The sequence below is a fragment of the Enhydra lutris genome, unplaced genomic scaffold, assembly GCF_002288905.1.
Source record: "Enhydra lutris kenyoni isolate GAN:26980312 unplaced genomic scaffold, ASM228890v2 scaffoldscaffold5, whole genome shotgun sequence".
In the NCBI taxonomy this organism is placed as follows: Eukaryota; Metazoa; Chordata; class Mammalia; order Carnivora; family Mustelidae; genus Enhydra; species Enhydra lutris.
In genome coordinates, this window is record NW_019154089.1 from 52,652,220 (window position 1) to 52,724,308 (window position 72,089).

Sequence of the window (72,089 nt, forward strand, 5' to 3'; positions counted from 1 at the left end):
GGTTTCTGAAAGGGATGAACCGAGAGAGCAGCCGACTTTAGAAACAGGAACAGGGCATACACCATCATGGCTAAAAGTGGTTGTCTGGGGTAGTGGGAATAGGTGAGGGTCAAAAGGTTAAGAGGCTGGTTTCTTCATAATAAGCCTTTTATGTCCCTTGCTGTAGTAAAGGTGAAGTGAGGCCAGGTGACTCATGGAGCAGCAGAGGGTTCATAAGAACTCAGCCCCTGCTCTAGGTCCTTTACCCTTTACCTTCCCAACCTGTCTCAGGACTCCTGACTTAATCTGTCTTCGCAGATTTTGGTTGGGGTGCACCCGTTTTACACATTTTGCAACGTATTTTGGTTTTGGAACCTATTTTACTTCACAAAATTGGGTTTTTACAGATTTAGTCGCATGCTGGTTGCAACTGTGCTGTCACTGCTCTAAAATTATTCCTGCATATTTGATTACCGAGATCATAGAACTCTAGACGAGATGTCTGATCAAAGTTCAGCAATTCAGCTCTTTCAATTCTTCAAGTCAAATACCAGAATAGAACAGGTGGATAAAACAGTGAATAAAACCGTCTCTGCACTCCAGAACAAAAACAAACCCCCCAAAACCCCAAACCAAAACACAATGGAAGAACTAGACTTAAGAGCTTTGATGGGATAAGCCCCCAGTTTCAAGAGCTCTTAGACGGTTGTGCCTTAATGTTTCCACTAGAACAGAGGACTGAAGACTAAGACTAAGGTGTCAGTTACAAAGAGGATTCTTTGATTCTCAGTCCTACTAACCTATGAGTTTATTTACTTTTATATCTTAAGTTCTGAGAGGTTTATAAAGCTTCTCTAAACATTTCAAGAAACCACTATATAACCCATCTGTTGCTTTGTGTAAAATAAGCACCGAAAGAAATCTAGTTAAACCCAAGTTGGTTTTGGACTATTATGGAAGCCATTTAAAATGATTCTATGATACGAATTTTTTCATACCGAAGAAAAATTCAAACTAAGATACTATGAACTATAAAGAAACAAAACTCAAATACATGATTTTCAAATGAATCAGAAATTTTGGTGTCATGACTTAGGAAAGCAAAGTTCTGTTTCAAATATATAATTAGTTTTTCTCAGGATACATAAAAAAGTTCATTACAAACCTGTCAAAAGCTAAGTCTTAAGACGTTTACTAGCAAGGCTTAATTATAAAGTTCTTTTAAAAATCCCTATGATTAGAGGTCTTATCTCCTTTAATAAGGTGAGGATTAATCTATGCAAAGTGACTTCATTTTGAAGTGACCCTACCAAACAAGCTATTGGGGTTATTAGAGAACTGACATGCTGTTGCCCTTTCCAGATGACAGTATTAAAGAGGAATTAATATATGTTCACACAAGGAACTCCTTATTTTGTGGCGCTCTCCCAATCATCACTGATAGAAAATTAAAAAATTATTCCTTATGAGAGGATAGGGAATTTGTACAACCAGGTGCTTCGGTGCAGAGCAGTCTCCCAGCCCCCTGTATTTCTTTGAAAACTCATCTTCATCTTAAAACCTTGTGCAAATCTACTTTATATTAGATCCATATTTGGTTTTAACTGTTGACATCTGAAAAGAAGTGACACTCCTAAAAGGTGCCTCCTAGGCCGGAGAAGCAGGCACCCAGCCCATCCCCCACTCTGAGAAGAGCAGTCCCACCCAACAGACATCATATTAGAAAACATTAAACATTGAATCACACAATTTGTTCCAGGCAGGTGCATATATATATATGCAAAGGACAGAGCATTGAAACTTACATGAATTCAAGTTTTTATTTTTACAACATAATCCAATTCTGGTCTTTTACTTTAATCAAATCTGAAAATTTTTGTTTTTCAACTTCATTAAATTTATAAAAAACATTGTCCCACATTACATTAAAGCATTCCTCATGTTTTATTTCCAGTGCTCCAGTGTTTATTTAACAAATAAAATCATTTAATGTCTTTTAATTATCTCCTTCAAATACACGTTATCTAAAACCTGTCTAGGTCACAAAATAGGTTGATCCTGCTGTCACCCATGCAGACTCCACTGAACTACTCCAAATCTGGTATAAATTGATGTTTTCTAGAGTATAAAATTAGTATTTCAGAAACACTGTTCATCCTTTCCCACTGAGCCAATCTGGGTCAAGTTCTTCATTAAAATTCTTCTTCTGCCTGTTTGCTGCGGGACCGCTTGAGCTGCTGTAGCCGCTCGATGGTCTCAGCAATCGTACGCTCTCCATGGACCTTATTATCTCTTGTACGGATATTAACGGTGCTGCTGGCTTTCTCTTTTTCCCCGATAACTAAAACAAAAGACATAAAGCTTTATTAGGTGGAAGGATTCTTCTCGAACATTTGAACAGAAATGATCCTAGGACCTAAAAGCCACCATGTAGCTTTTGATTTTTTAAAATGTTCAAATGAGCTATCAAGCCATGAAAAGACACGTAGGAATTTTACTTAAATGCCTATCACTCACTGAAAGAAGCCAGTCTAGAAAGGCTACATACTGTATGATTCCAACTATATGACATTCTGGAAAAGGCAAAACCACGGAATTAGTAAAACAAACAAACAAACAAAAAACAAAACAAAACAAAAAACCCTCAGGGGTCATCTGTGGTTAGGAAGAGAGTGTTTTGTATGTGGAGCACAGAGGACCTGGGGGGGACAGCGAAACCACACTGGTGGACACCTCATTATATATTTGGCCAAACCCACAGAATGGACAAAACTAACAGCGAGCACCTATGTGAACCGCGGACTTTGTACGAAGTATCCCAGTTTGGTGCAGGATGTTGGTAGTGAGGTGGCTGTGTCGGTTTTGGGCAAGAGGTACACAGGTAACTTTGTCCCTTCTACTCAATTTTGCTATGAACTTAAAGTGTTCTAAAAAATAAAATCTATTTAAGAAAAAAATAAAATAAAATGTTCAGGTGACCATGTATAGTTAGGTGACCAATTTAAGAATCTTTTCATTTAAAAAACAGATCACTTTACAACGTTTCAAACCACTATACTTACTGAGTAACTCAATCCAGCCAACTTAATAAAAACTTACCATATAAAGAAACAGGAGATAAAGGAAAGAAGATTTTTATAAAAACTTTTAAAGAGTATTTTTTTTTACACCAAAATTTCCCTTTGTTATAACAAATGAAAAAACTTCATAGTGTAAGAATCTGGATTAGAGGGAATTAAACTATCAACCACAATTCTCTTAAGTCTCAAGATTTCAGTGTCTTCCTAAGGTTTGGCAGGTTTTCTTTGGTAAGTTTCCTTTCTTACCTAGGATGAAGTTATATTGTGCTAACTGTGCGTTTCTGATCTTCTTATTTAACGTACAGCCTGGATCCAGATCAATGTCCACCATGAATTTAGCATCATGGAATTGTTGCCGTACCTATTTAAACAGATACAGAATTCTTCAGATTTAAAATAAGAATTATATTTTGATCTTGAATGATTTTATTTAATGTATGATTTGGACAGTCATGCAAATATTTAAAAAGGAGTGCTAGTAGATACATTGAAGCATATATTATTAATTTGTGACTTAGGACTACATTTTCAAAAAATAAAATGATATATTTTGCTCTTGAGAGGTAATTGTTTTAGAAAATCCATAAAAATCAGAACTCAGGCAATCAGCTAACTTTAATCAGCTCTCTTTACAAAAGAAAAAAAATCCCTTTGCAAACATAGATTCACTTAATGATTGCCAAGAAATAAATTGCTTATTAGTCTCTATATTAATACATAATGATGGATATCCAGTCTAACATAGAATGTAGTATCTCTAATCCCTCAAATAGGCAGCAAGGTGGGAAGAGGAATTCAGTCGTTGCTGTCATTTGTGTGTGCAACACTTTAAAAGAAATTGTTGATAGCACAAACAAGAGGCCCAAATCATCTTAATAGCTTCTTTTGTTTCTAGAAAGTGGAATACAAACCGCCATATAAATTGTCTTTTAACACTGTTTCTTTAATAATAACCTTGTATATATGACCTAAGCTAAAAAGAACTCTACAAGGAAAAAAAAAAAATAGAACTCTACAAGAATAATTTATGTAAAATAAAAGAGAACAAGTTTGAGAAATACTAAAAAGCAGTTTTTTTCTTTCTGAATGGTACTTTTTTTTTTTTTTTAAAGATTTTATTTATTTATTTGACAGAGAGAGAGAGAGATCACAAGTAGGCAGAGAGGCAGGTGGCAGGGTGGGGGCGGTGGTGAGCAGACTCCCTACTGAGCAGAAAGCCCGATGTGGGGCTCAATCCCAGGACCCTGAGACCATGACCTGAGCTGAAGGCAGAGGCTTAACCCACTGAGCCACCCAGGCGCCCCAGATACTTCCTTTTTGATTAAAACAAAGGTTTTTTTTTTTTTTTTTTTTTTTTCTTAAGAGAGTGTGCAAGTGGGGATGGGGGTTGGAGGGACAGAGGGAAAAGGAGAGACAGAATCTTAGACATGGGGCTCGATATGATGAACCAGAGATCATGACCTGAGCCAAAATCAAGAGTCAGATGTTTAACTGACTGAGCCACCCAGGCTCCCCAAAAAGAAAACTTCCTAAGGTTCCTTCTTAAGGAGCCACAGGAAAAGATCAAATTGGAATTTCCTGAAATAAGCTTCCAGGAATCTAAAGTTGGCTATTTACATTAGAGATTATTATTCCATGCCCTTTCTTTCTCCCCTAAAAAATACCAGTTCCGCTTAACCATCTTAAGTTTTTGTACATTAAATAGTAAACAATGTTTTCAGTATTTTTCCTTTCTACAAAAACTCAACACTATGTTAAATTTTACTATTTGTAAATTAAATTAAACTATATTAAAATTTCCATCTACCTGATAACCAATTACCACTAACAGGACACAAGATTTGAATAAACCAGTTTTACTTCATTACTAGGCTGTTATGTCTACATGATCATTAACCAATAGGGATTTTTGTTAAGTACACAAATTTCAGAAGGATCCTTACACAGTTTATGAAGAGTGCCAGGCCAGGACTATATTTTCAACTGTAAGCTATTTTAAAGAATAAAACACCAGTGTTTTAGTTTCTTAACCTGGGCCCTTACACGCACTTCCCCGAGCTGCACTACTCGGGGAAGTGGAATGATAATCACAGGCTGTTAGTATCTCTGGTTTCTAGTCATTAAGTAACAGCAGTAGTGCTCCCTCAACCCTGTCCACTCAACATAACCCAAAACCCCACGTTTGCATAATTCCAAATGCCACCCCCACCACCAATGGAATGGGAGAAGTCAGTATTGGCAACACTTGAGAAATGAGTTACTTAATTATAGACCTTTCTCCTATCACGTGAGCTTTCATAGTGCAAATAAGAGAAAGTATAATCAATTAACCATGGGCCATAACTGATTTTTATCATTTATAGCTAAAACTATTATTGGACATAACTGTTTTTATCGTTTACAACGAAAACTATTGTTGCAGTAACAGAAATATAGTATGTCTAAATGGTTTGCTTTTCAGGTAGTCTAATGCTCATAAATTTTTGGCAGGCAGAGAGAGAGAGAGGAGGAAGCAGGCTCCCTGCTGAGCAGAGAGCCAGATGTGGGGCTCGATCCCAGGACCCTGGGATCATGACCTGAGCTGAAGGCAGAGGCTTTAACCCACTGAGCCACCCAGGCGCCCCAATGAATTTTTTTTAAAGACAGTTAAGACCTGGGTGTAATTTTTTCTGATGACGCAGAAACATGATGGTTGTGAGGTTACGATATTGTTCTCTGATATTTAGATCTGTTTTAACCAGTCAATTTATTACCTTTAGCTTGCAATTATAAAACAATGCTTTTTTATAACACAACTTCTAATGATTTGAAATTCCTTGGTATGGAATTGTCCCTATAACAGAAAAGACTGTTCTAGTCTTTAAGATGTGAAGTATGAATGGATATTTACGAATCTATTAGTAAGATAGTTTTTTTTGGTGGGTAAGGCAAAACATGGGTCTGCCACACCATTAACCTAAAAAAAAATTACAAATAATTGAAGAAATATACATTATAAATATGAAGAAAAATTACTTTCTGAGTCAAAGAGCAACTTAAATTGCATTATGCATCTGAAATTACATATCATACTGCATATATGAAATATATAGCATTCACTATTTCCTCATACTAAACACTAAATATACAATAGTATATAAAACACTATCCAAGTTACGTCTTTTGATCATGAAACATGCAGGAAAAGTATAAAAGAGGTAATGTAATCTATTCAGAAACAGTAACATTTCTTTATACCACCAGTGGCTTGATGTACCAAGGATATGTATATTGTAATGAGATTTAAAAAGCCAAGTGACAGCAAATTGAAAGAAAAGCTGTATTTAAGGATTACCTTTTGGGCATATTCATCACATGTTGGTCCCACTGGAACTACCATTACCTGACGAGGAGACAGCCAGAAGGGCCTTCAGAAGAAATTAAAAATATTTAATGTGGATTGGAACCCTTTCCTAAAAAAGGACGGCACGTTTCTTAGTTTACTTTTCAGTATCTTTTCCTGAAATATGCAAGAGCCACATTCAAAACACTCCCCCCCTGCCCCTTATATCCAATAAAGACTAAAGGGAGATTGAGGAGCAGAGAGGGTACCTTAAAGCAAGAAAATCCATAACTAAGGTTTGATTTACTAGGCAGATGGCAAAGCACATCGAGGGCGGGGACTATGCCTCATATTTTGACCTGTTCTGTTTCTCAGGGAAACAGAACATCATGCACCAGGGGCCAGTGGGGCTAACAAAGAAGTTCATTTATTGAGTCACTGTTCAACATTCTCTTAGTAACTACTCTTCACGGGGCACTTGGACCAGACTGTGCCTTCAGTCATTCAAGATCCATGCCGCAGGATTCAGGAAATTGTAAATGATAATAACTGGTGATGGTATCTGATAAAAATGAGTGTTTTCACATTTTTTTTTTTTTTTTTTTTGAAAGGCAGACTGCCACCTGTAGCGCCCTGTCTATGTCCGGGAGTCTTGCAAGCCTGACAACTCTATGTTCTCCTATGTTTTCACTTCTTCTTAAAAAACTGAGCATTTGTAATTCTACCTGTGGAGTATTTCAGGTGTCAAATCCTCCCTGTGCTGCAGACATTAGGTCTAGTGTTTCTCTTCATCACTCCTCTAGTTTCAGTTGTTTTATTACAGCAGGGATAAGGCACTAAATTCTACCGGAACAGGCTGAAGCAACCAGCTGAGGATCGTCCTATTCTCTAGAAACCATGGAGAGAATGTTTTCTATATTCGATTTGGTTTTGTGAAACAGAACTAAAAAGAGATGATCCCATTTCACTGGCAAGTATGACAAACTCTCCTTAAAGACTGAACGAACCAAATCAGAAATAAAATTGAAATGACTACAACATGTAAGATAAAACAGATTTACATTTTACAAAAGTTTTGCATCAATACAATCAATACAGCAGACTCTACATAATGGGTAATTTATAACCTTGTGTGGCTTCCAACTGCCTTTACAAATTGTGGGCCCAGACAAAACTGCTTAAAAATAAAATGAAAGCCATGGGCTCATTTCCTGCCAGCAAAAGCATAATGTTGTAGAAACAAGACAAAAAGTGTTGATCAGTTTGGAGTCTGTACTTTCAATTAAAATAGTAATTGGCTTCTAAAGGATGTCAAAATAGTTGCTTATTATGATCAACAATACTCAAAGAGGTGAGCCCAAAGCCACTCTTGTTTACTCAGACAAAAACATCAAAACCATACTAATCCCAAAACAACAAATGTACTTCTTAGTGTATAGTAACTCCTAATTAGAAAGTATTATATAACATTCAAACAAATCAAGTTCTGAAATAAATAAAATCACTAATAATTATTCTTAAAGCAAAAATTATGGTTTAGATTATGATTCCTTAGTGAACACTTGTCATTAAATAGAAGGGACCAATCAGATCATTCTCCTTTTTTACTGCATAACTAAACTGTACAGCAGACTTTTCTTCTAGTCAATTTACATTGTCTGGACAAAAACAATGACAAAAATTACCATTTGCCGCCAAAGTTTTCAGTGAGGATTGCAATCATTCTTTCCACTGACCCCAAGATGGCTCTATGGACAATCACTGGCCTTTTCTTATCATCACCGTCATGGCTACATAGGAAAAAAAATTTGTTTTACTTTACATATCCCTTTATATTCCCCTAAAGATGAATACTCAGAGCGGACACCAGAAACTCACCTTACAAAAGTGAGATTAAATCTGATGGGCAACTGAAAATCCAACTGGATTGTTGCACACTGGTGGTACCGACCAATCGCATCTTTAATCTGTATATCAATCTAAACAGTAAAGATTGGGTTATTTTAAGTTGCTGTCTATATTAAAGCTGAATTCAGTAATTATAACAGGACTGGCCTGCTTTCTTTCTCGCTTTCTCTCTTTCTTTCTTTCTTTCTTAACTTAAAGTAGGTCTTCTTCACCGCAAAATAAAAATCACATTACTCAAATATACTTTCATACTGACCTTTGGACCATAAAAAGCTCCATCTCCAGGATTTAACTCCCACTTCTCACCAAATTCATTCAGACTGTTTTCAAGTTGCTAAGGATAAAGAAAAATGATTTTTATTTTGTTCATCTGCAACTTCTCTTCCTCCAGCCTGATCTAAGACTAAAACTACAGTAATTACTTTCATGAGTCCCTGTGCTCTGTGTTAGAATTTCGTCCACCGAACCACACTCACATACAAATCCCCTTTTCTGAGAAGTAACTGACACACATCACTGTATAGATTCAAGAAGTACACCACAATGGTTTGATTTACATATACTGTACAATGCTTACCATGTTAGATTCAGTAAACATCCATCTTCTCATACAGACACAATAAAAAGAAAAGAGAAGAAAAAAGAACACATCTCCCCATGACGAGAACTCCCAGGATTTACTCTCTGACCACCCTTCCTGTGTACCACACAGCAGTGTTCGCTACAGGCATCACGATGCGTATCATGTCCCTGGTACCTGCTGTTCTCATGACTGGAAGTTTTTATCTTTGGACCACCTTCCTCCAATTCCCTCCTTCTGTAAATTATAGCTTGTTGACTGAAAAAATATCAACTATTTATAATCTACAATCATACATTAAAAAACTAGCTTGCTCAAGCCTAGGAACCATTTCAACTTTCTCTTGCTTTTAGCCATTTAAAGAGGCTTGGGTTTCTTGGAACAAGTTCATTTCCGTCAAATAGTATTCAAGTATGCTGAAAAACAAAACTTACTTTCTCAGCTTGATTCCATACTTCAACATCTCCAAGGAATTTTTCTGGACGGGTAGACAGGTTCAGTTTAAAAGAAAATCCAAATACACTATATACCGTACGTAGAAAATCCAAACAACCCTTTATTTCATCCTCAATCTTTAAATTAAAAAAAAAAGACAAGTGGTAACTTTCCTTGACTTTGTTCACAATTCTTTCAATTATTTTATCCCACAGAATTTCACAATACCTGCTCCATGGCACAGAATATGTGAGCATCATCTTGCTGGAATCTTCGTACCCGTGTAAGTCCTGTAAGCGCTCCTGACAACTCATTTCTGTGAAGTACCCCAAAATCAGCTATCCGCAGGGGCAACTCCCGCCAGGATCTCGGCCGATGATCAAACATAAGGCTGAAGAAAAAAGAAAATTAAAGCCCACTGATATTTAATTTCACAAGCATAAAACATACAAGCAACGTTTCTCAAATTCTGGAGTTCATACCAGAATATAAGTACTTGCATGAGTAAAACAGCAAATACATTATAATACAACCATCCACAATTAACAGAAGATAAAAACCGATTCCCATGGGTCTGGAGTCAAATCCTTGTGCTCAATAGTTCCATTAATTTGAGGACTGCTTTTAATGCTCGTATTAAAAAAAAAACCTTGGCTCCCTACTAATCATTTAATAACTGGAAACTGAAGACTGCTTTCTTGTCACTCTCAAAACTGCTTCAGTTCTGTCTGTCTGAAGGTGTTTCAGCAACTTTAGAGAATCTGGGGAAACTAAGAACAAACCGAGTTGGCTCCCTGACTTACAACCCAGTTCCCTTATGCACAGTCCTCTCGGCCCTCAGCTCCCAGGCCTTCCTGCTGGGAGCTGCAGACACCGAGCGACCAGAGCCACAGCTCTCCCTAGTCTTCCCCTGAAGTCACTCTTCAGCTAACTTTCAAGGATAGAAAGTAAAATAACTGCAAAGCAAGGCAGATCTCCCAAGGAGGTCGATTCATTAGCAAGGTTTTAAAAGAACACGTTTAAGAAAAAGAAAACAATCAAACAACATCCAGAGAATTCGCTGCGCCCTCATTCAGTCTCCCTATTTTATCCACGGCCTGTTCGCTGCTATCACCCCACTGCCGTTCTTGAATATCTACATATCTGAGGATCTAACTGTGCATGAAAGATGTTATAATATCATAATAATGTTGCATTTAAATATTCTTCTGATTGCATAATTTGTTTTAAACAAAAATATTTTCAAAGGAAGGAGAGTAATCCAGGACCAACTGCAGTAAAGGAAAATCTTTGCTAGAAACTCAAAGCTGCGAAATACCAGTGTCCGGGACAGTTCATGGGTTTCAGGGCAAACAGCTCCTTCTCCACCTCAAAGGAGAACATGTTGTCACTGTAGTGCTGCCAGTGGCCCGACGTCATCCACAGTCGGCTGTTGTAGATGTTTGGGGTGACCACCTCCTGGAATCCTCGTTTCCTATATTCACTCTGTTAGAAAACACACGATACACATGCAGGGAACAGAGAACGTCATACTCCTGGTGGGAGTAAAATTTAAAAAGCAGTTTTATACTATCTAGGGAAATTCAAGAAGCACACACGTTACAATCCAGTAATTCCACTTGGAGGTATATACCAAAGAGGAAACCCCTCCACACATACATAAGGAGGCCTATCAAAACAATGCTACTACTGTATAATCAGTAATATGAGTGATCACATCAGTGTCCACCAATAAGGAATGGGCCTAGTGTGGGTAGTTAAAGAATAAAATAGCAAGTGAAAATAAGCAGGATTTTAAAAATACTATGATTTGGGACGCCTGGGTGGCTCAGTGGGTTAAGCCACTGCCTTCGGCTCAGGTCATGATCCTGGGGTCCTGGGATCGAGTCCCGCATCGGGCTCCTTGCTCGGCAGGGAGCCTGCTTCCTCCTCTCTCTCTGCCTGCCTCTCTGCCTGCTTGTGTGTACTCTCTCTCTCTGACAAATAAATAAAATCTTTAAAAAAAAAAAATTATGATTTTTTGCATTATGAAGACTGATACACGATGAGACTTCATGTATGTAAATCTGAACTTCACAAACACACAAATAATTTAGGGTACATACTTATGGGTAGATATAAAATAGCATGAATATATGCTAACTTTAAATAGTAGCTTCTTCTAGTAAAGGAGGGAAATGAATAAAAGGGGTCCTAAAAGGGAGTTTTTCCCTTACACTGTATGTATTATTTTACTTAAATAAAAAGTCTGAAGCAAGAATAGCCCACTGCCCATGTGTGGTAAATCAGGTGTTGAGTATGAAGATGGCAGTGGTATTATTCCCTACAAACCTGAATAAGCCTGAAAGACTTCGTATTTTGTAAAGAATAAAAAAGCAATGTAATGACTAACTTGTTTTTTTGAGGAAAATATAAATTGTCAAAGAGCACACAGAGTTCCCACTTAAAGTTCACCAGCTTCTCTGTTGAGTACATACACATGTATAAGGACAAAGTCATGTATTAGGAGGAAGGAATTTTGTGTTTTGTTTTGTTTTTTAAGTAGGCTCCCAATGTGGGGCTCGAATTCATGACCCTGAGGATTAAGACCTGAGCTGAGATCAAGAGTCCAGACGCTTAACGGATAGCCACCCAGGTGCCCCAGGAGGAAGGATTTTTAAAACATTTTATGGAAATTCACACTTGTATTTTTATTCTTTTAAATGTTTTTTCTCAAATAAAAGATTATCTTTTCCTTTCAGAAGACCTTATTTAATTCATCAACTTATATCCTAAATTTACAGAAGAAAATAATGAATATGGTTTACCCTGATGAATTCAATAAGTGTATTATAAATGTATGCTCCCTTTGGCAGAAAAAAGCAGCTTCCAGGGCTGAGTTCATGAAAGAAATATAGTTCTTGGTCCTGAGTAAAAGAAAAGCAAAAGAACGTTTCTATATGCACATAACATCAACATAAACTTCAGTGTTCCTGAGTTCAGAATATGACCATGATATCTCCAATTCTAATGTGTGCCGTTCCCGAATCAAAGAAAACATAACATTTCTGATGCAATTCAATAGCATAGAATCGCAGTTGATTTGCAACTTAGCATGAAGTACATTCTCTGCCTGTTACATTCCTGAATCCAGTCAAGTTTACCCAAGAATGACCTGGAGCAGGGGTCTTAGTTCTTTTCAATTATCCACAGTGGGAGGTCTCATAGTTTTAATTCCTCAAAGCTCTGGGATGTGAATATTGTTTCTTTTTTCAAAGTAAGAGCAGCAGGAAAGAGACCAGGAAAATGACAGCGATAATCAAAGAGAAGATGCTGATGAAGTTGCCTGACTTTTGGGTCTTGGTGAAAGCAGCATAACCTCCAACAAATACCCAGAATTCTCAGGGAGGGGCCCCACCAATTGTTGGTACTTCCTTACCACTGGAATTTATTTTAGGCCACCAAGAAAGCAGGGTAGGACATGGCACAGAGTGAATACAATTTTAGAAATGTCATGTTTTTATCAAACCTAACTTCTAGTTTAGAAAACTTTAAGGGGTAGAGGGATAAAGAAAATGACACCACAGTATCCCCTGGTGACTTGCTATGTCACCTTGGGCAACAAGTAGATTAATTTCAGGGGAATTCAGTTTCCATGTCTTTAAAATAAGTCAGTGAGACCAGGAATGTCCAAGGTTATCTCTCTCTCAGCTCTATGAAACACTGCTATGCTTCTTTTATTGTGAGCTAGGTCATCAGCATTTGTTCTCAATAAAAGTAGTAGTTAAAATGAGTCTTTGGGTGGTACTGAGTACATCATAGAAAGATAATGTGGACAGTAAACAGTAAGATAACAATAAGATAATCAGTAAGTAATCTATGGATTATACAGAGTACAGCAGAATAACTACTAGAAAGCCACAGCATCTTTTTAAGAGGAAATTCCTAGTACTTAATACAACTGAGTTACAGATAAAAATAAAGAAAATTCAGTCTAGAAACACGATTATTCTCTTTTAACATACCCTCCCAATTTTCCTATGATCTCGGTTTTTAGCTTCCTCTTGGAACTTCTCCCATTCTTTCAACATTTTAGGATCTGGGAATGAAATGCCATAAATTCTCTGGAGAGTCTCCATATCTGCTTTGCCTTCCCAATATGTGGAGGAATTCTGAAAACAAAGATTAACCATGAAACAATATTCAAATTTGTTAATATCTCACTTACTTTGAACTAGATGTTATTTCTTATACTGGTTTCTGAGTCAAATTCATAGCAGTCATCATGGTAAGAAAAAACCTCCCTCTCAACTACCCACTCAAAGCACAACCCCACGAACATTCAAGCAAAAATGTAAAGTAAACCAACAACAACAAAAAATCTTGAAATGACCCAGTTTAGTTTTATAATTCAAAGTGCAACTGAATAATCACTCAAAATATTTATGAACTGGCAAAAACAGGCAGGACAAGTTTGGTTAAAAAGCACAAGTAAGGGGCGCCTGGGTGGCTCAGTGGGTTAAGCCGCTGCCTTCGGCTCAGGTCATGATCTCAGAGTCCTGGGATCGAGCCCCGCATCGGGCTCTCTGCTCAGCAGGGAGCCTGCTTCCTCCTCTCTCTCTGCCTGCCTCTCTGCCTGCTTGTGATCTCTCTGTCAAATAAATAAATAAAATCTTAAAAAAAAAAAAAAAGCACAAGTAATTATTACTTCAGACAAAGGGCAAAAGCACATACTAATAGTGAGTTTCAAAGCTCTTAAAACCATGACCGTGTGAGTTTTGGGAATTCCCTAAAGTTCCATCCCCATGTGCTCCAGTGCTGAATGGTGAGTTAGTCACCATTTCAGACTTTCAGTTAAAAAAGACCAGTGACACTGAGCAATTAATAGGATGAGGAAAAAATCCATCCCTAAGTTTGCAACGGAAAAACAGGCAGAAAGAGAAACCAAGAGAAGTTGAAACGCATAACCTATACTAGATAAATACATTCATACAGTCTCTAAAGTTACATTGCTTACTTTGTGTATTTTCAAAGTCTTAATTTTGCCAGTATGTCTGACATGAGGACCCCGACAGAGGTCTATTAAAGGGCCACACCTAGAGATAAAAAGAAGGGAAATTTTAAAAAGAAAGACTTAAAAAGACATATATACCTTTTAGTTACATTTAATGACATTTGACATTCTCACCTATAGACTGTGGTAGTTGGAGTAGTCACTTTTTCATTCAGTATCCGGCACTTGAACTTATTGTACTAAAAATAGGAAAATTTTTTGTTTAAAAACCCTCCTTTAATTTTTATCTCTAAATACTATAGCTGAAATATAACTCAAAATACATCTTATCGAAGCACTGCAGGAAAACAAATATGTCAATACTTCATGTTTTAAAAACACTTAAGTTTTTCTAAAGAACATGCTTCAACTTAATACACTAAACCCAAGTGTGACAACTTCAAGTAACATTACAGAGGAATACAGAAGGGGAGGTCGTATGTTACAGCTCAACTTACCTTAAACATTTCCAGTAAAGTTTCTTTCTTTACTTCCAGTCTTTCAAAAGCTTGCTTTTCTTTAATGATTTTTTTACATAAAGCCTCCAAAGAAGAGAAATCATTGCTGGACACACCCCTGAAGGAAGAGGAAGTATAATTAATCTCTTTCCACTCTATTCTACTCACCTAGTAGCTTGGTGAAATATTTTTTTAAAAAAACGTGAAGAGTTTTAATATAAAAAAATAGACCCTTGCATCATATATTAGAATTTTAAACCAGGTATTATTATTATTTTTGTATTTTATATTTTCAGTGGCTTCTACCTTGGTCATCATGGAGACTGTTCTCACTAGTGAACCCTCCCTCCACCACCGCTATGATCGGCCTCATTTTATTTCCCAACATCCCTTAGGGCTCTACCTCCACTGATCTACAACAGAGCTCTTGTAAGTTACTAGTACTTCATAAGTTACTACAACACTTCAAGTTTTGGTAGTGGAAACACTTGGTGACTATTAAGCAGTAAGCTTATTATCATTCCTTCCTTATTGAGAGCTCTTTAAAAATAATGTATGGACTCTGAGTAATTCTGAACTTATTTTTTATTCAGTTACATAACTTACCCTTCTTCAAGGTACATGTCGTAATAGAATCCATTTTCTATTGGTGGGCCATAACATAAACATCCACCATAGACTCTTTCCATGGCTTCACCCATTATGTGAGCACTTGAATGCCAATATACCTGAAAACGCAAAGAAAAGTGGGATTGTCTAAGTTTGAGCATATAAGCTGTAAATTAATATGCCTGCCTTAAAAAAGAGATATATAAAATTTACTACAAATAAACCTAAGACATGAAAAAAATCTAAATTTATAAATGTATAAACTTTGGTGTGATTCTATGCAGAGCCAAATAATTTAAGAGAGTTTTAATTACTAAGTTGCATTTGTACCTTAGAGATTATCTGGTTTAGTTGTTTCCAAACTAATTAAATTAAATTCAAATTAGCATCATTAATTAAAAGGGATGGACTCTGGTCCCAGAAAACAATTGCCACTCACAAAGTGACTGTCTTATTGATGGTAATAACTCAGGGTCTTTTGAGACAATGAGCCTATATCCTACCTCCCACATGTTATGCTGTGGCTCTTACTGAGATGTGGGACATTTTAAGAATAACACTCTTTTTCCTTATTGGCTACAAACAACTAAGGTGCTGTAACTTGTCCCCACAACTCATTTATAAAACACACGGACAAACAATATGGATACTGAAATCTGACAGCAGCAATGCTGACCCTTGAACAATGTAGGGGTTAGGGATGCTGACCTTCCATGCAGTCAAAAACCTTAGTATAACTCATGACTCTCCAGAAACCTAACTACTAACAGCCTACTACTGACCCGAAGCCTTAGTGATAACATAGTCAATTGACACGTATTTTGCAGGGTATATACACGTTATATACCGCATTGTTACAATAAAGTAAGCTGGAGAAAAAAAGTTATTAAGCAAATCATATGGAAAATACATCTATTTTATCAAACAATACTTACATTTATTTATAGAAAAATAATCTGTGTATTAGTAAACCTGTAGATCAGTTCAAACTCATATTGTTTAGGGGTCATTTGTACTTGGTTTTTAAGGTGGTCAGATGAGTCAGAATATATCCAAAGCTATATTTTTAAGATTTGGAAGGTACTGAAATGATTTTTTAAATTTTCATAAAAAACTTAAGGAATGCAGAATACATCTGAAAACCACCACAACACATATTTAAGTAAACTGTCATAATAAAACAAAATATTTTATTTTCCTTTATAAGGTATACCATCACAGAGAAATAAGAAGAAAACCTTGCCATCAAGTGCAGGCTGATTTTTATAGTGCTTTCAAGCAGATTTGCATTTTAAGATGAGGAAAATATGGAAATTAATTATTCAATAGGGACAGTAGTTTAAAGATGTGTTTAATTTTATTTGTAAGATCTATACATACCGCTTAAGTGTTGACTGACAGGGTAAAGGAATTTTCATTTGCTTTGCCAATTTTTAATAAAAATTTAATAAAAATCCCAGAACATTTTTCTTACTGAAGTATCCAGTAATGAAAATAAATTTATTCAAGTTCACTTCTTAAATACACAAGGCATGCTCTTTCATGCTGCTTTCCTAAATGAAACATATAATGAAGATTTCAAATATGATAATAAGATACCAGTAAATTCTAAACCCACTGACAGTGGGAGCAGGAAGAGACTGGAAATGTGAACCTTTATCTTGCAATTCAGTGACTACTAAATAAAAACTTACTGCCTGAGCTTCCTCATCCTCAAATTTGAGAAGCTCCAAGGTACAATCTTCCTCGAGAGGACGGTCTAGGTCCCAGACAACTTGATTCACTTTAGCGATCACAGTGTTGTCAGCCAGGCCTTGACTTAAAAAATATACACACAAGCATATATATATATATATATATATATATATACACAAAAGAATGTAAGAAAGAATCTTCTGTAGTGAAACACTTAATGTGAGAATAAGAACAGGAAAATAAGCACTATATATATTCTATATTAACACTACATATATTACATATATGTATTATAGCTTTCTGAAATAAAATGGAAAAAAACAACAAACTCCCAAAATGTACCCAAGTATAACTAGAGGATCCCCAAAATCCAGAACACTATTACTTTACATTTAATGCCTCTTATTTAAGCAGACACAACTGTGATTAACAAACAATTTTCAGTGGTTTGATTAATCTTTTCATCTCTCCAAATAAAGTTTTCCACAAAACCAAGCTATTTAGATTCCAAAAAAGAAAAAGAGGGGCTATTGAGTAACTCTTCTCCTCTTCCTCCTGCTTGAAATCTGTAATAGCTCTTTTCTGTAAGGTAGAATAAATTCTGTAAATGCCTAAGAGGGTATGATTTCTAGCAAGCATATAGGTAAAATACAGGACTATTCAATAAAACTTGTTTATAATACGGATTTAAAAAGTCATCTACACACACATAGCACAGAGTACACATTATACACTATCACCAAACGATTAAGACCACACAATCAGACCACACCAAGTGTAAGAACCACAGGAATTCTGAGGACTGGAATGCAGCAGAAATCAGATTAGTGTGGACAAGCTTTGAGAATTAAGTAATAAGGGGCTGAAGGAGCGGGGCCTGCACAGGAAGAAAAGGAGAGGAGACAGCACTCTAGACGAGAAAGATGTGAGTTAAGAAAGGTTCAGGAAGGGGTGCCTGGGTGGCTCAGCGGTTAAAGCCTCTGCCTTCAACTCAGGTCATGATCCCGGGTTCTGGGATCGAGCCCCGCATCGGGCTCTCTGCTCGGTGGGGAGTCTGCTTCCTCCTCTCTCTGCCTGCCTCTCTGCCTACTTGTGATCTCTGTCAAATAAATAAATAAAATCTTTAAAAAAAAAAAAAAGGTTCAAGAAGCTGCGTGGCTAGAGAGTTGAGTAAGATTAATCAGATGATAGGTCTGAATGGGCAGCTAGAGAAGTGACAGTCTGTCATAGCCTAGACATAAGCAGACAACACTCCACACAGTGAAGGAGAAGTTTGCTGTCTTTGTATTGTTAGTCTTAAATAAACCTACCACCTGAAAGCTTCAGTTGACAAGCCTAGTAGAACTGGATGGTTCCCTCCTTACTCTGTATAAGTACAACTAAGCAAATCCAACCTCCCCCCTTGAGAAGGCAAACTATAAATTCCTACCCCATTTTCAAATTCACTGAATTTCCCACAGATTACGTCCAATGTTTTCTTTCTTTCTGAACTCATATAAAGCCAGTAAAATGAAAACCATATATACATTTCATAATACATACACAGATCTGGCAGAGAGAAATGTATCTTATCATATCCGTGTAAAAGTTTTCAGAAGATTAAAGAATTGACCAAAAGGTGACTAATAGTCTCTGTATTCTTTGGGAGAAAATGGCTTTTATCTCAGGGCCCAAAATGGTGCCTTGAGATGTTAACAGCAGTTACTTTGAAAATGTAGATATGCACAGAACATATTAGATCATCTTTTTCAATTTTCCAAAGAAAGAATAAAGTATTTAAACTTTCAGATTTAAAACAAACAAAACTTCAAAGAAAAACCTTTTGAAGCAAATGGAGCACGCCTTCTTTTTTCTTCCCTTTTGCATTCACAACTGATTACCCAAACCTTTCAACAGTCTGTTACTCATGCTACAATTCTGCACACAACAGCCAAGAATTTATTCTGGACTTTTGTAAAAATGTCATAACACACCCTCATTTGCAGATCAGTCTGCCTTATGTAAAATTTTGCAGCTCTCAAAAAAAATATTTTCTAATTGGTTACTTGATAAAATTACAATGTAATCTGGAGGACAACATTGCAGAATGTAGAGAAAAAGTTCCTGGACTAATAGGAGCCTGAATTACACCGCTACAATCTTCAACAAGGGAGGAAGAGCCGTGTAATTCAGGCTATTAGTTACCTCTAAAATGAAAGGCTGAACTTATATTTAGAGGTCTATCCAGTTATTTATGATCTCACATGGAAATCTACTTAATATTACAATTTTCTTCGTACTTTAGATAGAAGCAATGGTCAAATTAACAGAAACAGTCCATTTTCTTTGTAAAAAGTACTACTTAGTGTCCACGGCACAATAAAGATTCATGTCTCATAGTCTAACTGCTTCCACGCTTCTACGCTCACTTCTAAGCTGCATCATGATCATGGGCTTACCACTAATCGGCTAGGTTAGTTCCCAAACCTCTTTCTGTACTTGTTCTTTTAGGCCTTAGGTTCAACAGTACGAAACTGATGATAATAAACCATTTTTAACAATTACGTGGTGCTGGCAGGTGGTTGAAATCAACATATAATGAATTAGTAAAAACAGAAATAATTACATATATAGGGTGAAGGATATAGTGAATATATATTATATGTTTTAAATTTAGAATGTTCAAGAAAGAAGTTGGCAAACTTTTTCTGTAAAGAGCTAAATATTTCAGACTGAGCCACACATGGTGTCTCTCACATCTTAGTTTTCTTGTTTTTTTCAAACCATTTAAGAACCATGCCTGCTCCTGGGCTGTACAAAAGTAGGCTATGACCACAGTTTGCCCACATCTGGTATGAGATAGGTGCATCTAATTCACGCTTTCCCATCTGTATCATTTCCTATAAGCAATGATTCATCCCAATCATATCAGAGTTAGAAAGCTTGAACTGTACTATAAAATTTGCATCTAATTCTGTTATTTCTTCCCAACCCAATATAAGTTTTAAGATCAGACATGTTTCTTTGGATTTATAAAAATAGTACATTATTTTCATGTGTCATATATCAGCTTCTTAACTGCCCCATGTGAGATGTTCTACCTTCATTTTTAACTTCAAAACAGATATTTAAGTCAAAATAGGTGAAACACTGTCTACTTGGTTTTGTGATATTTATGAAGGAAAAGAATTAATAATATAAAATCCTTTGTTACATAAGAACCAAAGTGGACTCTCTCAAAAATTAACTTTGAATCTTTTTTTTTAAAGTAACTTTTTTAAAAAAAGATTGTATTTATTTATTTGGCAGAGAGAGAAAGACAGAGAGAGCGCACAGGTCCACACAAGCAGGGGGAGTGGTAGGCAGAGGGATAAGGACAAGCAGGCTCCCTGCCAAGCAGGAAGCCCCACGCAGGGCTCGATCCCAGGACCCTGTGATCATGACCTGAGCCGAAGGCAGATGCTTAACAGACTGAGCCACCCAGGCGCCCCTCAACTTTGAATCCTGAGTATAGAGCTCCACGCATTTTGATTTTTTAAAATCCCAAATAATATAAACATTAAAAACACAAACAGTAACATAAAAATATTATGAAGATAAAACGTAGCAAGATAATTAAAAAAAGAGTTTAGTTACAAACAACAGGTCAAGACAGGTGTAACTTTTACCTAATTCCACAAGCAATTTGATATGGTGTAGTTTTCCAGGATTCTGCATTGACCTGTTTACCATCAGGCAGAGTGACTGTAATCGGCTTGCTATCTTTTTCTGCCTTCTCAGCCAGAATGGAATCGTGTTCTGCTTTTAGTTTATTATACATCTCAAGACGTGTGTTAATATATTCAGGCCAAGGACTCAACTGCAAGACAAGAAATGAGGAAATAAATGATTAGTAAATACTTGCTTACCTCTTTAGAAAAAAGAAAGAATAAAAACAGACAATACAAAAATTATGATTACTAATGCAACATGGTAAATGGATTGCCCGAATCATGAAGCACAGCTAAATCTTATCCTAAAATTAAGGTAAGAAAAGGAATTAAAAGCTGTTTTCTTATAATTTTTACTATAAGAATTTTTTAAAAAACAAAAAATATAAATAACAATAGACACGGGGCTGTTAGTATCTTAAATGGACAATTATTACCCTTTGCTATTTGCGTAAGGTGATTTTTTTCCTTTTAAGATGTCCTCTGAAGGGTTTTTCTATCTAAATGACACATATAGTTATAAATAATACTAGAAATAAAATGGCTTTTCCATTTTGTTTCAATCTTGTTCAAGGAACGGTCTGTGTAGCTGGTCAGACTATAAGTTCACTTACAATTCTTAACTAACCAACTATAAATTTATTTGACTTAAGGGCTCCCATTCAAGGAAAATTCTCTCCGAATTCAAAGAGAAGAATAACACCTGCACCTTGCCCCTGGAAGGGAGGTAAGACGAGTACATAAATGATGGGCGCACAGAGGAGGAGGAGGAAAAGTCTTGAACCGCTCACTATGAACTTTTTTCCAGACAGATCATTTAAGACACATATGGCCACATTTTGTACTCAACATATTCTCTTCAGAAGGGTCCTTTAATTGCACCTTTTGTTTCCTCTTTGCAGGCTAATTCTCAAGCTGTGATGGAATTAACACATACCACTGTACTGAAAACATGAAAAACAGATGAGGAAACATATGTATTTTTCTATTTACTTGCAAATTTTAAAATTCACAACCAACAACTTCCCCCACAATTACAGCGGACTATAATGAACAAAACGTAAGAGAAATGGCTGGGTGGGGCTCCAAGCAACACTTAGTTCTTGATCACCTACCAACTGACCCTTCAGCTTGAGTGACGCGGCATTAGTAAGAGCAGCTCTGTAAAGCCGGTTTACTGTCCTACAGGACACTCCTAGAACGCCTGCTCCTTTGTGCTTCCACATCCTGGTGGTTTTCTAAGGAGTCTCTAATAAAATGCAATGACTAAAGCAAAAACTGAAACATGGTTCACAGCAGTTCAACTTCAAAAATAAAGTGGGAAGGCGAGCTTAACTGCCTCATAAGCAGAACACCCAGAAACCAGGTTGATTCTAGGCGGACTTTTGAAATGACACCTACACTCAGTGAGAGCTGGAGGAACTATAAGCATTTTCTTTACAGCGGCAAGGCCTCAAGGAGATCTATCTGGCTCAAAACCAAACCCTAGTGGCAAGTCCTTGTGGAAACAGTGTCAAGAAATTGGGTCCTCTTTGGTATCTGTTGCATTCAGTGTAAACTTAAACATCGAGTCTCTACCTCTCAGTATCTTATGAAATGAAATAATCAGACAGCTGGCATCCAAGCTGGCAACTGAGTAATTACCAATCCCCTTCTTTCCAGCTTTTTTTCTCTGATTTTTATATCTAATCCCCCAGATTATCTTTCAATCCTACTTCAATATTCTTTTCCTTTTTCAATAATAAATAGCTGCAAATCTTTTCCCTCGCTCAGACTTTCCTTTCCTAATTCTTTTCCCAGAGTTTTCCACCTACTGCCATGTAAACCATCTACAATCTTACACAGATTAAGTGTGAGACCTGTCACCTGTCAATCTTTGACAACAGGGCTCTGAAACACCCACCTCTGCTCGACCTCCGTCTCCAGATCCTTCTTTGTTCTTCTTCTTGCCTCCATCCTTTCGCTTCTCCTCCCCCGCACCTACCTGCATAAGCAAAGAGGAAATAAGATTTTATATCCTACTCTAATCTGACACCCCTTCATGCTGAACCCAGAAAAGTTCTGAGGATATTATTTGAGCATGTATTTTTTAAAAAGGCGGGGGGATGAGTAATGTGATTTCAAAAGATTAAAAAATTTCACCATTGACAAAGACAAATTGACAACTTACAATAAGCACGTCTTTAAAAAGTAGAAAGGAGTTACTTGATAATAGTCAAGTCCTCAAATTTTGTTTATTTTGCTTGTCCTGTGATTCTCACTTCAGGTTTGCCTGGACATATACTCAGTATATGGCCACAAAAAGGCATGCAATTTATTCAGTAATAGTATTTGCAGGAAAAACAAAATGGAATCTAATATATATCCAACCACTCTACAAGTACTACTAAGAGACTGTGCTCATAGGATTTTGTTAAACCCTAAGAAAGAAGCAAACATAAGACCCAATCCCTACAATGTGCAAACTTAATCTCTCCAGGGAAACTGAGGCACACACATGTGAGAAACTCCCAGAGGAGGAAAGAGCACAGCCGCAGCATTATGATTAGATGTTAAGGAAGTTAGGACATCTGAATTTAATGGATAAATATTTTAACAGGCTGGATTTTGAGAATGGAGGAAATAAATTGATGGAAATGTTGAGAGAGAGAGAATGAAAAAAAATGAGAGAAAGAGAGAGAGAGAATGACAAAACCAGGCTAACTAAAACAGACTGTTTTGGGAAATCATGTCAGTTAAGACAGACAAGGGCTTAGATAGAAGCAAACACTTGGGTTATGGGGTTATGGGGTTTCTGTAAGGAATAATTAGAAGTACGTGAAGTCATAGAAAGTTTTAAAGCAGTAAATCCTGTGTAAAAAGGCAACAGAGTGTAGAGTTGGTCTATACTGGTGGTTGTCAACCAGAAGCAATTTTGCCCCCTAGCGGATACCTGGCATTGTCAGTTGACACTAGTTGTCACAACTGGGGGGTGCAATTGTCATACAGTGGGTAGAGGACAAGGATGTTATTAAACATCCCACAATGTACAGGTCAGCCTCCCCAAACACAGAATTATCCAGTCCATAAGGTCAAGAAACCCTGACATGCATTATAGGATACTGTGAAAAGTATCTTCACAGAAATGAACACCTTACTTCAGTGCTCAGACAGAAACATCCTAAAGCAAATTGGACTACAAAGTTTTACAATGTACAAAGTTTCCCCACAAACAATCTGCATCTAGTACTCAGCAACCCTGTGAGATTGACATTACTATCGTTCCTATTTTACACATACAATTAAATCCGAAAAAGCTAGATGATTTTTCTAGATTCACACATTAGGTCACAGGAAAGATACGCATCCAGATGCTGACAGCGGTCCACTCTAAGGAGGAAAATGATCATCAGCAGCGAAGGAGTTTTGAGGGTAGAACTGGGAATAAGAAGGGGGGGGCTTTATTATAGTTTTCTGTATTTTTGTGGTCTTTGATTTTATTTCCTGACAGTTTTATTGAGATACTTTCCTACACCATACAATTCACCCATATAAAGTATACAATTCAATGGTTTTTAATGTATTCATTCAACTATCACCACGTTCGGTTTTAAAACATTTTCATCACCCCAAAAGGAAACACTGTCCCCATTAGCAGCCACTCCATTTTCTCTTCTCCCCAGCCCCTGGCAACCACTAATCCACTGTTTCTATATATTTGCCTATTCCCGGCACTTCATATAAATGGAACCATATAATATGTGGTCTTTTTGACTGATTTCTTTCACTCAGCATGATTTCAAGATCACTCATGTTACACACATCAGTACGTCACTCTTTTTTATTGCCAAAAAATATTCCACTGTTTATTTACCCATTTAACAGTTGGACATTTTGAAATGTATTAATTGCGTAATTTAAAAAATAAACTAAATTAAAAAATATGACTTCTAATTTCAAGCTGAGCTAAAACTTTTCCCGCTCTGGGATTCTGGATTTCACAAACTTTTCAGGTTCATTTATAGTCAGTAGATAAATAATGAATGTAATTTACACCTATTCTAATCAATAAGTACTAACCAATAAAGTTATAAGACTTTCTATATGCCTTTGCTCTATGATGCAACTAGTCAAGTATCTCTAGGAAGAGGGATGAAATTGAACCACAGGTGTGCAGGTTTAAAATGGAAAAATAATGAGATACTTCTACTTTTCTGATTGTATGTTTTTGGTTTTAGTCGTATGGATATTTGTCAAATGAACAGGAGTACTAGAAAAGGAAAAAATTAACAGAAAGGTTTTTTGTGGTCTAAATACCTCTTTTTTTACAAATGACAATACGGGCCCAAGGAGAATAAAGTATTTTGCTTATTTGTATACAGTTAGTAAGTAGTAGAGCCAGGACTTTAAAACAGGTTACTCTAGAGCCCTGAGCTCCAGTCCATCTTTACTACAACAATAAGGAAGATGTTGGGCAACTGTTCTCTATTTCCAACAAAAACAGAAAAAAAATATGAGTTTATGCATCATGCATTTATGTACAAGTAATCTAAAATTTCAATCCAAAAGTTGGAACTGTGAAGGGAAGCTACAGAATTACCTTCCTCAGGGATATTTAGGAGTTGAAGGAAAAGTACCTATACAGACTGTGGTGTAATTAAATCCAAACCCAGAGACTGGGACAGGTCTTCGGGTATGTCCTGAAGTCCAATAGTTTGATTCAGTATCTGTCCCTGACTCATTACTAGGCAGGGGACAGGAGGTAAGACAGCACCAGAGCTATAAGTATTGGTTACTGAATATTGGGTTTGAGCAAGGTACTTACTCGTTCTTTGCCTGTTTCCTCATCTGTATAATAAGGATAACAGAACCCAATTCATAGTTATTATAAGGATTGAAAACGCTGAGTTAATGCATGTAATCCATAATATAGTACCAGACCCCCAGTGAGCACTCAATACTAAGTATTGCAGAGAAATCATGTTATCTGTTAGCTCTACATCAACTCCAATTAAGAATGGCATAAAATAATATTTGTGGACATAGAAAGTTGTTGACTATAGACTATTAAGCAAAAAAAATAAACAAGTTACAAAACAATAAAGATACCATTTTTAAGTAAAAAATATAAATGGAGAAAACTCTATGGATAGGCACCATTTATCACCTTAAATTTCATTTATGCAGTTTAGAATATGCACATCTGCAATTTCCACATTCTATTCCTGAGTTAGAGGACATCTTTATTTTACTGATGAGAAGATTGTTGCTTCTATGCGATTTATCCTTTCAGAGTTAGGGCTGAGGCTGTTTTAGCTTGAGACATCACCACTTCTCACTTGGAACTACTGCAAGAGCCTCCTGCTTGTGGCCTCACCTCTTTCCAACACACCTTGCATCCCAATGCCTTAATGATCATTAATTAAAACTACAATCCACACTTATCATTTTCCTATTTAAAAACTTTCACCTGTAGAATACAATTTCAAGTGTCTATCTCCTGAAATCCTTCTAAGAGCTGTGGCTCCCTCTATAGGCTGATCCCTTGCAAGCAGCTTAAGGACACTTCCTGGGTGTCCGTTTTTACTGCCCTTGCTACCTTTACCTGGGAAGCGTTTCCATGCCTGGTTTACCTGGTGCACTTAAGACTCGTACTTCCTAAGTGAACTCAAACGAGCTGTGCCCAAGCAGAGTTAGGTGCTCTTTCTGTAATCCCACACGGCTGATCACACTGCACAATGATTTTTTTCCTGCCTCACACACCAGGCTGTGAAGTCTTTGCTATCAGGCACTAGGTCCTTTTCACCTGCTTACTTTCATCTTCCAGCAGTGCCTGGCAGAATGAATACCTGACATTTGCTGATCACTTAAAAAACAAAACAAAACAACTCATTCTAGTGGTGTGAAAGTGACCTGGGAGTTGTTCCTAAGAAGCAGATGAGACCAAAGTGAAAGTGCAAGGCTGAAATGATCAGCAGGTATGAATGTGGTAAGGCATGTCTACAGCAACACGCAGGGGAAGTGTGTAACCTCTCTAAGACACCCGGCCTCTACCACTTACTATAAACCACCCAAACTGGGTAAGCTGGGTCAGATCTCGGGGACTCAGTTTTCCCTTTCTTAAAGTGAAGGGAACCCCTACGAGGTTTTAGGATTAAACAAGGTTCTGCAGTGTTCTTCCCGCCTAAGGTGAGTAAAAAGCATTACTCTGGGAGTCCCGTGTCCTAGATTCTAATTCTGTCTCGGCTTCTAATTAGATGTCTGGCTCTAAGCTAGTCCCTCACTCAGGATCTCAGTTTCTTCATCTGCAAAAAGAGAATGGACCTAGAGATGACCTGCAAGGCCCCGCCCTACTTTATAAATGGACAATCTCTCCCCGAAAGAGGCTCTGACTCCTCCAGGAGCTCCACTGTCCCCCTCGGGTCCCTCCGACCCACTCGCCCCGGGCCGCTTCCTCCTTCCCGCCCGCTTGGGCGCGGTGGACACCAAGCAGAGCCCCAGCCTGCCTCGGGGTCCCCCTCAGTTCGCTCACCGGCTTCTCCTCGCCTCCCATCTTCCCTGAAGGGCTCCTGTCCTTCTCTTCCGACATCAACAAGCCACGAAGGGAGGACGGAACACAAAAGTAACGCTCTGGAAGAGAGGAGAGCTGAAGCCAGTCACAGGAGGGCTGGGGACCCGAGACCACTGCGCTTGCGCCACGTGGCGCGGAAAAGACCAGCTGATGCAATCGGAAAGCGTTCAAGCCCCGCCTCCCAATCCGTTGGGAGAACAGGCAGCCAATCGACAACGGGGGAAGGCGGGTCCTTCTGCCTCTAAACCAATGGAAAAGCTTATTGGGTGACAGCCCTGTAGGAAAACAGAGAGCGGAGGTCTGGGAAAGGGATCCGCGGGTGCAGGTTTTAACCCTTCCCTGAGCCTAGAAGTCCTCAATCAGCTTGCGCCTTCTTCCACGCGTACTCTGCCTATTAGTTAAGGACCTTTCCGGCCACCATAGCGAGTGGGAGGGGCTGGGTTCAAGCCTCAGTCCTTGTTGGCTTGGAAGAATCCCGGGACAGAGCCCAGAGTTTCCTACGGCTTCTGCCCTACCTGACCTGAAATGACTGCCGAGTTGTGGGGCCTTCGTAGCGACCTCTGTAGCGGCGAATGGAGCTCTCCTAATAGCAGTTCAGGTTTCCCGAGACCGAAGCTTTGATGATCCAGGGATGAGCGCCTTTCCTCCGATATTCCTTAATACGTGCTTCGGCTAATCTGTAACGCGTCAGAGAGCATTTCCAAAGGGCCATGAAAATACAATGAGAATTTGACTTAAGGAAATAAACACCCTGACCCCAGGGTTCTCACGCAGAAGTCTCAGTGTTTGGAATCGAATGGGCCTATTTTTTATTTTACTAGCCAATTCAAAAACAATTACTAACTTGAAATCGGAAGTGCAATGAACTCATTCACAGTTTATATACTTCATCGCTGAGTTGTATGGATTTTACTTTAAACATCAGCCCTCGACAACCCGCCATCTTCAGAGTCACCCCTCCACAAAGAACAACAGCTTTCTAACCTGGCATTCCGTTTTTCACACGGCACCAGGATAGTCTTTTCAAATACAAATCTGATCACGGCAGCATTCTGCTCAAAACTCTTAAGTGGCTTTCGTTTACTCTTAGAATAAATACAGTCACGGCTTTGAAGGCCCTGATTGCCCAGTTCTCTCGCCCCTTCACTGTACACTGAAATGGAACTATTTTCCTTATGTGTTTTCCCACAGTTTTGTTTTGTTTTTGTAGGTGCCTAGATTGTTCTCCCCATCATCTCATCTCTGTCTGCCCCCCCCACACTTTTTGCGTCTTGAGCCCCTACTTATCTGTCAGATCTCAAGAGTCATTTCGTTAGGGGAGCCATTTCTTGACCCCCCTTACTGGAGGGACCAAGTCTGTTAATCTGCAGAGAGCTTCATGTAGCTCTGAGTAGCACCATCGGATCAATTTCACAATTTAAAAAATTACTGTCTCCTACTTCGAAAACTTAAGGAAAGCGCAACGTGTGTATCTTTTGCCAACATCTAGCAGATGTAAACCTGTCACAAAGTTGTTCAATAAATGTTGAGGGTGTTAATAAGTTTTGAGATAAACCTTATTTGAAAAATTACTTCTTAATTTGTATTGTCAAAGAAAGAAGCCAAACTCCCTAAATTACTGTATCTCGAAGGCTTATAGTAAGAGTAGATTATTGGTACTACTTGGCGGGTGGTCACCTTAAGAAGTTCCAGGAGTTTTGTACAATTTTAATAGACTCAAGTAGACCAATCTGACTTATATTTGAATTACAATGAGAGTTAACAAGATCTAGTCTTACTTCCCAATGTAAAAAAATTTTTAATTATGCTCATAGTATATACGTACCTGAATAATATGCTACTTTTTAATAAGGATAACAAGGATCAGAAAGATTGAGATTACTGAGTTTTCTAGACGAACAGTATAGACTAAAGATCGCAGACTCCTACTGCTATGCAACTTGGCCTGTAGCAGCTTCTCTTAATCCCTTATTCTCATTCAACCTCAGAACCAGTATTGGTCTACGGATGGCAAAAAAGAAAAAGCAAAAATCTTCTACGAAGTTTCAACGTGCTCTGATAATGGCAGGCGAACCTGTCAAAATCAGCAGCTAGTGTGGAAACCTCTCAGGGAGGTATGCCAAAGGCACAGTGCCCTCTAGTGTTAGGAAGAATTTTTTTCCCCCTTCATATGTGCATTTAGGGTTAAGCAAAGATTATGAGAGCTTCCAACAGATCCCAGATCCAGAGCACAACAAGCTGTTTTTCTACTTTTGTCTATTTACTCACAAGAAAACTGTTGATTGACATCATGTTATAACTGATGCCCTCTAACCTACGTATATTTTAGGGCAGTGACTCCACAGCTCTGCCTTGAGAAGTGGAACAATAATTTATGAACTCTATAACAAATAATGTTACAAATAATAGAAGATGACACATAATCAACTTTTTAAAAATATGAATCAGAGGAGATTCAATTTTATAATAATCTTGTATTCATTCATGGAAAAACTTTTTTTTTTTTTTTTTTTTAGAAAAAGGAAATATAGTATGCAGCAATGGAAGATATGCATGAAAAGTTCTGCTTTGATATTAATACATCTCAGAAAAACACACAGCTGGGACATGGCCAGGTAAGTATGAATCTGAATACAGGGAGAATGGGGAGGGGTGCTCTTTTTGTTGTAAGAAATAGAGAGTCTGGTGATTTTTGACAAATGAGGAATTTATTCATGAAGTTGGGGCAGCCTGGGTGGCTCAGTCAGTTGAGTGTCCCATTCTCGGTTTCGGCTCAGGTCATGAACTCATGGGGTTTGAGAGGGGGCTCTACTTCCAGCTCTGTGCTCAGTGGGGAGTCTGCTTAAAGACTTTCTACCTCTACCCCTACCCCCAACTCGTGGTCTCTCTCATGCTCTCGCTTTCTAAAATGAATAAATCTTAAAAAAAAAAAAAAAATTAAGACTACATGAAGTAGAATTGGAAACAGGGATCTCATCTGTGTAGCCAGGCCACAGGCACTGCAGGGAAAACTGAACAATTAGGCCTCATGGGAGGCTGCAGGGACTGTAGCTTGATGGTTAGTCAAAATCCAAGGTCCTTTATAGTAACAAGAAGGTGTGATTTGAACTCTAGAACTTCACTATTAACATGACTCCATTACTCTTGTCTGTTGCTTCTCCTCCTATTAGCAGCCGACCAATTTACTTTAGATGTCATGGTTCAAATTTCCAAAGAGGAGAATGAAGGTAGCTGTCTAATTACCAAGCTGTGTAATCATAGATCACAGGCTAGCTTATGGATTGGTTGGTTGTCCCTTCAGGTCAGGTGCCTCCCCTAGCCTACTCAGCAGTGGCTGAGGGGCTCGTCATATGGTGTATCCAGCATGCTGCGGGGATCAGATGATTTCCTCATTATGGAGTGTGGGCCCCTTTAGAGGGGAGGCTGAGCATGACGGGTGCTATGAGTAATATCTCTAAGGCAAAATGTGTTTGTGATTCATTTGGCAATATTTTCACTATAAACAATTTGAGTGCTATTTCATTTAAAAAGGTTTGGGGGGAGCTTTCTGTTGGAAGGGGAGTCAGGGATGCTGAAACTTCCGACAGTACCTAACAGAATAGTTGTTTCAAGAATGCACTTTAGGAAATGTGACACTACATTTATAAGGTATATACCTTATGATAAAATTATCCACCAATCACACTTGGAGTGATGTAATGCTTTCCAAATAAATCTTGGTTTATGTTTTAGTGTAAAATATTTGGAGCTATTAGATATGTGGTTCTTGCTGATGTGGATTTTTTTTTCTTCTGATTTCTTTACAATTAATCTAAAAAACATGATTAAAATTGTGAATGTCATTAGAAATGATACCAATCGCCATGCACATTCACACCATACAAATTACATCTGTATAAATAATAGCAGAGAAGATAATGCTGATGCAATTTTAGAAGTTGGTGTTTACTCAGGACACAGGTATAGTAACTGCCAAGTTGAAACTCACCCGCTAATTCTTTGAGTATTTTACACCAATGTTTCTGGTTTCCCTTTCAAGTCTATCCAATGTCTTTAGGGCACTTCACATGAGAGTGTCAACGTTTGGTAGGTCGTTCCAAAATAGAGAGTCTATCTATGACTTGAAGAGGGCATTCTCTGTGGTATTTGAATCCTGGTTTCTTATGAGTGAGTTATTCTAGTTCATTTAGAGACCTTGCTTTCCATCCTCTGTTTGATTTCAGTGGATCTCTGAGTTTGTTTGATCTAATAATGCGGAAAATATCCCTGCTTTCTATTACCTTTTTGAAGAACACCTTACTCCTCTACTACATTTCGAAGTCACTCCATTTTATATGTACTTATCTTTTTCTTAAAGATATCATTTCTCCTTTTTTCCTTCTAACATAGTAATTTTTTAAAGGGAATCTCTGTCTTCCTCCAGCATAATCAGCCTGCTTTCTTTTATCTTTTTAAAAATTTAATTACTTTCTTCACTGCTGGGTTTACAATAATTTAATTTTTTCTCTACTTCAGTCCCCCAGAAGAGCATATTCTCTTTATAATAAAGACCCATGTTCTTTTGTTGTTGTTTCCAATAACACCTACCATTTTTTTTTTTTTAATTTTCTTAACTCTCAAGAACCTACTTAAGACCATGTGGCTTGCGAAACCTCTGGACAAACCACAAAAGTGAAAAACGTTAATCTCTTCAGCCTTTTCCCTTTACCTTTAAATATGGTTCCAGAGTCATGCAAACAGGCATGGATTTGGGCAGGTGATCTAGCTCTGGATACCTAAACCTAGTACTAAAATACTAAAACTAGTACTAGTACAAGTACTATTATAAGACTACTCCAGGGGCGCCTGGGTGGCTCAGTGGGTTCTCTGCCTTCAGTTTAGGTCATAATTCCAGGGTCAAGCCCTGCATTGGGTTCTCGGCTCCGCAGGAAGCCTGCTTCCCTTCCTCTCTCTCTGCCTGCCTCTCTGCCTGCTTGTGATCTCTGTCTGTCAAATAAATAAAATAAAATCTTAAAAAAAAAAAAAAGACTACTCCATAGCCCTTGCATATTAGTCACCTTTGTACTTTGTCGTTCTGCACTTTGGCTGAAAAATACTGTGAAAGAACGAATATTGTTTGTTTGTTTGTTTGCTTTAACAATACCTAACAGAATACCCAAGCCCAGTGTTCAGTGCAAGGAAAAACTGACACAGCCATTCTTGGAAGCCCATACAATCTGCTTGTAAGGACAGGTGCCTGGCTTGCTGAGATTAAAGGAAACTAAAACTACTGAAAAAAATCAGCTCCTGATCACAATACAAACAGCTGAAAACCCATTCAGAAATTTTGCAAATCAGTTGTTAAGTATAATCATGGTTACAAGTTAAATTAAATTAAATGCAGTGTGGTATCCTGAATTGGATTATTGGATTCTGGTACAGGGAAAGGACATCAGTGGAAAAACTGGTGAAATTCAAATGAAGTCTGTAATGTAGTTTGTATATTGCACTAGTGTTAATTTCTTAGCTTTCATAAATGTACCACAGTCATGGAAGATGATAACATTAGAAGCGGCTGGGTGAAGGGCATATGGGAACTCTGTGCTGTCTTTGCAGTTCTCCTGTAAATATAAAGTTATTTCAGGATAAAAAGAATAGAAGCTTTTATTCTGAAATAACTTTATATTTTTGCCACATATACTCATATATAAATTTTATATATTGCTTATATACTTAATTTATAGTTATTATATAAACTTATAATTAAATAAATAATATTTTAAGAGGTAATAAATACTCAAAACTTACCACTTGCTAATTATTTTACTACATGAAGTATTATTTATATTCTTGAGCTCATTTTTGTCTATTTTATCAGTCTAGTAAAATACTTTATCCTTCACATCTGTTCCTAACTCAGAGTTCAGATATTAGTAGCTTGAAATCAGCCATGGTGGGAATATTTATACCTCAGAAACTGGCAAATCCTACAAATCAGGGCTTATTGTTTTCCCAGAGAGCTGGTTGTTAAACATTTACCAGTATACCATTGGGTATATGCCCTAAACTTTTACCAGTATTACGGGGCTTTTAATTTGAGGTCCAGAATTCAAGGAGAGATCTTTCTCATTATTAACCCTTAATAACTCAACTGAAGAATTTTTTTTTAAGATTTTATTTATTCATTTGGCAGACAGAGATCACAAGTAGGCAGAGAGGGAGGCAGAGAGAGAGGAAAGGAAGCAGGCTCCCTGCTGAGCAGAGAAGAGCCAAGAAGAGAGCCTGATGCAGGGCTCAATTCCAGGACCCTGGGATCATGACCTGAGCCGAAGGCAGAGGTTTTAACCCACTGAGCCACCCAGGCACCCCTCATCTGAAGACTTTCTGCTTCTAGTTCTTTTTTTATTTTTTAAAGATTTTATTTATTTGACAGAGATATCACAAGTAGGCAGAGAGGCAGACAGAGAGAGAGAGAGAGGGAAGCAGGCTCCCTGCCGAGCAGAGAGCCTAATGCGGAACTCGATCCCAGGACTCTGGGATCATGACCTGAGCCGAAGGCAGAGGCTTAACCCACTGAGCCACCCAGGCGCCCCTCTGCTTCTAGTTCTTACAATTTTGGGCTAGCTCATTTTGAAGGTCCCAGTCCCTAAGGAGGTACAGTCATGATTCAGACGAATTAGTTGGGACTGCCCCCTGGCCTTTTGGGGCTCTACAGCCTGCTGTACCCACTGGCAGAATTGGAGGTTGCTGTTCTGATCAGAATGGTTGATCCTGATTCGTGAGGGCAAATGGGTTTCTGCTACATAAAGGAGGATTTTGTCAGGAACCCCGAATGTCAATGAGCCATTTTTTTAGTACTGCCTTACCTAATATTCTGCTTATTGGAAAATCCAGTAAAGACAAGGAAGGAAGGTTTGAGTCATCCACTAGGTAAAAACAACCCTGTCTAGCAAAGTCTGACAACGGCAAGGGTAGCTTGAATAGATGCTAGAAAAAGGAAGCTCTGTAGGATTGGCTACATAATTTGCAGAAACCAGGGCAAAATAAATATGTGGGGCCCCTTGTTCAAATATTATCAAGAACTTCAGTATATCAACAGGAGAGTATTGACTAAGTACAGGTCACTTCTAAGTTTAGGGCTCCATGTGGCCACGTGGAATGTACATCCGCAAAGCTGGTCCTGGTGCTGTTATTACCAACTTCACCCCCATGATCAGGAAGAAGTATGGATTGTAGCAGTTATGTTTTACGTCACTTCTTTCTTTTCTTCCCTCCCCCAACTTTTCCTTCCATCGCACATGAAGAACACCAGAGGGAGCTAACACTTTAGGTATCATGAGGGAATATTATTGATGATGACACACAATCTTAAGGGACTTCATGTGTCTTTTATGTTAAGGACATGAACTTTTCATGAGGAGGAAAGACTTGAGAAGGTATGGATGGGAGTATGGCCTGCATCAACAGACTCCTGGACCATTACCTTCTAGTTGCTTCCAGCCAACGGTACCCTTAAAAGGAGATGGGAAAGCAGAGAACAAAATCATGGTATTTATTCCCCTGGCATTTCCTTGAGAGGAGGTAGCTTTGGCCTGCTGTTGTGTCACTGCCAAAGGTCACTGTTCATCTCATGGCAATCCTTTCTACACAACATTCTTTCCTTGTAGGTTCCAGTACAGCTGGCTTTCCTTGCTCCTCCTGGCCTAGGAGTGGTTACAGATTTCTAATATTACTGGCCTCAGGTTCCCTACATGTCCAGTATCCCTTTATAACCCACTGTAAGTAAATACTTCAAATTACTCTAATTCAGGTTTGCCATCTGTTTCCTGTTTGGATCGTGGGTGATATATTTGTGTTCTTCAACTGTAAAATGGGTTTAACACATGATTCTGGAACTTGTTGGGAGAGTAAAATAAAAGTAGATGTATGAGAGTACTTTGCAAACTCTAAAGGTCTATAAAAGTTAATTATGTTTGGGGAAATGAATGTTCTGGCTAATTACCTTCTCAGGATTATTCTAGGTTCTTTGGAAACTATACCGAAAAATCCCCCTCAACGGATATTCACTTTTGTCCTATCTCTTCTCTGCTGAGAACTTTATAATAACGGTCTTTCATTGCCTAGAACAATAGTTGTTTTTGTCCTATCACTAAAAGATCCTCACAGCTTGGATCCTAATCACTTCCCAGTTTATCTTTCTTCTCTGCCCTCACAGCTTCCAGTGAAATAGGTGTACCCCAGGAAAACAGACATATTATTTTTCTGTGTCCTGGCCTTTGCTCACTTAGTCATGTACTCACCCTTCAGCTCCATCTACATCTTGCCATCTCTCAACGCCCAGGATGAAAGCTTAACAAACTCATAGTTACCATATGACCCTACCTCCTAAGAATACATTTGAACGCTTTTTGGAGGTTCTGGACCCATTTCCAAAGGGCATGCTTTCCTCCAAAGTAAGTCATAAGTTTGTAAATTTGTGCAATCTAACTTCGGTGTTTCTCCCCTCTCATTTCTTTGTGGGGTACCTCTGCCATTCCCTGAAGTTACTCAGGAACCTCACATTCTTCTACACCCAATTCTCTCTATAAAAAACCAGTTTCCAGGAAAAGCTCTGAATTCATTTTCACTAAATAAATGACTGCTTGACTTTGATATGTTCTTTCCCTGAAAAAGCACAATCTTTTGCCTTAGGTAGGGTTTTCTCAACTTCAGCAATATTGACATTTTGGGCTCAATAATCCTTTTTTTGTGTGGGGGGGGCTATCTTATGCATTGTAGGATGCTGAGCTGTATCCCTGGCACCAACAGACAAGATGCTAGTAAGACCCTTCTTCTAGTTGTGCTAACCAAAGTGCCTCCAGGCATTACCAAATGTTCTGTGGGAGCAAATCATACCCAACTAAGAACACTGGTGTAGAAGGATGAAGTCCATCGATGCAGTCTTTGGACATTATCAAATCCAAAGGGAAAGCGTTGTATTAGGGCAGTAACTTGGAGGTCCTTCTGAAAATTGTGGACTTTGAGTGTTTGTTGGGAAAGGACTACCTAGTTTTCTAACTGAATTACATGACCAGATCATTTTTCTTTCAAACAAATCTGCACATATACCACACACACACACATTCTTCATACATCCATATTTTCCCCTAACATTTATTACCTACTGATGCAGTTATGATGACTTGTGATCATGAATAAAAATATATTTTCAGTTCCTGTTTTGCATAGGAATATATGGGTGATTAACATATGCATTTGAAATATCCTATATTAGGGTTCTCCAGAGAAACAGAGCCAATAGAATGTGCGTGTTTGTGTGTGTGTGTGTGTGTGTGTGTGTGTGTGTGTGGTGTGTATGTAGAGAAAAAGAGAGGGATTGAGAGATTGATTTATTATAAGGAATTGGTAATGTAATTATGGAGGCTGAGAAATCCCAACATATGCAGATAGCAAGCTGGAAATCCAGGAGAGCACTGGTATAAGTTCTACTCTGAAAGCCAGCAGGCTTGAGACCCAAGAGGAGCTGATTTTTCAGTTGGAGTTGGAAGGCAGGAAAAGATGTCCCAGCTCAAATAATCAGGCAAGAGGAGTTCCCTCTAACTCAACATTTTTGTTCTATTCAGGCCTTCAATTGATTAGATGAGACCCACCCACATTGGGGAGGTATAATCTGCTTTACTCAGTCTACTCATTCAAATGTTTATCTTACCTAGAAACATGCTCACAGACATACCCCCAAAAATGTTTTACCAGTATCTGGGCACCCTGTGGCCTAGTCAAGTTGATACAGAAAATTAACTATTACATCTTCCCATCGACTTTTTGGATAATCCTTAATTATCTTCCCAAAAACTGACTTGGCAGGGTTGATATTGGGATTGCAATCTGAGCCACTAGGCTAGTTTGAGGAATATAGTCAGCTGAGCTCTTCTCAGCTTCGAGGGTTAAGTGGAGCGTTCTGCTGGTTCATCCTTCCCAGAATCAAAAGGACCTTGATAGTACAACCATGCTTTCCCTAGCAATAGTGAGACCTTATGTATGGCAACTTTTTCTGAAAGAGCCACATAGTAAATATTGTAGGCTTGCAGGCCAGTGTAGTCTTTATTGCAGCTAACTACTCAGCGCTGTCACTGTAGCGCAAAAGCAGCTATAGACACTATGTAAACAAATGGGCTAGCTGTGTTCCAATAATATCTTATTTACAGAAAAGCAGGTGGCTGGTCTGTGGCCTGTAGTTTACTGACTCATCTTTATGGTTGCACTTGAGTTACTGGGACTTCTGTATGGCCTGTAGTTTAGACTCATCTTTATGGTTGCACTTGAGTTCCTGGGACTTCTGTATTGCAATGTACCACCCTCCCTCCAAAAAAAGAAAAAAAAAAAAAAAAAGGAAAAAAGATAATGAAATTGCTCAAGCCAAATTTGTTAAGGCTCAGACCCAGAAGTGGCACATCATCACTTCTATTCATATCCCACTGGTCTGGTCTTAGTTGCATAGCTGCTGGGCAGGCTGGGGAATATAGTCTCTACCTAGATAGTCATGTACCTAGCTTAATTTCTGTCATGGTTGAGAAGAACAGATTTTAGTGGGAAACTAGCAGCCACTGCCACATGAAACCAGCCACTTAGGAGACAATTCTGCAAATTACATAATAAGTCTCTCCCTTATTGCAAGTTTTCTTTAATTAGATTAGGAATTTCTTTTGTCTTCATTTGAAATAATTCTCATAAAATGTTTTCTGAGGGTATTATATATAACTGAATAGCTAAACACAATTTAGACCTTATATACTCATTAAGAAATATTTACTGAGTGCTTCTTTGTTCCAAGATATTCTGTGATTTGTACCTTTTGGGAGTTCACAATATGCTTAAAGAAATAAAATATCTCAACATAGAGACTATCAGTAAATATTCTATTATGGAATCATAATGCATTCTATAGGCATCTGGAGGAAAAGGAAGAGATAATTCATATTTCATATCTAGGATATGCTTTTCTATTTTCACACTGAGTAGATCCTGTTGCCTTGTTTTTCATGGAAAGAGTTGGGTACTGGATTTGAAAGACTTGTCCTCAAAAAATTGTTCATAAAGTCATATATCTTAGTATTATCAGCACTTGTCTTCAAGGGGACAGAAATCCATTCAAGAGAGTTGAAGCAAAAAGAAAATCAGTGGCCCGATTCAGGGCCTTTGATAATGCCAGGCCACTGTCTCTTTCTCTTCTTTCCTTCATGTGCTAGCTACATTTTTAGAAGAGCTTTTTCCATGTGGCTGGAAAAATGCCCACTGGCTATTCCATTTACTCAAGATGATATAGATGACTCCAGACAAAAAGGTGGCATTTTTCCCAGTGCCTTCAGCAGAAAAGTCCCCAAATGGGTCACTTTGGCTAAGGAGAAGACAAACAGGGACAGGCCTGCCCTTCATCATGAACTTTTGGCACTGAGAAAGACTAGGTCGGCCCCACCCAAGTGATGCAGAATGGAGATAGGTAGTTTTCCAACAGAAAGTTGGGAAAAAATTGTTCAATAAATTTGTCTTATTTTTGGCTACACATAAAATACACAGTTACATTAAAAATACACAGTTATAATCTTATCTTATAGAATTGCACACACCTCACTGAAATTTAAAAAGGATATATTGACAATATGTTCTTAAACCTTGAAGGATAGATAGGTAGATTGATGAAAGATAATAGATAGATAGATTAGATAATAGATAATAGATGGATAGATTTGAGACTGAGTGCTGGGGCTGCAGAAATGAGTGATACCTGAGGTTCCCTAGCCTCATAAACCTCATGACTAATGGGGTTAGTTAAACATGTAAACAAACATTACAAAACAATATGATAACCATGAACAGATAATGATCTTGCACAAAGGAATAAAATCCTCCTTGGTCTTTTGTGATATTATATCTCACCTTTTTTTTGGCTTTTGTGGGGAACATAAAAATGTAAAACCACACACACCAGATTTAGACTCAGTAAACTTTGGGTAACATCTAGCTGTGTGTCCTTAAGCAAGGATATGACTGCTTTGGTTCTCAGTTCTTATGAGTGTAAAGGGAGTGGGTTGAATTAGATTATTGTCTCGATTCCTCTGTGTTTTAAAATTCTAAATATTTTAATGTATAAGATTGTAAGAATTGGTGGTGACTTAGTTCGTATTGTTAGTCAGGATGTATATAAACTGAGAAGCCACTAGATGTCACCCTCTCACAGATTTTGTGCTAGTCGGACCATATTTTAAATGCCAGGATATCTAGGAGCTGAGTGGGACCTTAAGAATCATTATCTGTTCAATCATGTCCATTAATTAAAAACAAAAACAGACTATTTGGATTAGATAGATAAAATGACTTAGCTGAATTCATGTAGCTAGTTAGCATTAAAACCGGATTTCTTGACTAGTCCAGTGGACTTTACTCTTTCTAAATTGAATAATGCTTGGAAATGATGTTTTGCATCAGTTCTCAACTTTGATAATATTTTTTTGTTCTGCTTTCTTCCTGAACAAATTATTTTCTGAGTAATTTGGGTATCTTGGGTAGACTGTTCAAATGTCTGTGATTTAAGAATATACCAATAACACTGGACCAAAAAAAGTAACATTATTCAGAGATTACTCTTCTGCCTTGAGACCTGCTTGCATATAATTCACAGGAAAATGTAAGAAATTGAGTAGATGTGAGTGAAAATGGAAATCCAAATTCACAAACCCCTGGCTTATCTAAAGTTTAGACTTTAGCAACCTCAGATTTTCCTTTCTTAATATGGCCCTGAATGGAAAGTAAGTTGAAAGGGCTTTCTTCGAAAAGTGAAACAGTTTTTTTTTATGGTCTCTGCATCAAACCCATTAATGCTAACTTCTATATCATCCTTTGAACCTTACCTAAATATGCAATTCTTAATAAACACAGTAATCTAATTCTTGGCTTAGAGGACTCTGGACGATTTGGAATGGAAATGGAACTGTGAGAGGTAGGCCCACTAAAATAAGAAGCCACAGCAGATAGCCTGATTGTAAGGGGACAAATTGTTGGACTCCAAAAAACCCCCACAAAAGTGTATTATATATCATTATAAAATGAAAAGATCTATACAATGACAACCTTGGGTCTTCAAGAAAAGGCTAAATTACATTGTTATCCTTGGTGACATATGAGCTCTTTTTAAAAAATTGAAATATAGTTGATACACTGTTACATTAGATTCAGGTGTATAAATAGTGATTTGAGGACTCTACAAGCTATGCTGTGCTCCCCATAAGCATAGCTAGCATCTGTCACTATGTAACGCTATTACAATACCACTGACTATATTCCCTATGCCGTACCTTTCATTGCCCTGCCTTATTCATTCCCTAACTGGAGATCTGTATCTTCCACTCTCCGTACCTGCGTTGCCCATCCCCCCTCCTCCCCTCTGGCAACCACCAGTTTGTTCTCTGCATTTGTGGGTCAGTTTCTACTTTGTTTCACTTTTAAAATTCTACATATAAGTGAAATCATATGGTGATTTCCCTTCTGACTTATTTTGCTTAGCATAACACCCTCTAGGTTCATCCACGTTGTCTTAAATGGCAAGATCTCATTTTTTTATGGCTGAGTAATAATCCATTTTATATGTATACCACATCTTCTTTATCCATCCGTCCACTGATGGACACTTGGGTTGCTTCTATGTCTTGGCTATTATAAATAATGTTGTAATAAACATAGGGGTGCATATACTTTTTTTCAAATTAGTGTTTTAGTTTTTGGGGGAGTAAATAGCTAGTAGAGGAATTACTAGATCATATGATATTTCTGTGTTTAATTTTTTGAGGAATATTGGTAAAGTTTGCCACAGTGGCTGCACCATTATATATTCCCATCAACAGTACAGGAGGGTTCTTTTTTCTCCACATCCTTGCCAACATTGTTCATTCATTCGTTCTTTCTTTCTTCCTTCCTTCCTTCTTTCCTTCCTTTTCTTTCTTTCTTCCTTCCTTCTCTCTTTCTTTCTTTCTTCCTAGCATTCTGACAGGTTTAAGGTGATATCTCATTGTAATTTTGATTTGTATTTCCCTGATAGTTAGTGAAGTTGTGTGTCTTTTTTTTTTTTTTTTTTTTAAGATCTCATTTATTTATTTGAGAGAGAGAGTAAGTGAGAGAGGAGGAGCAGGAGTGGGGGAGGAGCAAAGGGAAAAGCAGACTCCCCACAGAGCAGGGAGCCTGGTGGCACCGCCAGGGCTCCATCCCAGGACCTCGGGAATAATGACCTGAGCCAAAGGCTGATGCTTAACCCACTGAGCGACCCAGGTGCCCCTGTTGAACATCTTTTCATGTGTCTGCTGGTCATCTGGATGTCTTCTTTGGAAAAATGTCTATTCAGGTCCTCTGCCCTTTTTAAAGTGGTTTTTTTGGTTTTGTTTGTTTAGTGTTGAGTTGTATGAGTTCTTTATATATTTTGGATATTAACCCCTTATCAGATGTATCATTTGCAAATATCTTCTTCCATTCAATAGGTTGTCTTTTCATTTTGTTGATGGTTTCCTTTGCTGTGCAAAAGGTCTTTTATTTTGGTGTAGTCCTAATAGTTTATTTTTGCTTTTGTTTCCCTTGCCAGAGGAGATAGATCTAGAAAAATGTTGCTATGGCTAATGCCAAAGATATTTGCCTATGTTTTCTTCTAGAAGTTTATGGTTTCAGGTCTCACATTTAGGCCTTAAATCCATTTTGAGTTAGTTTTGTGTATGGGGTAAGAAAATGGTAGTTTCATTCTTTTGCATGTAGCTGTCCAGTTTTTCCTATCCTTTGTAACGTTTAAGCCTTTTGAGAAGGATTTCCTGCAAAATGGTTAAAATAAAGTTTGGTGTCCAAAAAGAAGAAGTTTTGCTTATATGGGAAAGTCATTTATATAATGCTTATAAATGTGAAGTCACAATAAATCCTTTTCTCAAGATGGGGATGGAAATGGACCATGTATATAAATAATGAGTCTGTTAATATTGGCTTCATTTCCTTAGTAAACTGGGAATAATAATACTATTGCAGAGGGATGCTATGGGTGTTTGAAAGAGTATAGAAAGTGGAAACTGCTGTATAATTAATTATAAGCTATCAAGATGATGACAGTAAGGAGAAGTGAATGCATACACCCTCCCAAGAAAAGCCGAGGAACTCAAAATTTAAAAAGAAAGAAGAACAAAACAGAAGGCCATGGGTTAGCTTCTCTATTGGTGGTGAAGTAGCAGGTCTGATCTACTTTTCAAAACATAAAAAGTGATCAGAGAGATTCTGCCAGGGATAGGAAAATGGGGACACTCTGCACCAATACAAGTACCAAGACATGACCCATCTGTTCATGAACACATGTAAAACTATGGCCCTCCAACTGGAGTGGAGTTTTGTAAATCTAAGGGACCAGCTCCTGTATTTTCATTTTCCTCTGTTCCATTCCATCCTGAAGGAATACCACACCAGGACTCACATTTAAGCTATTTGATTTAGTTTATATCTGCCCTGGGTTGGACAGCTGGGGTGATCTGCTGTTTTTCCTACTTTCTTTGGTCAGGCTTCAGTATTTTTCTCCCTTTTAAAAAAAAATTCTCCTAATGAATTTATACTTAAGAAATGAAAGTTGCTTGTTGTAGGAAGATTCCAGTTGTTTTCATGAAGAGGCAAGACAAGTTGGCCATTACATGTGTCCACTTCTCTCAAGCATGTGCTGATTGAATTTCCTATATTCTCTCAAGTCACCCCATGTCATGCAAAATGGTTATGATGTCAGAATCCAGTAAGTAACCAGGAAATGTGCTCTATTTCACTGTGATATTTTAATATCCTCTTGTCTTTTACTGTCAAAGAATTTATTTCCTGAATCTTTTGATTACATTATAGTGGTGCCAGTCCTGTTGTTGTGTTAAGGTTGTATCAGCATTCCCATAATAAACTTTGTTAGGCTTTTGCAACTTGGCTATAAAATTCTGCCTCACATCTGAGACTTGCTCTCAATCCCAGAGCCATTTAGGAAAGATGAAAATAAATTATCTTACATTGAATAAAATGTTGAAGAATCTAAATAACAGCACAACCCTCCAATTGCTCAAATCTAGTTGCTATTTTTCATCAAATCCAAATCCTAAAGCGCAATTTTTGAATTCAGTCAGTTCTCTCATTTTGTTTGACTTTGACTATACTTCAAAAGTTCACTTTGAGATCACAGAAGGACATTTTATCTCTGCAAATAACCAAGTCAACATGTGGATGAAAAAAAATAATTCTATTTTTAAAAAATGTCTTGTTTTTAACAAAGTCATTTTGTAAAGGTCACACAGTAGAAGGGCAGACAACATGAAGGCCCGGAGGAACCATTCATGTGTGTTCTGATGCTGTCTTTCTTCAACCTTAGGGATGAATCCACAGAAATCCTGCTTCAATTGCCTTTTTTCTTACATCACTTGCATATTTTTTCCCATTTTAAAATTTTAGTTCAAATTCTACTTTTTATTTTATAGCAAGGAACTTCTGGGGGTAGAAGTGAACAGAACAGAGCTGCACATCAAATTCACTTTATAAAAACATCTCTTGGGGAACCTGGGTGGCTCAGTGGGTTAAGCCTCTGCCTTCAGCTCAGTTCATGATCCCAGGGTCCTGGGATCAAGCCCCATATTGGCTCTCTGCTCAGCAGGGAGCCTGCTTCCCCGACTCCCACCTCTCTCTGCCTGCCTCCCTGCCTACTTGTGATCTCTATCTCTGTCCAATAAATAAATAAAATCTTTATTTAAAAAAAAAGGTCTCTTTTTAGCTTATCAGTAAGTGAGCCAGGATGTTATGGAAGTAAAATGCTTTTTCAGTTGAACCATCTTTCTGGAAAACTTCAATTTTTTTAAAATTTAATTCAAGTGTGTATGTGTGTGTGTGTGTTCCAAAATTCATTGTTTATGCACCACACCCAGTGCTCCATGCAATACGTGCCCTCCTTAATACCCACCACCAGGCTCACCCAACCCCCCAGCCCCTCCCCTCCAAAACGCTCAGTTTGTTTCTCAGAGTCCAGTCTCTCATGGTTTGTCTCCCCCTCCAATTTCCCTCAACTCACTTCTCCTCTCCTTCTCCCAATGTCCTCCATGTTATTCCTTATGCTCTACAAGTAAGTGAAACCATATGATAATTGACTCTCTCTGCTTGACTTATTTCACTCAGCATAATCTCCTCCAGTCCTGTCCACACTGAGTTACCACCTTACACCAGTTAGAATGGCCAAAATCAAGAAGACAGAAACAACAAGTGTTGGAGAGGATGTGGAGAAAGGGGAACCCTCTTACACTGTTGGTGGGAATGCAAGTTGGTGCAGCCACTTTGGAAAACAGTGTGGAGATTCCTTAAGAAATTAAAAATAGAGCTACCCTAAGACCCTGCAATTGCACTACTGGGTATTTACCCCAATGATAGAGATGTAGTGAAAAGAAGGGCCATCTGTACCCCAATGTTCATAGCAGCAGTGGCCACAGTTGCCCAACTGTGGAAAGAACCAAGATGCCCTTCAATGGAAGAATGGATAAAGAAGATATGGTCCATATATACAATGGAGTATTATGCCCCCATCAGAAAGGATGAATACCCAACTTTTGGAAAACCTTAATTTTTAACTGCCTATTTGTACTTCTCAGTTTTTAATCCACTGTCTCAGTGATGACTTGGATGACCCTGGGGCTTTTGTTGAAAACTTACTTTTAGAAATGAGGGCTCTAGTCAGGCACACCTCCCCTCTGGGGATGTTTTGTGCTCTCACTAACTTCAAAGCCAACTGATCGCAGATAGTAAGCGCAGTGGGGATATCTGAGCCAAATTTGTATCCAGACTATTTTGGGGTAGGGTTCTTGGGGTGAACTAAGCTAGGCACAACTGTTAATCACATTCAAAGCCATAAATAATAATAGTTGGTTTCAGGAAGTGAACTTTACATTGGAAAGCCAATCAGTTGAAAAAATAGCAGATGTATTATGAGACCTGATGCTAATGACTTCATCTGCGGTTCTGCAAGTGCAGTAAGGAGTGTGGGGTGGAAAGGGGGATGAGAAGTCTTGCAACCACCTTGCTGGGTGATTTTCACTAAGCTGCTATACTTCTCTGAAAGTCACTTTCTTTCTACATTAAAAAAGTAAGAAAGAAATAAAAAGAAAAGCAAGGTATCATCATTTTTTTTTATAGTTTTGCAGGGATTGGAGCTTTTGTTCTGAAAAGGGCCAGGTAGCAAATATTATAGGCTTTACAAACCACATGATCTCAACCTCTGTCCTTACAGCTAGAAAGCAGCCATTGACACTATGTAAATGAATGGGTGTGGCTATGTTCTATCAAACTTCATCTACAAAAACTGGAGGCTTGCAGGCCATAGTCTGCCAACTCCTGGTTTAAGTGATGCTTGCAGACTTCTGTGCCAGGCAAGTGTTAACCGCTTTATACACAGTAATACACTGAATGAGGTAGATACTGTTATTGGCATCAAATTATCAGTGAAGAAGCCAAAACTCAGAGACGTTAATTCACTTGCCCAAGGACACAATGCTAGTAAAGGGCAGAGCTAAGTTTTGGAATCAGGTCCACTTGCCTCATCCTTACTCTTTTCTTTAGACGGACTTACCTTCCTACCTAAGAGAGTTTCCATAATGGAATAGCCTGTAGTGTAGACTAGGAAATATGACCCAAATCTTAGTAACTCAAACCAGTGAGTGCCACAAAATAGCGTCAGATTATGTTAATAAAAAAAGTTTAAAAATTTTTTTAAAAATAGCGTCAGATTAATTTATCTCAAAACATATTTTCCAAATGATTCTTGGAATTTTTCTTGGTAATGTGGGTCAAAACTTTTTTTTCTTTTTTTCTGATATGTGACTATACTTGTTTCATCCACATTTTAGCTTCAAGGGGAGGGATTCTCCTTCTCTACTCATGTATTTAATACTTTTTCTACTTGTTTTTCTCCCTTGAAAGCAAGAGAAGAATGATTATGATGTACTATTAGGTCTGTGTTTTTCTTTTTAAGTGGGAAAAACTCAAAGCATATTTTATCTGTTTTTCTTCCATAAGAGAAGAAAAAATGGAAGCAATGAGAAAGCCTTGGCAAGTACCATAGAGATGGTGAATTATAATTCAACATGAATGCCATTCCCATCCTCTTGTGTGATTTGACAATCACTGAAGGGCTTGCATTTTTAGCTGTACGGCATTTGTAATGTGGAAATGTGTATGCATTTTCACAATAAGTTTGTTGGATTGTTACTCAGGCAGAATAGCTCATTTGGCAAGGCTTAGAAGTAAATTGAGAATCCAACTTGGTTTATCTCCATCAGGCAGGGGAGAGCTCCCCCAGTCTCCTGTCTTCCAACTGGCTCTGTCTGGCTCCCAGGGCAGACTGAGACTAAATAAGAAAACAGTAGAGTATTGACTGGAGAGTTCCTGCACTTCAGTGTGGTAGAAAGAACTAGCTGTCAAGATTTTCTATAGATTGACTGTGATCTGTGATGCCCTTCACAACTCTTCTTTTAGATTTCCCAGGAGATCTTATCTCCTCTGAAGGGAACATGAACTTAAAAGAAGGTCTCTAATGCTTCAAAGATTCCCAATGAACCTGACCTAAGCAGGGTGAACTTCTTCATTTCAAAGGTTACCTCTTAACCAATGAGGTCTAGAAGAGCACAAACAGATCCTAAAGTCTGGACTTTCAGGACAAAGTACACATACATACATGTGTGTCCTGGCTGGGATACCTGAACCATCCTTTACGATGAAGCCATTCTGTCTTCTGAAGCCCCATGAGCTTGCATTGGTGTTTGGATTGAATGGAGTTATGAATGTTTTATGGACAGTAAACCTCCCTGGAAATTCTTCGAAGGTCTTAGATGAATTCTGTTAAAGGTCTCATTCAACCAAATCAGTGTTTATAATTTATTTTGTGGTAGTAGTGATGCAAGGTGCATAGTTGCCACTAAATCATCATCAAGCAGTAATAAGTGACCCATCTGGGGACAACACGGTATACCAAAGCCATCATCTATCTTTCCAGAGTCTCTTACTTCCAGGAATTTCTACATTTTGTGGTCCTGATGCTGATCCCTCATTTTTATGCCCCAACCAAACCTGCTTTTTCCAGGCTTGCTATGTATCTCTGTATCTTACTCATTTCTCCAACTCTGGCAAAGTCATGTTGCTCATGTTGTTATAAAACACATTGTTTTTAGGAAAATTAATCTTCCATTTTTTTAATTGCTATTAAGTCTGAAGGGGAGAAACTAGATAAAATTTCTTGTTGCTTTTTTTTTTTTCTAACAAAGCAATACCAGCTGAGTCAAATACTAGCTTGAATTATAGCTCTCTAGGAGGAGCGATTAATATGTATAACATTAAGGTGCATGGTTTCATTAGACATAACATTAAACTTTTGAAGACTAATGTTTCAAGGGGAACTCCTTACAAATGAAGTAGAAAGTACACATTTATGAAAACAGGATGTAGAACACATGTTAACCATTGCATCTCTTTATAGAGACAGCAGGACAAAGATGTGATATTTTAATTCTTGAACTGTCTGGAGAGTTCAATTATCTACTTATTGATGTAGAATTGATCTCTTAGGAAGTTACAGAGCTCATTTTCATTATTGTTGCTAGAGAGAGATAATTACCCACATTTTTAAAAATTTTTGGTAAAATCTACTTTGCTGGAATGAGTAAAAGATGCATTAAGATTAGACATTTAATTACAAACCATTAGCAGATAATTTGTCAGCTCCTCTTTCTATAATGCTGTTTAGAAACACATTTCATCTTAATCCATTGTTTTGGTAAGTTTATCATGAAATATCTTTCTTCTAAATAAACAGCACAATCAGTTTCCCCGAGAAAATTATACTACCCAAAGTGAAGTAACAATGAACTAATGCCACCTCCTCCCTAATCAAATTTTTTTCTGTTTGGAATAATAACATCTACTCACCTTGTAACATCTGAAAATATGAAATATTATATGAAATTATATAAAAATATTCATAATTCTATTGCTCATAATAAGCACTGGTACCATTTTGGTATTTTCTTCCAGCCCTTATACATACATGTATACAACAGTGTGCATATATGTCCATGGGATTGCAGTAAGAATATTAACCAAAATTTAACTATAGTCTGTCCTCATCTGCATAGGTCCAGCCTCCAACTACAGCCATCTAGCTCCACTTTACCACAGTTATTTCTGGGAGTCTGTGTAGTGTCCCCAAAGAGCATGTAAATAGTTTCTCTTGTGCTGTCCTGTTTTTTTTTTTTATTACATTTTTCTAGCCTTGCTTCTTGCTCACTGTGGAATCCTCAGAATCTAGAAGAATGACTGGCACAGAGATGTGTTCAATCAACTTTTATTGAGGTGTTCAATACATGAAAAGCCTCCCTGAGGGATACGTCCCGACGGAGCCCCCGCTGCTGGTACTCTTTCTGAGTAAGTGTCGTCCTATTCAGCATGGAGTTCCTCATGCTCTTCCTAAAGTTCTCACTGTTCTGAAAAGTTGCGTCACACAGAGGTGTGGAGAAGGCCCTGCTTCCTAGCTTTGTGCCATACTTTGTCACCTAAAACATCAGGTCCCCATGGCTCACGGAGTCCCTTTGAAAATGTTTCCTTTGGCTTCTACCTGCAGCCCCCTCTTCACTGGCCTCAGAGATAGGATTGGGGTTAACATCTGAAATAGACGCCATGCTGTCTCCTCCAGTTGGTGTCCTACATCTCTAAACATTTTTGTACAAGTGAAGTTTGATTATAAGAGAGAAAAGGAATTACATATTTGGTACTCAGCAAATCTGTTCAGAAGGCTTGAACAGTAGACAAAAATCAACTCAATGCATTAGGGGTGTGTTTTGCCTGAGAAATGCCTGAGAGACAATACTGTCTTATTTACCTTGGCTATCACTTTGTGATAGTGGTATTAAGTATTGTATTAGAGTTGTACTTGCCTCTCTGCATTTTTTTTTTTAACCTCAGCTAGAGCATCTACATTTTTCTTCATTTTTTCCTTCTGCATTCTAGGCCAGTCTTCCATCCCACAATTTCATTCTCTCTCTCCAGACATATATATATACACACACACACATTGGATCACCTCCATTCTTATTAGACTGATATGATGAAGTATGGCTTCTCTCTTTCTTTTTTTTTCCCAGGCAATTATTCTGAAAATCTCACAATATTACTAAGTTGACTTCCATCAGCTCTTTCCTGAAGAACCCTTGTCAGTGGAGTTTTTCCAGGTTTTAATGAAATTTTCATGCTTTGGGTTTTTTATTTATTTAATTCAGTTTTTTGAACCATACAACCAAATTCACTTTTCTTATGATTCACTTAATCCATTCACTGATGCCAGACTCATCCCTTGATACACACAGAAAATTTAGCTTGTGCAAGACAAAAGGAATCAAGTCTATTAAATATTCAAGATCAAATACTAAAGGGAAAGAAGTGATGAAATTTTCAGTTTTAGAAACACAAGAATTGTTTTTGTTCCTAGCACTTGGATGTGTGAGAATTTTTTGAATTCATAAATTGAGTCATAAGAATGATCCGTTGGGGGCTGGCAGCTTCAAGGGTGTCTGAAAACTTGGGGTTACCTTTCACTCCTAGCAAAGCTGTTCTCAAGACCCTCTGTGAGCCAGTAAGGTATTTTGCACTTGAAGATTGAATAACAAAAGTGGGGACAATATCCAGAAATAAGGTAATCTGGGATTTCTCAGAATGATTTTGAAAACCATCCCAAATCTTATTTTTATTCTTTCCCTACATGAACTCAGTTCCTGGCTCGTATCAAATGCTTTCCTGCCTCTGTCTCCTCTCATGTCATTCCCAACTTGGCACCAAAGCCATGGGAAAACAACCATAGCCCTCCCAAACCCTTTCTTGAAGTCACCTGTGAACTCCAAGGCCTGCCTTGAGTCCCTCCTCTTCTTTGTTGCCTTCTCTGACTATTCCAGCCCTTAGTCAATTTCCTTTCACTCTGTTCACCTCCCAAATTTGTAATTTGTCTTACATTATTTAGCAGCTAGCTAATATTTTGTATTGGTCAAAGTTATTGACTTGGAATCAGGACATTTATGTTTTAGCCCAGTGCACTTACTAGGTAGATGTCCTTAAGTCCTATCACCTTCCTGACTTTTCCAGATCTTAGTTTTCTCATATAAAAAACAGAGGAATAGGGGCGCCTGGGTGGCTCAGTGGGTTAAGCCGCTGCCTTCGGCTCAGGTCATGATCTCAGAGTCCTGGGATCGAGCCCCACATCGGGCTCTCTGCTCAGCGGGGAGCCTGCTTCCTCCTCTCTCTCTGCCTGCCTCTCTGCCTGCTTGTGATCTCTCTGTCAAATAAATAAATAAAATCTTAAAAAAAAAAAAAACAAAAAAAAACCAGAGGAATAGGTAGGTCATCTCTAAGATGCCATTTGTTTAATTTCTGTTACTTCTATTGTTCAATAGATCTTAATTGCACATAGAACCATATCAGACCCTTCTATCTTCATTATCCTTAGCTGGCAGCTGTATGCAAAGAACTCAATAAATGAATGATTAGTGGTGCACTCAAACCCCCAGAAAGTACAAATGTTTTAATTTTTATTCTATTCTTCTATAGATAGAGGAACTAATATCAAACGTTTATTGTCGTGTTTTGGATGTGGTCTCTAGCCCAAGGTTTTCTACATTGCCTTTATCTAATAGGATTGTAAAATGAGAATTGGTGGTCAGAGTTGACTCTGAAACCCTATACAACTTTAAGTATGTCTTCCTGCATGGCAAAGTTATCCCCTGCTGCAGTTTTGTCTCTTAGGAGATATATGTAGCAATGACCAGACATTTTATATTCTCAAAATTAGAGAAGTACTGCTGGCATTTAATGGGAAGAGGCACAGGATGCCATTACATATTCTACAACATATACAACAGCCTCTTATAAGAAGAATTATTTGGTCCAAAATGTTAATAGTGCCAAGGCTGAGATACCCTACTATATGACACACTTATTAAGGGTAGAGATTATATCTTATTCATATTTGTCCCCTAGAGATCAATACTCACATCCTCCAAAAATTTATCTAATTCTGTTGGTTTGGTTTTAATATTAGGTACATTTTATAAAATTAAATTGATTTGTAATTGATCATTTATATGGATCTCTTATTTGGTAATTTTTAAATAATTAGAATGTAAAATTAACTAGAACAATCACCATTCTAACAAGTAAGATGTGATATCAAAGCCTTTAACACTGTAGTTCTCTGAATATTAGGCCTACATAATGCTATTTACAAATAATAATATAATCTTTTTGTAATGAATTCCCTGAAGTTAACATTTCCCTCTGACATCAATTTATGGTACCTAAATTGTATGACTATGAAGCACATTTCCAGATCTGAAGATGCAAGAGTGATAATATCCAGTTTTTCTGTAATTGAGTTAGTGAAGAGAGAAAGAAAGAAGAGACATTTGGTGTTTATGACTTTAGTGTTAATATTTTCATTTTTCCAACTTTAACTTTGAGTATAGTATTTTTTGTTTAAGATTTTATTTATTTATTTGACAGAGAGAGAGAGAGAGAGAGATCACAAGTAGGCAGAGAGGCAGGCAGAGAGAGGGGGAAGCAGGCTCACTGCTGAGCAGAGAGCCTGATGCGGGGCTTGATCTCAGGACCCTGAGATCATGACCTGAGCCAAAGGCAGAGGCTTAACCCACTGAGCCACCCAGGCGCCCCGAGTATAGTAATTTTTGACTATTTGAGAACTTGTGTAGATTCCATTGTTATTTACCAGTTGAAGGTGCAAATACCTAGAAGATGCTATTTCCTAGATTGATTAATCCATCCAACCAAGTATGTATAGGTTGACCACATGTACGAGATCTTCTATGGTAGATAAAGATTGAAGAATGAAGACTCTATTCTCCAGCAGTGTACAGGTAATCAGGAGAGGTAAGAGATATCTATGTATATCTATAAAATAAAAAACAAAAAGTTTATGAGACAGATGCAAATGAAGATCTAGTTCAGAGGATTATTTGCAACTGCTGGGAGTGGTAGGGGGAGGCTGCACATAAGCCAGAGAGGAAATTTGGGATCTGGAAAGATGGACAATCTATAGAAAAATAAAGTGCTCGCTAATCTTTGCCATTTCTGGCCAATAACAAAAGCACCATTTCTTTTGTGTGGAAACTCTTAGAGCCTTTGATATTACAAGTGAACCTCAAGAGAAGATTGTGCAGTACATCTCAAACCTCTTAATACATGTGTCACTTTATTTGTCAGGATTAGAGTTCCAAAGGACACATTCCAGAAAATGTCATTCTACTCTGAAAGAACTGACTGAATGTGGAAGAAGGCAGGCCTTTGGATATCTGTACAGCACAACTGGGGAAGAGGACATGTGACAGGAATTGTGCTGCATTTTGTACATCACCAATCCCATGGGCCACTATAAAGTCTCAGCCCAAGGAAAGCGTTGATCTGGAGACCAGAGTTGAGCAGAGAAAGGCCTCAAGATATTGGGGTTGCACATATCTGTTTCATGTCTGTTTTCTTCATTATAAACCAGAAATCTGGATTAACTTCCTATTAGTATGCAGACTGCCTACATCACTTACCTTGTCCCTTACCTGCCACTGAACAGGAACAGTATATAAAGAGAAGGTTCCAGGTCCCCCCAACCAGCCTTTTTCTTTCTTTTCCAGGTAAGAGATTTAATCTTTGGGGTTATACTTTGTTTTTCTTTTAAAAAATAAAAAACTGTGGCAGAATGCTTCTTTAATTGTAAATAGTCATTTCATGTATTTGGCAATGGAGGCCATCGAATTGAAGGGTCTCGAGGTCAAAATGTGGCCCCATTCTGACATCAAAGCCTCCTCTGTCCTCTTCAAAAGGCAGAGAGCAGACATATCAGCTTGATCCAACACATACTTTTCTTGCAACCAATGGGTTATTTATTGCTGTTGCACACACTGACAAACAATGACACAAGGCAAGGACTGCGGTAGCATCTTGCCAAATGACTGCCTCCCCTGAGCATCTGTAAGGGAACATTATAAAATCATAGAATACTAGAGCTGAAAGGAACTTGGAGACCCAAATAAAAGAAACCAGTTCTCCTAGACAATATGGGGGAAACTGAGGTTTCTCAGAAAGTTTAAGTGACCTGCCTTAATCAAACAGTCCATAAAGGCAGATTTTGGACTCAATATCCTACTCCTAGGTCTATATTCATTTTTTTACACCATAAATTAAAATTTATCATTGGGATTTTATTGTACTACAGTCTCTATTCACACTTGGATTTTAAACTCTTAGTTTGTTCAAGTGTAAATTAGGATTCCCTGCTATCCTTTCCTTAGACACAAGATTTTGGAGGCCTCTAACTAGAAACACTAGATGGTTCTGGCAAAGTTGAGTATGGATGGAATAGAACACAAACAGATTTGCAACAGGGATTCAGTTTTGTTGAAAATCCACAGTGTTTGAAAAGTAACATACAAAATTGCCAGGTAGGAATATGTTTGGGGTTTTAGTGAATCCAGAATATTGAGAAAGAGTTGGAGAATTTAGACCAAACTACTCATTGCTTGACTTGCTCAGCCCTCCTCAGCGCTACTAGGAAAGTCTGTTAGAAAACATTGGAAATAGGTTTAATGTATAAATATCCCAGCTGGTGATACGGAAAGCATCCTAGTGACTAACAGAAAACATTTTTGTCTTGGAATTACTCCAAATATAAGAATAACAAGGGTGGAAGCAGTGTGCAGACATTGCTTTTAAACCAGAGAATTCCAGCTCTTTCAGGAAGTCCTCCCAGATTAAGTTAGGGCAATAACTAGCCAAAACAAGCTTGAACTAATGCTTTTATTCTCAGTATATCCAGTAAACAATTAGCAAATAGTGCTAAGCATCTTTTGTGTCTCACGCACTGAGGATATAATGCCTTTTAGTGGTGCTCTTTCCCCTCAACATTTTGTCTTCTATCATGGAATTTCCAGAGGACCTCAGGAGATTGTCCTTGACCTGCAGGTATCCAGGTATATTTTTGACTGGTTGTGGAAGGAAAATTGAATTTAATCCACAACTGAAGTTCAAATATCAATATACTTACTTGTCTGATACACTGGGATGAGGGGTAAAGTGGCAGTAAGGGATCATGGATCTTCTGAGGGAAAATGATCATGAGTAATGAAAGTGGGTTCAGTGTCTCAGATAAAAAAAAACATGGTCATGGTCTGGATGTTGGAGAGTACAGTGGTTCGACTTTTGGTATGAAACTATACTTGACCCAGTCAATTCTCTCTCACCTTCCATGGGTACTTATTTCATTCTATCAGGTATTTTGGTATTTACATGTTTCTTTTTTTTATCTAGGCTGTAAACCTCTTAAAAGCAGATATGTATTTTTTTAAAATAGGAACTTGTTTTTTCTCTTACTTAAAGAGAAATACATGTTTATTATCAGATACTTGGGAAATAAGGATAAGTAAAATGAAACCACCAGTTAAAATGATGGTGCATAACCTTCTAATGATATATAGAAATCTAAAAATAATTATATATACATATTCACATGCTCACATATACATGAAACAGTCACATAAATTGATAATAAAATGGACTATAAGCATTCTACTTTATCTACCTAAAAGTACCCATATATCTCTCTGTACCCATATATCAACACCATCATTTTTAAGTAATTTCATAGCAATCTATCTTGTAGATATACCATAATTTATTTTATTAAATTTCTTGCAATTGGACATTATTCCCAGCTGGACATTATTCCATTGTTTAAAAAAATGCAATAAATACTCTTTAGCTTATTTTTTCCACATATCAAAGATTCCTCCTTAGAACAGATTTTTAGAATAGAATTCATGTGATGAAATATACAATTTGATGAAATCTGACAAATCTGTTGTGTAACAACCATCATAACCATGATATAGGACCTTTCTATCACCACAAAAAGTTCCCTGTGTCACTTGCAATCCATCTCCTCTCCCCATTCCCTGGATCCATTAAGCACTGACTTGCTTTCTTTCACTATACTTCCACCGTTTCTAGAATTTCATGTAAATGAGGTCATGCAGTATGCAAGTATGTAGAGTTTTCTTTTCTTTCTTTCTTTCTTTCTTTTTCTTTTTTTTTTTTTTGGTCTGACTTCTGTTACTTAGCATAATCCTTTAGAGATTCATTCATAATGTGTGTTTATTGGTAGTCATTTTCTTTTTGACTAATATTCTATTGTATGAGTACCTCCCAAAATATGTATTCCATTTATTATTTGGTGATTATTTTCTTCCACTTTTCAGCTTTTATGAGTAAAGCTGCTATGAATATATGAGCACAAGTCTTCGTGTAAGCATATATTTTCACTTTTCTTCAGTAAATATTTAAAATCTTAGTGCTGGGTCACTTGTATGCTTAACATTATAAGAAATCGAAATTTGTGAGCATTTCAGTTGTCCTACCTTCTTTCCAACCCTTAGGTTATCAGTCTTTTTGATTTTAGGAGTTCTAGAGTATGAATAGTATAGTCAATTATGGTTTTATTTATATTTTTAAAGATTTATTTGTTCATTTTAAAGAGAGAGGCAGAGAGAGACAGAGATAGAGAGAGAGAGAGACAGAGACAGAGAATGTGGGGCGGGGAGGGGCAAAGGGAGAGAATCTTTCAAGCAGATCTTCCCCGTTGAGTGCAGAGCCTGTCCTTGCAGGACTGAAACTCAGGACTCATGAGATCATAACTTGAGCTCAAACCAAGAGTCAGATGCTTAACTGACTGAGCCGCCCAGGCACCCCTCAATTATTATTTTAATTGCATTTCCCTGATGACTAATGATGTTGAGAATTTTTTGCCATTCATATATCTCCTTTGGTAAAGTGTCTGTGCAAAATCTTTGTTCCTTTTGTCCTTGTTTTCTTCCTAATGAGTTGTAAGCATTTTTAAAAATATAATTTGAGTAAAAGACTTTCATTAGATATATGTTTTGCAAATATCTGCTCATATAATAGTTGGTGCCTTGCCTTTTCATTTTCTTAACAATGTCTTTGGAAGGGCAAACGTTTTTCATTTTAACGAAATCCAATCTTTCTATTTTTAAATATTTTATGCTTTTTGTATCCAATTTTAAAAAATTTGCCTAACCAAAGGTTACTAAGATTTTCTCCTTGATCTCTTTTGGAAATTTTATAGTTTTTAGCTTTTGTTAAAACTATGTTTGATTCTGCAATCCATTTCAAGTTAATTTTTGCATGTCAGAGAACATAAAGAGTTTTCTTTTTTGCATATGGGTATTCAGTTATTTCAGCACCATTTGTTAAAATGATTTCCTTTCCCTTACTGAATTGCCTTGGAACATTTGTTGAAAATCAATTGGCTACCTATATGAGGGTTTATTTGTAGAATTTTAATTCTGTTCCTTTGATCTGTATGTTTAACTTCATGCAATACCATTCTTTCTTGCTTACTGTAGCATTGTAGTAATCCTAAAATTAACTTTATTCATTTTTTCAAAATTATTTTGGCTATTTTAGTTCCTTTGTATTTCTATATACATTTGTGGATCAGCTGGTCAGTTTCTAAAAGGTAAGGATTTTTTATTGGAATTTCATTGAATCTATAAATTAATTTGGAGAGATTGACATCTTAATAATATTGAGTATTCTGATCCATAAGTGTAGTATATCTCTCCATTTATTTGTGTCTTTTAATATTTTTTAGCTATGGTTTACAGTTTTCTGTGTACAGGTCATGCATATATTTATTAAGTTTATACCTAAAAATGTTAGGTCTAATGTTATCCTAAAGAATAATTTAAAAAATTTCCATTTCCAATTGTTGCTACTTGTTAGAAATACAATTGATTTTTAAAGTATTGATCATATAAACTGCAGACTTGCTAAATTCACATATTAGTTACGGTTTCTCTTAGGTAGATTTCTTAGGATTTCCTATAAGTTGTGTTATATTTATTTATTTATTTAAAGATTTTATTTATTTGACAGAGAAAGACAGTGAGAGAGGGAATACAAGCAGGGAGAGTGGGAGAGGGAGAAGCAGGCTCCCCACTGAGCAGGGGGCCCTATGTGGGCTCCATCCCAGAACCCTGGGATCATGACCAGAGCCAAAGGCAGATGCTTAACAACTGAGCCCCCAGGTGGCCCAAGTTGAGCTATATTTATTTATTTTATTATTAATTTTTTAAAAAAATTTATTTATTTATTTGACAGACAGAGAGATCACAAGTAGGCAGAGAGGCAGGCAGAGAGAGAGGGGGAAGTGGGCTCCCTGCTGAGCAGAGAGCCCGATGTGGGGGCTAGATCCCAGGATCATGACCTGAGCTGAAGGCAGAGGCTTAATCCACTGAGCCACCCAGGTGCCCCCAAGTTGTGCTATATTTAAATAAAGATTTAAGTTTTAAGTTTTCTTCTTTCTTTTTCTTCCTGAGGGAGAATAGGGCAGATACTCAAGCTTGTGTGGCAGAAGAGGCAAGTGACCTTGGGATTTGGGGGTGGGGCCAGGATAACTGTTAACCTCTGGCCATTATTTGCATGGCTTGAATATTCTGCTGGTGCCAAGGGGAAAAATATCTGGGCCTATGGCTTGCTCAGTTGTGGGATACAAGGGGAAGAGGGAAAGGTAAGGCTTAAAAGTTGTTAAAAATTAAACATCAAAACTGGAGTCAGATTTTATTATAGTTTGATTTGCTAAAATGATTTCAAAGAAATTGGACGATCAACAACAGGATTTCAAAGTTGATGGTTTAGGAGCAAGATGACTACGTTGGTTTATGGTTTTCATTTCATCTAGATGGACTCTATGACCTTTAAGGAATTTAATAACATGGACAACAGGAAAATAATATTATCAGCAGTATGCTGTCTACTGTAACCTTTACCCTACCATCTAAAGACCCTTCCCCTTCTTTGTCATTTTTTCATCTGGTTTTATTTTATTTTTAAAATTATCTGGGTGTAATGCCAGATAATTATTCTTTTGGCTGTCAATTCTCATCTTTTTTTCTGGCCAGCCCCAGCACTAATTGCTTAGTTGGGGAATCCAATAATTTTTTTCATAGTTTCTGGACTAGAAGTGTTGGTATCAGAGATTATTTTACGCATTACTAGACAAGTCTTGAATAACTTGATTTCCTGCTGTTGTTATTAATAAAATAACTTGTCTCTCCTTTCCTTTCTCCCTTAAATTCAGAAAGCTCAGCACTTAGGCCAACGCTGGCCACTTCACATTTGAAATCAACTCATTACTTGCATTCTTGAACTTCTTCCAGCCAAATTGCTAAAAGAATGTATTCCTGAGGCAACTGCTTTGGTGATTACACTGATTTTGCCTTTTTCTGGTGACAGGTGTTAGGACCATGACGATTATGACTCACTGGGAAAAAAGAAATCCTAAATCAAAATTCTGATCAGGACCTAGTCACCCAGGCTGTCTGGGGTTTGCCATACTTATTAACACTGCAGAAAGAGCTTGTTTTTCCAGTCACCATTTTAATTTAAATACGGTCCCTCTCTAGGCTGTCTATCTGTCTGGCCTGCCTAGGGAATGCTGGAGATCTGATACATTAATTTAATTCTTCCTGGTTGCTAAGGGCTAAAGAGACCATGCATCCTCCCTACAGTTAGCCTGAAGAGCAGCACAGCTGGACTTGCACTCAAGGGTAGTATTTCTTTCATTAGTAGGGAGGTTAGCAATTCCTGACCAGAGAGCAAATATCACTAAAACTCTGAATACCTCAAATTTCTCCACCCTCCACAGATAAGATGTTTCAGAACAATGTATCTTCAGGAACTTAGAATCTCACTAGGGGGATAAATGGGTAAGTGACTCACTACAAAAGAAGTTCTTAGTGTGAATTAAGAATCTCTTAAGGACAAGTACAAAATAAAGAATATAAAGTGATCACTAATTAATAATAATAAAGTATTTCACTGCTACGTGGCAAATATTCTGCTAGTATATCATCACATACTGCAAAATCATTATTTCAACAATAACAATAATAATATCTAACATTTCTTGAACACCTACCATATGCCAGGCTGTACTAAGTACTTTATCATTATTCAAAGTAGGTGCTATTACATTCTCTATTTTTAGATAAGGAGACTGAGGCTTAGATAGATTAAACAACTTGCCCAAGATTCTACTGCTGATGAGTGGCATAGCTGGGATTCTGACCGTCAGAGTTATATTTTCCCCCCTCTTCTATGTGATGCTCTATGGCAAATGCCTGCAGGAGTTTGAACTGGGATGATGATCAGAGAAAACTTCAGAGAAGATGCCAGATGCGATGGCTTTGAAGCATGAGCTGAAATTGGAACACTGAAGATAGTAGGGAGAGAGGGGACCTGCCATTGCAGGTAGAAGATGTGATGGACAAATGCTCTGTGAGGATTGCTTTGTCTTTTAACTGTGATCTCATCTCCCCAATGTGCCTGGCCTGTTCACACACCTTGGATAGGTATATAAACTATTGTATTGTGTTCTGACATGGTTTTTTTGTTAAGGCTACTCTATCATGACTAAGTAATGGGATCCCCTCTATGGGGTGGGGGGATGTACTCAGAGAGTACATCCTCTGTGGAAGGGACCATGCTTCTGACAGGACACTGATTCTCCTAATTTTGTGGAGGCAACGCTTAGGGAGAAAACATCTGCTTCTTTTAAGTCTACCTCCTTCTAAGTCTAGACTTTTTGTTGTTTGTTATTAAAGATTTTATTTATTTGAGAGAGAGAGAAAGAGAGAGAGGGAATACAAGCAAAAGAAGGAGAGAAGGACAGGAAGAGGGAGAAACAGACTCCAGCTGAGTGGGGAGCCTGATGTGGGGCTTGATCCTAGGACCCCACGATCATGACCTGGACCAAGGTCAGATGCTTAACCAGCTGAGCCACCCAGGTGCCACAATGAGTCTGGCCTTAGATATGGGTTCAGGGCTTTACTGAGTGGCGAGGAAAGATTCTTACTTCTGTCTGGAGGCAGAGCATGCATACCAGGCAGCACTCCCATAGAAGATATTTTGGAAGACACAGCTAAAGATATTCTGGAAGACATTATTTTGCTTCATTTTGCTCTAATTCCCTTTTGTGATCTGAGAACTTCAGCAAAGTTTTATTTAAATGCTTAAAATTGATCTTGGCAATGTTATGCCATCTGTGCCAAAACCCAGTAATACCTCCTGAGGTCAGGGTGGTGAGGGTAGCAGGAACTCAGTATCTCTTCCCACATCTCTTCTCTCATTCATTCTCACTTTTACTTTCTTGTTCCCAGTATACCACTAAACTTTTAGAGTACAGGCTATATGCCAGTATATGAATATGCTTATATGAATTTCATGCATATTGTCTCAATTAATGCTCATGCCGTACCTTTATACCTTCACTTCATAGCTGAAGGTTACAGAACTGGTAAGTGGTAGTTTCAGTTATCAATTGTCACCATAATGCTGCATAGTAAACAACCTCAAAGCTTCAATGACATGTAATAGTAAACCTTCGTTTTGCATGTGAGTCTGTGGGAGTCCGCTAATCTAATATGGATTTAGCTTTTTTTTTTTTTTTAAGATTTTATTTATTTATTTGACACAGAGAGAGGGAGAGAGAGATCACAAGTACACAAAGAGGCAGGCAGAGAGAGAGGGGGGAAGCAGGCCCCCCGCCGAGCAGAGAGCCCGATGCGGGGCCCTATCCCAGGACCCTGAGACCATGACCCGAGCCGAAGGCAGAGGCCCCAACCCACGGAGCCACCCAGGCGCCCCTGGATTTAGCTTCTTGTAGCTGGTCTCACTCTTGTGGCCAGCTCTGGGTTGGCTGTGTGTCTCTGTTGATCTTGGCTAGGCTTGCTCACATGCCTGGGGTTTGGCTGGTCATTGGTTAATTGAAAATGACCTTGGCTGGGATGACTTGGAGTTTTCTTTGTTCCACTTCTTGCTCATCTTTTAGCATTCTAGCCTAGGCATGTCCATTTCGTGGCATACCGGAGGGCAAGAGCATTAAGCAAAAACATCTAAGTGGTCTTCAGTATACTGTTGGGCAAAACAAGTCACATGACCACACCTTTAAGGGTCTGACAGGTGGAAAATCAGGGCTATTAATGCAATCAACCTGCCATAGTGATGGAGCTTATGCTCCTCTTACTTCTCTGTCTCCCATTAATAAGTGAAATAATTATCGAATCATTGCCAAATTGTTCTTTCTTTGTATTGTAGCATAGTTGACACACAATGTTAACTTCAGTTTACAAATAGTAATCTGACAACTCTACATGTTATGTTATGCTTATTATAAGTCCATCTGTCATCTGCCATCTGTCACCATATAATGCTATTACAATACTACTCAATTATATACCTTCCTTAAGTAGACAATGAATCCTGGGCTACAAGATTTGCAGCTGATAGGTCTGGCAACATCTTCTTGTGAAGATTCTCGCACTGACAATCTCAGAGGAGGAGTTTGTTTCCCTACAATGTGTGTTTTCATATTCTGGGGTAATGATGACTTTTCAGATTCCAGGTTGAAGAATTTTCCTTGGCACAGTGATTAGCAAGATTCCAGAGGATGAAGACTCCTTTTTAATAAAAAAGCACTAACCAAACCTTACATAATATTAGCTGTATCAGACTGAGGAAGTATATAATAGCAGTTATTCCAAAGTTAGTCCATGTATTTAGATTAATTTATATTTTATTAATCCCAACAGTATTTATATCTACATATATTTTGAAAGTAGTCATACTTGTATGTGTGAGATGTTATTTATGTATTTTACAGATAGTGCAGTTTGTGCATATGGATTTTCTGATTTTTTTTTTTTTTTTTTTTTTTTTTTGCAGTAAGTCCAAAGCTTCCTTCCCAGGTAAAGACACACACACACACACACACACACACACACACACACCCAATCAGCCTCCTAGTCTTAGTTATAGAGTTTTCTTGTTATATATTTTACCAAATGCCTCATTGGAAATGTAGGGCTGAAGTTGTACTAGGAAGGCCCTCAGAGTTAGGACAGTTTTTCACAAGGTACAGAGGCAGGAGCAACCTCTCTGCTTTCTACAAAGACTCTTTAGTATATATAGGAGAAAGGGCTAACTCTTTAGCCAGGGCTTTGAAAACCTCCCAGATTGAGCTTAAACTTCCCTTTCTAGATTTTTTAAAATTACAATTTCCCTTACCAAATGCTCTCCTTTTCTGCCAACACACAGGATTACAGTGAAAACTCCATCTCTGCTACTAAGAAACTGAAGTTGCTTCCTCTTAAACATTTTAGATCCTCAGCTTTATTGCAAGCATTTTATTTTTATATACCCTATGGCATCAAGCCGATAGATATAGTTTAAAAATACATTTGAATTGAAATAGTAGAAAGGAAGTAACTGATGAGATTTTCTCTCAGGGATGATGTATTGAAAGTCTTAAAATTGATTGAATTCTGTGGCTGTAGAATATTTCCCTCTGACCATGGTGAGGGGGCTGTTTAGAAGACAATTAGTATTAGCTCAACATTTAACCTGGATTATTGTCTGAGGAATCTACCCTAAACTCAGGTGAAGAGTAGAAAGGCAAGAGATCTTTCACTAGGGGTTTGAGGAGGAGAGACTGATCAAAGAACACCACAGAGCCAGACTGTGGGGACTCTGCGTACCTGGTAGTGGTTCATTTGTTGTTTGTACGGTATGAACACTGACAGAATCAGAAAGGAAATGAATGGATTGTCACTTGGCTTTAAGTTTTCCAATGGAATGACCCTAGTTGGATCAAGTGACTTTACTGCCAACCAAAAGCACAGATGCCATGGAGGAAGCAAGAAAAGTGGAGGGTGCTTGGCACACAAGCATTTCATTTATGTCTTATCTTTGTGCAGTAAACCTCCCCAAGGTTCCAGTGTTCCACTTCTGTGTTCTATATCCACACAGACCCACTTAGAAAGCCTGTCTTGCCTTCCAAACTCCTGTGTGACAGCTGCAGTGGAATGAGGGGGGAAAAGCAAACTTTCCCATATCTAATTAGTGGGATAGTTCACACTGGAGCAAGGCCATTCTAAATCAATAGCCTTTGCTGGCTGCCTGCCATAGGCAAATTGCTTAAACTCCTTGAATTTCAGTTTTCTCACCTCACCTCTAAAATGTGGATAATAGTAACTACGCCACTAGAAGTTTTTACTCAGATGTTAGCTGCCATCTTGTTTGGTTTCAATGTTATAGAAAGATGGAAGGTTCAAAAAGTAATTTTCCCTTTCTCTGGCACATTCCACATGGCTTATATTCAGTTTTGTACAGCCTAATTCCTAAGGGAATTAAATTTCTTTGTGTGTTGGGCATTCCCTTCTTTTTTTTTTTTTTTTTTTTAAAGATTTTATTTATTTATTTGACAGAGAGAAATCACAAGCAGGCAGAGAGGCAGGCAGAGAGAGAGGAGGAAGCAGGCTCCCTGCTGAGCAGAAAGCCCAATGTGGGGCTTGAACCCAGGACCTGGGATCATGACCTGAGCTGAAGGCAGCGGCTTAACCCACTGAACCACCCAGGCACCCCGGCATTCCCTTCTAACAAGTCCATCACCATCCAGAATTTTTGTTTGAAAATCAAAAATCGCTATGGAAAGGAAAAAGGAAATTAAGTGGTGGCTGATTTTTAGCTATCTCAGATGGGGCTAAGCCAAATCTGATTTGAAATAAAAAATTAAAAGCATGTGATAATATTTGCATGTCAGTGTTGTGGAAGAAGCTCGTATATGTTCCATTTTTCTGTCAGTGTTAATGCAAGGATTGAAATCAGTGTCTGTGAAAGCACCTACCCCAGCGCTTGATTCAAAAGTCTGGCCTCAATAAGGGCTTATTTCTCTTTTTATGCCTGTTTATTTGTACTTTGTTAGCCAGGAAATGCCTATCAGTTGAGCCATTTGAAATCCAAATATCTGCATTCTATGTAGATCAGCTGTCAACAAAGTGGATTACTTGTCCCCCTTGGGTGCATAGAAACTCCTGGGAGGGGTTGAGTGGGATGAGAGAGAGTTAGGGAATATGTTTCTAAATCCTAAACCTCTGCATTTACTTTTCCCTAAAATTGATCAGCCTGAGTTGGACGTCATTCTAGTTCTCTTTCGCAACTTTTACAATCACCTTTCCACCACTTGACAAAAGAAATACATACCTCCCCTCATTTCTGAATCTTACTGAGTCTGAATGCTGCATTGTCTGGGGAGAGGTTCTCACATAAAGCAAAAAAACAGAAATGAGAAAAACATGTGTTGGCAGAAAAGGAGAGCATTTAGTAAAGGAAAGTGCAATAAAAAAATCTAGAAAGAGAAGTTTAGGCTCCATTTGGGAGGTTGTCAAATCCCTGGCTGGAATTGGGGCTTTCTCCCATATGTAATGAAGAGTCTTTGTAGAAATCAAGGAGGTTGCCACTGCCTTCTGCACCTCGTCACCTCGTAAAAGACTGTCATTTCTCTGATGGCCTTCCTATTGCAACTTCAGCTCTACATTTCCTATGAGGTATTTTGTAAAATACATAACATATATTTTGTAATGTACATATGTAGACTATATAATATGTAACATATATCATGTTTATATATTATTAAAAATATGTCTAGTAAAATGTTACTTTTTAATTCAATAATTATAAAATTTTATAATATATTTGTGTTTTTTGGAACAGTCATGTTCTAGTAATAATTTTAATGGCTAACTCAATCTAGAAGAAATTGTAAACATAAGAGAATTATAGATATAGGAAATTAAAAACATAAATACATATTTGAGTAACATACATATTTTTGTTGTAGAGAACTAGGACAGGATGATCAATAAAGCATAGAGATATATTTCTCTGAAAAATTCCATGAGGGCATTCTCTTTGATGATGAAAAAAGCAACAGTGTGGGCACCACACAGTGACTCAGTGGGTTAAGCAACCACCCTTGGTTTCTGTTCAGGTCATGATCTCAGGGTCCTGAGATCCAGCCCCAAGTCTGGCATGGAGCCTGCCTAAGGTTCTCTTTCTACCTCTACTCTGCTCTCCTCTACCCACTCCCCATCACCCCTCCCCCTTGCTCTCATTAAAAAAAAAAAAAAAAAAAGGTACAGTGTAAAACAGGTGTTAAAATAGTGTTCATTTACTTATTTTCGAATGGATGGGTAACAAATCATTGTGGCATTTGGATTTCACTGGACAGATTTATAAAGAGATGCAATAATTTTGTTTTTAAATGTTACAATGCACTGAAAATATCGCCCTTTGAAATTATTTAAATTTATGATGAGAAATTTTAAAGGACAGAAGTAAAAATGTGTGACTCGGTACTTAAGTTTCAACCTTTCGGGAGTGAATAAGAAGTTTGAAGATTACTATTATAGGTAACGTGCAAAACCAGGGGTGGTTAAGGCTGGTGCTGTCCTCACAAGCGATAGCAAAGGGTAGCTGGGGAGGAACTGGGAGCAGTGAGGAAGGGGAAATTACCGTGTGCGTAGTAGAGGGCACGTACCATAGAGGGGAGCTGGATGCCTGAGAGACAGAGCGGTGTTTGCTGGGCTGGGCGGGACGCAAGTGGCTTGGAACCGGTGCGGGACAGACAAAATGGCGGCCGTTTGACCGAAAGGCGACGTGCTACGGAGGTCTGGCCAGGTTAGTGACAACGAATTGCTTTAGAACAACAGCTCCTGTCCCCACAGGCTTCCAGGGAGATGGGACGTGAAGTGGTGGCAGCCAAGCCCCGTTGGTGAGTTGCAGTCAGTGCTGCTGGAGAGGAGTCGTCGTTTTTTCACTCGGGAGATGACGCAAGCCCCGTTTCTGAGCCCTCATGGTTCAGTTCACGCAGAGCGTCTGTGTGTCTAACACATAGAAGTGAGCGCACCTCAGACTTTCACACACTGCTTAGGAAAAGGTGTCAGATTTGTTGCCGTGAATGATGGGTTTGCCCACCGAAGAAGCCCAGGGTCCCTCGGTGATTATGATGACGTCTGTGTGAATACAAACTCACTCTCCAAAGCCAAAGCCAATCAATATTTAGTTAATTCAACTTCTTAACTAACGGCACTGCCACTGATGCTAATAAAAACCAAATAATTTTTCCCAGCCTTAATTTCTTCATCTGTGAGTATATATACAATAGTAATGTCCTTGCCTGTTTGCAAAAGGGCAGGGAGAACTGAGAGGCAATTACAGGAATTAAAAATCCCTAAAATGCAAAGGATCAAATTCTGTGCTCTTTGTTTCCTCTGAGGGTACAATTAGGTAATCCGAAAAACAGCCATTCAAATGCATTAGGTGGCGTAGGTAAAGACCACGAGTGCTGGGACTTTGTCTTATATTTCCAGTGCCTAAACGGTGTCTGTCACATAGTAGGTACTCACTATATGTTTACAAAATGAAAGCATGAACAAGTGACTGGAGGCATTCAGGGGCCTCCTTCAAGCAGGCCCTCCTGCCTGCTGCAGCCCTATGTCTAGGTGACTGGGTAAGTAGAGCTGTGGGTTTGCTTAAAGATATCCTGCTTCCACCTGCTGTTCTCCCTGACAGTTTTATTTATTTATTCATTTTTAAAGATTTATTTATTTGACAGAGAGAGAGGGAGGGGAGACAGCTAGAGAGGGAACACAAGCAGGGGGAGTGGGAGAGGGAGAAGCAGGCTTCCTGCTGATCAGGGAGCGCCATGTAGGGCTGGAGCCCATGTAGGACTTGATCCCAGTGTAAGGGCATATTTAGCCAGAGTGATTCCATCGGATTAAACAGTGATTTTGCTGTTTATGCAGTAAAACTTCAACTGACCCTGCCGCCTCCTCAGGGAACTTAAAAGCAAGTCCGGGAAACCAGTCCCAGGTAACAAAGCCCAAATACAAGAGTGGGTGAGGCCAGGTGGAAGTATCCAATCAGTGGGGGTGCATACTGTCTCCTTAGCTACCAAGGAGTATGGGCCCTGCCCTTTGGGCACCAATTCTGACCGAGGTGATAGGCTAGTTCAAATATCACTATAGGGTAAGTTGTAATTCAGTTGGTCACTTGTGTGTGACCTAGCATGATTGTGCAGCTTTCTCTGTGTGTTACAATCTCATTGGCCACCTGTGCATGTCCAGGCCCAACCACATGGCCTTTGCCCTTAAAAGCTAGTCTGTAAGGGAGAGAGGGGTCGCCTTTTTGTAAGAGACGGCCCCAGCCAGTCGGTTTGATTCTTGATGCTTGGCTCGAAATAAAGCTTTGCTTGACCTTCGCTTTCTATCAGTCTCGTTCCTTTGACCATGGACCCAACACCAGGACCCTGGGGGACCCTGGGATCATGACCTGAGCCAAAGGCAGACACTTCATGACTGAGCCACACAGGCACCCTCCTGACTGTTTTATAATAGTAATAGATAACATTGCTTGAGGACCAAATATGTGCTAGGAGCTGCGAGGTGCTTTACATAAACTATTGGTAATCCTCACAATCCTAAAGAGATGTGCATCCTTAATAGTAAACATCAGAAACTCACGCTCAGAGTAGCTAAGTAACTTACTATAAATCGTATAGCTAATGTATGAAATTTGGACAGGCTAGATTATGCAGCCGTAGTAAATAACCTCCACATCTTAATGACTTAAAACACAAAGATTTATTTTATTTTTTTTAAAGATTTTATTTATTTATTTGACAAACAGAGATCACAAGTAGGCAGAGAAGCAGGCAGAGAGGGGGGGAAGTTTCCCTGCCAAGCAGAGAGCCCGATGCAGGGCTCCATCCCAGGACCTTGGGATCATGACCTGAGCCGAAGGCAGAGGCTTTGACACACTGAGCCACCCAGGCGCCCCACAAAGCTTTATTTTTTGTTTGTGTCATACATTCACAGTGAGTCAGCGGAAGGGCCCTCCTCATTGTTGTTAGGTATCCAGGCTACAGAACAGCAATCCTCACAAATATTGCTGGACCAGAGGAAAAGACTCTCTAGAGAGTGTCTCTCCAGCAATAAAAGCTTGGCCTAGAAGTGACATACATCCCTTTTTCTCACACTGTATTTGCCAAAATTGGTTATAGGACTCCACCTAATCACAGGCAAGCTAGGAAGTGTAACACTACCATAGGCTTGGAAGGCAGAGCAAGAAATCTGGGGGGCTGCACAAATGACTGTCAGACCTAGTAGTAAGTGAAGACTTGGTTTCCGAATCCAAAAATTATCTGACTCCAAAACCAGGTTTTACAAAACCACATTGCTTTACTCACTTTGCCTAGAGTTCTGGGGTTGGGGATATCCATATCATTTGACTTTGTGTTTTTTATCAGTGAGGGTTATCTTTTTGAGGCAACCTAGGCTAAATCTTCCTAAGCTGAGAATAGCTCTTCCTTCTCAGTTGTCATACTACGAATCATGATCCCTTTGGCCTGTGGCAGATGAGGGCTTGAAAGTCATACCCTCTTGGATAGGCAACTGTCCCCATCAATGCTATGATTTGCTTGCATATCTGTAGTAGAAATATTGTCATCAACACCATAATTTTACTATTCCAGTCTCGCAGCTGCCGGAGTGACCTAGCAATTGGCTAGAAGCACCCTGAATTATAGAAGATGCATGCTGGGCCAGAAACAGGCCTTCTTCCTACAGACTTGGAAGGAGCTGATGACAAAGGCCTGCCAACATAGCTCTGACTGTAAGTTAAGATCATTCACATTTCCATCTTTGAAGGCAGCCTGTGATGTGAGTTTGGAGGCTGCCAAAAGCTAAAGCCATGAATTAGGAGTCAAGAGCTTTGAAATCATTCCTGGCTCTATCATCACTAGTTGTGTGACCTTGGGCAAGTAATTTAATCTCTCAGAAGTCTGAGTTTTCTCATCTGGAAAAAGAATTCCAGTTCCAACATTCAGGTTTTTAAGATGAAAACTGCCAATTTGTGCATAATGTGAATGGCTGACATCTGGACAGTACTTAATATTTTAAAAGCTTTTCTGCAGCTGCTTGCAATGCAAACATAATTACTGTGGTTTCCCCAGTGAAGAAACTCAGTCTTTGTAGGATCAGGTGAATTGCCCAAGGTCTCACAACTAATAATTAGCAGAAGTAGGACCCAAACATAAGTCTTCTGTCTCCAAATATGATGTTCTTTTCTGTGATCTGAGTCATTAACTAGGATAATTCACAGGATGTAAAAGAGAACATACAAGTAAAGAAAGTGGATAACAGAAAAACAAATAGTAGAGGATGTAGATTATTGAAGACTAATTTTGAATCCAAGCTTTGCCATTTACTGGTTTATAGTCCTAGAAAAGCCATTTCCTTCTTCCTTCCCTCCTATGTTTGGCAAAAGCATGTAGTGCTCAAAATCATCTGGTACACACTAGTATAGCCACACTGCTTATTAAAATACTGAAATCCTTCTGTACTGTTTGATGAATAGCTACTCTAACTGACTCCCTCCTTTAAAATTCCAACCCGCCTCCTCATGATTTAGTAACAAAAGCATTAGTATGGTGCTCAGCAGGCGGGCATTAAGGACCTACCTCATTCCAGGGCTATGATCCCAAGCTATACTGGTTGTTAAATATTTTTAATATCACCAATGATATTAATCACCAGATTCAGTGGGCTGCTGCTGAAGATAGTATAAAACAATGAAGATGATGTACCAACTATAAACCTCAAAGGCAGTGTGTTTTAAAATGTCATACCAATGGTCTTTGAAGAAATAATTCTGTTGTACTGAAAATAGCATAGAGGTTTTCACCTTGGTGAGACTGATTACCTATTAGCCTATTCAAGATTCTGAGACAGTAAAGAAATTCAGGAGTTGAGTTTTCTAATATTTGAGAGTACAATTAATTTTCTCCACCACAATATACTTCTCACATTCTCTAATTTTGTGAATCTTGGTTTTTGACCCTGAGCTTATTGTTTTCTCTACTTTTACTTCTTTTTGTTTGGTATGTTTTTCTGTGCACGGGCTCACATGGTTCGGTCCAGAGTCAGAGGCAATCCACAACCTATGGCAGGTTTATCACAGAACAGAGGTCTTTGGAGTCTAGCTATCCTAGAAAAACAAGAACAAGGAAAACAATACATCATCAGAAACAATGGTAGTTAATATTTATTGAGTGCTTTTTACATGTGGTGGATTCTGCTGAATGCTGTACATATTCTACTAGTCATGGTGCTTAACTGTCCCTCCATTGCACTCCACATGATTAATCTAAGCCAAGGGGCAGCAAACTATGGCCCGTGGGCCATCCATTCCTTGGTTTGTTTTTGGAAGACCTATGAGCTAAGAATATTTTTTATATTTTTATAGGGTTAAAAAAAGAAGAATATGCTATAGAGGTTCTATGTAGCCCCAAACACCTAAAATTGTTTTTATTTTGCTTTTTACAGAAAAAGTGCCAGTACATGGTAATCCCACTTCACTTACTAGTGGTTAGATTAAAATTAGGCATGTAATCCATTCAGACAATAAATGGTTTTCAATGCCTAACCACTGTTTTGAATGTTGGGGATACATCAGTAAACAAAACAGACAAATATTCCTGCCTTTGTGTATTTTACTTTGAGTTCTAGTTAATAAGATATAAGTCTATTGTTGTTGGGTTAATGTTTTTCACATTCAAGTAGGGAATAGTGAAAAAGATATTCCTTTCTGTTTTAGGTGTCTTTCTCTTTAAATGGGATACTTCTTTTTTTTTTTTTTCAAGATCTTATTTATTTACTTATTTGAGAGAGAGAGAGAGAGAGAGAGAATGAGCATAAGTAGGGTAAAGGCAGATGCTTAACCAACTGAGGCATCCAGGCACCCCCAAGTGTGATACTTCTAACTTATATCATGAGGGGAGCCAGTGCAAGAGTCAACAACACATCCAGGGTGACAGAGGAGAAAGAAAGAAATTGATTAACCTGCTGAGTTAATAAACCTTAAAATCTGTTATACCTAAGACTTTCCAATACATTAGGTAAGTTTGCTTTAAGTCCTATTCAAATCAATTTTCTGTTACTTGAAGTAGTGAACAGCATATGTGTACACATACATTACCTAATTTAATCCTCATAACAATCTTATAAAATATTTATCATTCTCATTTTACAGAAGAGGAATGTGAAGATCAGAGAAATTAACTTGCACAATTAACACAGTAAGTGGGAGAGCCAAGATGGTAGCTTCCTCTCTTTGGACTTCTCAGCTCTCTCTAGAAATCAGGCTCTCCTTCTTACTGAATTTCTAAGGAGTGAGAATTGTTAGAGGTCAAGACAGGAAGACAGGAAGTCAAAATGGGAACAGTTTTTATGACCTGATCCTGTGTATATAACTGCATTACTGAGTTTCATCCTTTTTCTTATACCTACAATAATCTTTCTTGACTCCTATTCCACAATGAGAAGGTAGAATTTTTCCATTTGTTGAGCGGTCACTGCCCTAAGACAGTTATATTAATGTATATAAGGAACCAGGCACAAAATCTCCCAGGGAAGAGCAAATCTATTTTTTAATCTCTCTCTCTATATCTACATATAAAATTAATCTATTTTCTCCATTTTTCCCACCACCATTTAGATTACTTCTCACCTTGTCTACCTGGTCTATGCTCAATCTACTTTGGCCTTCTAATATAATCTTCACACTGTAACTAGAAGATAAAGGCAATTTTTCAATATGGCCTATAAAGCCTGTTCAGCTTTATCTTTTCTCCGGCATCTCCTGCTTTCTCTGTTCCTGTGACACCAGCTATTATCAGCCATTAGCTTTT

At 38.2% G+C, this 72,089-nt stretch overlaps 1 protein-coding gene across 1 annotated transcript; it reads right to left on the reverse strand.

Annotated features, from left to right (window-relative positions):
* Nucleotides 1-1,785: 1,785 nt before the first annotated feature.
* LOC111140967 (threonyl-tRNA synthetase) lies at nucleotides 1,786-27,498 on the reverse strand. Its single transcript, XM_022493248.1, has 19 exons — nucleotides 27,299-27,498; nucleotides 22,691-22,771; nucleotides 20,746-20,936; nucleotides 17,098-17,221; nucleotides 15,401-15,522; nucleotides 14,795-14,912; nucleotides 14,472-14,536; nucleotides 14,301-14,379; nucleotides 13,309-13,455; nucleotides 12,112-12,210; nucleotides 10,623-10,789; nucleotides 9,533-9,695; nucleotides 9,304-9,441; nucleotides 8,546-8,623; nucleotides 8,260-8,360; nucleotides 8,067-8,171; nucleotides 6,394-6,466; nucleotides 3,306-3,420; nucleotides 1,786-2,320 (listed from the first exon to the last, which is right to left on the reverse strand). The coding sequence occupies exons 1-19, from the start codon at nucleotides 27,353-27,355 to the stop codon at nucleotides 2,172-2,174; spliced, it is 2,172 nt and encodes a 723-aa protein (XP_022348956.1). The 5' UTR covers nucleotides 27,356-27,498; the 3' UTR covers nucleotides 1,786-2,171.
* Between the last annotated feature and the right edge of the window lie 44,591 nt (nucleotides 27,499-72,089).

Excerpts from the sequence above, each read along its gene's own strand:
- LOC111140967 (XM_022493248.1), bottom strand. The coding sequence starts at position 27,355 with ATGTCGGAAGAGAAGGACAGGAGCCCTTCAGGGAAGATGGGAGGCGAG. Across the intron at positions 12,211-13,308 it reads ATCATAGGAAAATTGGGAGG|GACCAAGAACTATATTTCTT; the intron begins GTATGTTAAAAG and ends TCTTTTACTCAG. Across the intron at positions 8,361-8,545 it reads GAGCTTTTTATGGTCCAAAG|ATTGATATACAGATTAAAGA; the intron begins GTCAGTATGAAA and ends TTTACTGTTTAG.